General features: G+C 50.6%; 1 protein-coding gene, 1 non-coding gene and 1 pseudogene across 3 annotated transcripts; 2 read left to right on the forward strand and 1 right to left on the reverse strand.

Moving 5' to 3' along the window:
* Positions 1–22,360: 22,360 nt before the first annotated feature.
* On the forward strand, positions 22,361–32,383 carry LOC100283901 (ras-related protein Rab-6A). Of its 2 annotated transcripts, XM_008669833.3 has the most exons (7): positions 22,361–22,755; positions 23,416–23,680; positions 29,855–29,925; positions 30,014–30,102; positions 30,264–30,375; positions 31,524–31,614; positions 31,807–32,383. In XM_008669833.3, exons 2-7 carry the CDS (start codon positions 23,633–23,635, stop codon positions 31,951–31,953), a joined length of 558 nt encoding a protein of 185 aa, XP_008668055.1. In that variant the 5' UTR covers positions 22,361–22,755; positions 23,416–23,632; the 3' UTR covers positions 31,954–32,383. The 2 variants fall into 2 exon arrangements, with proteins under 2 accessions (XP_008668055.1, NP_001357492.1); NM_001370563.1 differs by lacking the exon at positions 23,416–23,680 and having other exon boundaries at positions 22,372–22,755; positions 31,807–32,358.
* MIR2275d (microRNA MIR2275d) lies at positions 23,502–23,621 on the forward strand. Its single transcript, NR_121118.1, has one exon. It is a non-coding gene; the product is annotated as a microRNA MIR2275d (primary transcript).
* A 7,752-nt stretch (positions 32,384–40,135) lies between the features above and the next one.
* Positions 40,136–42,109, reverse strand: LOC103649241 (leucine-rich repeat extensin-like protein 3; annotated as a pseudogene).
* Between the last annotated feature and the right edge of the window lie 28,617 nt (positions 42,110–70,726).

Below are 70,726 nucleotides of genomic sequence, written 5' to 3' on the forward strand. Positions count from 1 at the left end.
TCGGGCCGCCGGAGCGTAATACCCTACTCCACTGTGTGTTGGATTGTTGTGGAAGCTTGAGAATTGAGAGTCAGAGTTCGATCCAAGGGAGCTTGAGCCGTCCCTTGTAACGTTGTATGCCTCCCCTTTTATAGCTAAGGGGGGCATGTACAAGAGTGCTGAGCCCTGACATGTGGGCCCAGAAACATAACGGAGGTAGTACTTGGAGCTACTAATGTTTGTTGTTGGTGCAATCTTCTTGTGCCCTAACATCCGAGATCTGCGTAGTACCGGCGTGCAGGGGAAGCTTCTCGTACAAGGGATGATGAGCACAGTGCGCCGCGCAGCACGAGCGTACTGTTCGACAACGGACTGGACAGGTGCGCCGTCTGCAGGATGGCCCTGGCGCCGCCTGCTAGCGGAGTGGACAGGACACATTAAATGCTGTGAGGGCACATCGCCTGTCAGCAGGGTGGACAGGCGGCGCGTCCTTTCCGCAATAAGTGTAGAGACCGTGCGGCCTAGAGGCCTTACGTCAGGATCCGCCCGCTGGCTTATGTCACGGGCTACAAGCCACGTGGCTGCATCGGGTCTCTGCCTGAGCGGGGAGTGCATGCGCGCAGGGTAAGGCCCGGACGTGTGGCTGTACCGGACCCTTGCTCACGCTGAAGTTTCCCATGTTCCGGGACCTCGTTGCAGCCCAGACCTCACTCGGAGGGATCTAGGTCCCTTCCAAGGGACCCGACATGCTTACTCGGGAGTCCCGGGCCATAACCGGGGTCCGGGTTGTGCGTACAGGGGTCCGGTGCTCCCTCGCGGGGGTCCGGTTCGACTGATACATAATGGGATGTATCATCTTTCCTCGCCACACCATGCCCCTTGAGCGGCCCATGTGGTGGGGTCGAGCGCTGTTCACCGTATGGCTAGGGAACGCCATATGGGCACCGTGTCTTCATACAGTAGTAGGGGGTACCCCTGATTTAGGGTACCGACAGTGGCCCCCGGGCCCGCCTCAGGGGAGGATGCGAGCCTGCAGGTGGGGCCAAAGTTTGACTGGCGATTGGCTCGCTGCTCCTGCGCGCTCGTTGATGCAGTTACTGCCGGCCCGCCCATGGTCACACCGACTGCCGCCTGCCCCCGTGGCAGACTGGCCCGTGACCTCCGCACTTAATGTCTTTGTTGGGCCATGCGCGGAGTGCCTCGAGTCGCTGCATTGTTTTTGAAAATTTATCTTCTCGGTCTTCTACAACGGCCTCGAGGAGGTGCGGCATTGGCGCGAGTGGCGGTGCGACTTTTCTGCACCCAGAAACCGGTGGGCCGGGTGTATGACATGTGGGCCTGGGCCCCATGCCAGAGGTTGGACCACCGGTTGCAGCGAAGCCAAGGGGGCGCGCAACCGCGGGGCGGTTGCATGCTCCTTGTGCGGCGGTTCGCCTCCTTGACCGCTAGTTGCGGCGAAGATGGAAGGGCATATAACCGCAGGGCGGTTGCACGCTCCTTGTGCGACGATTCGCCTTCTTCGCGCTTCGAGCCAACTTGTTTGACATGTGGGGCCTGGCCCCCATGTCATAGGATCGGGACCCTGGTGCGCATCGGGAGAGACCTTGCCCGTGACGCTTCGGGGCGCGAGCGGGGAAATCTACCTTTAAAAAGGGGTTCACCCCTCGGATAGCAGCCATGTCTTGCTTCTCTCCCACTCGGAGCGCCCTTTCATCTTCGAGCTCTCTATGCCCCTTTGCCTTCAAGGTTTCTGCTTTGCGTTGCCGTAGTTTACCATGGCCTTGTGACTTCATCCCGAGCGCGCCCAGCCTGAGTGAGTGCTCGAAATGGTATACCGCCTGCTTGGATGGAATGCGCCGGTATTTGCCGGGAGGACTTGTGTTGGGGTCTCTCCTTTCGGTGACCTTTCTGTCGAAGAGTTTGTGTTCTTTGTTTCCAAACTCTCCAGCGGGTCGGTCCCGTTGATCCCACCTTTCTTCGTGCAGCTGTTGGAGGGACCTGGCCCCCGGGCTCTACCCGTGGTGTCCTGCTTCATCCTTCAGGCGGCCATTGTCGCCTACTTCTGCGGGATGTCCGTGGAGGCGACGTTCTTTCCCGCTTCTTCCTCCTGCATTCGGGGGGGAAGGATGATTACCAGCCTCGTGGAGGTGGGTAGTGGGCTGAGCCATGGCTCCATCCCACGCGCCCCCCAGTATCTTGGGGTGGGAAGCAAGTCGTGTTGCGGCTCCATCTCTTTGGCTTTGATGGCTTTGGTGCCGCCTTCGACGCTGCCTCCCGCCGCTGATCGGGGCGTGGCTGTCCGTCCACCGCACGGGCGACGGTCGCGCCGTGCGCAGGTCTGCCACATCCATGGCGTCCCCCACGCCGCCGGCCGCACTGTTCCGACGCCGCCCGGGGGGGTCATACAAGATGTCGTACGTCGTGGAGGTGGCAGCCGCGTTCTTGGATGGTCTTGTCCTCACCCCCGTAGGAGGACGGGAGTGAGGACCTCTTCGTGTGCACTATGATGGCCGCCGTTGCCGGCAAGCCACTAGGGCGAAGGTGGCCGCCGTCGCTGGCGAGCCGTTGGTGCAGAGGCGGCCGCTCGGAGTAGAGGTGGTCACCACCGCTGGTGAGGCTGCCCGGAGCTAGCTTCCAACGCGACCCTGCTGGTGCTGAGTAGTCCATTCCTGCAGAGTAGAGATGGAGCTAGGGCTCCGCTTGAAAGCGGATGTAATACTTTTGCTTTTTGTAAGGTACTTAGTACTATTTATCAAGCAGTATTAGCACTTATCTGTGTACCACTTGTCCCTGCTGCATGCGGTGTAACTGATTCTTCCTTGGTATCGGGCCCCCTGGGATGTAGGCTCGATTTGTCGAGGTTGCAGACCAGCATACCTAAGAAATAGTTGGCAATGGCCCCAGGAGGTAGCCTCGACTGGGACCTGAGCCTGCACACATCTTTGGCTAGGGAGCATTAGTAGTACACCCACAGGACTCGCCATCTGACACTAGCCATCCTTTGATACATGCTCAGGACCTGCAGGGTCTAGTCTGGGAGGCCAAGTTGTGCGTCCAGACCCCCTGGATGGTGGTTCTAGGTACTAGGACACTTGTCGCAGAGTGGTGGAGTGTGCAGGCCCACGGTACGGAACCAGGCTGAGCGGCTACACGGGCTCCGGACCACCCCAGGAGACAAATGTCCATTCTCTAGTTCTGGACCCCAGGTTGTCGGACCCACAGGACTTATAGCTCTAAATACTAGGTACCCGTCACGAAGTGGTGGAGTGTGCAGGCTTTCGGGTACGGAACCAGGCTAAGCGGCCACACAGGCTCCGGACCACCCCATGGAACGGGGTCCGTTCTCTAGAGCCGGCTCCCAGGCTGTCGGGCCCTCCTACTTTCGCAGAGAGGTCCTAAACTGCAATCCTGGATGTTCAATTCGGATGTCATTATGTCTGATGGAAAGGGAACTGTTCGGGTGGGTTAGATAAAATAATATCTGAAAAACTGCAAGGTAAGACCATGGTGCAGTAGGATAAACTATCGTAGAGGCACATCTGAGGGGGTAAATCTTTTCTTTATAACCTGTCATGCATGGGTGCAGACCAACAGGCTGGGCTTATGAGGGCGGACCTCACCGGGTTGGCGTACATGTATGCGTTATCTAGTTACAAAAAGGAAACAGATTCGACCCCCAGACTTGCTCCTATGGATAGAACTTACAGAGATGCTCCAGAGGTGAGGAAGAGGTACTCTTTCAATCATAGCAAGATAGTCACCCCTGGGTCGGCGTATTCCCGCCACCTTGAAGGGTCCTTCCCAGCTGGGGGAGAGTTGTGGAGCCCTTCTTGGTTTGGTACTTGCCGTAGGACTAGGTCCCGACCCTGGGTTCCCATCTGCGTTTGATGAGGGAGTCATCGTCCTCGTGTTGTAGCCATTTCCACATGGATCTGTCAGAAGTCTGGACCCGTGGGGAGTCTAGAGGGGTTTCTAGGGGAAGGCAGGCTTCGGCCCCGTAGACCGGGAAGCACGGGGTCCCCCTAGGGTCCATCTAGTTGTCTCCACCGGAGTAGGAGCCTCCGGCGAAGACATCCTTCAGGTCCCCCTCGGGTGACTGATACTCGAGGTCCTGTTCAGCCGCGACCACCTCGCCGTCGTTGACCTTTTCTTTGCCGGGTCGACGACGAGGTGGGGAGCCGTCCTTGGAAGACTGCTCACGCCGCTCGCTGACGCGTTTCGTGAGGTCAATGATCTCGCGACACTCTGCGGTCGGCGACGAGGTGGGGAGCCGTCCTTGGAAGACTGCTCACGCCGCTCGTTGGGGTGCACAGGGCATGAACCGCTGTTACCCCTCTGCGGTCGTGGGTGTTTGTTACGGTCGCCCTGGCCCCCGGTCGTGGCTGCAACAACTAGAGCGGTGGACCGCGGCTTCTGGTAGTCGTGGTCCTTCTTCTTTTTCTTCTTACCATCCCAGGGGACGGCACCAGAGCCACCCGACTGGGTAGCTCCAGCTTGTGGGGCCGAGTGCCATGCACGGCCCTCGGCGGCTCTGGCGCACTTGTCAGCCAGAGAGAAGAGTGTGGGGACAGTCTCCACATCGTGCGTGGCCAACTTCTCCAACATTTTCTCATCACGTACCCCCTGTCGGAAGGCCGTGATGATGGAAGCATCAGAAATGTGGGGTATAGTACCTCGCACCTTGGTCAAGCGGGAGATGAACATCTGGAGGGTCTGCCTGGGCTCCTGCCTTACCACGTGGAGGTGGGCCTCCACACCGTGCTGCTGGTAAGCGCTGGCGAAGTTTGCAACGAACCGCGCGCAGAGCTCTTCCCAGGAGTAGATTGACCTTGGGGCGAGGTTCATGAGCCAAGTCCGGGCAGGACCAGACAAGGCGATATGAAATATGTTGCCATCACAGCGGTGTTCCCACCAGCTGCTGTGATAGCGGTGACATACACCTGCAGGAACTCCGACGGATTTGACATTTCGTCGTACTTTTCTGGCAGGTGCGACCGTAACTTGGGTGGCCATGATGCCGCGCAGAGATGATCCATGAGAGCGGCGCAGCCCACGCCGGCCAAGGGGACACCCGCTTGGGACCGGGTGCCCATTAGAGCCTGCGGTGCTACCGCAACGAAGTCTTGATCGAGGTTGCGGCCTTGATGTTTTGGCGGCGCTCACGCACCCTTTTCAAGGAGACCCGGGCGTCCTCTCCTGCACGCCTGCGATTGAGTTCTGCCTGGAGGTCGTTGGTCTGTGCGCCCCTCACTGAGGGTGAGCGCACAGACGCTGACGCCTCATGTTGGCGTCGGGATGACCGTGGCCTCGACCTGGTTGAGGTAGAATGTGCCATGCCGAGCAGTCGGTCGACGTCGTCCCGCCACTGCTTCATGGCCCTTGGTGAGGCCGTGGAGCTTGGAGGGTGTCGCAGCAACTCCCTGGCTGCTGACAACGCTCCCGGAGCCACCCTCGACGGTTTTCGGGATGTCTGCGCAGCTGTATACTGTCGTGCAGCGTGCACAGCAGCAGTGCCTGGCACTGGGCAGTTTGGAACTTGTGGTGTGGAAGAAACAACTTCTTCCTCCACCAGGAAGTCCGTTGATGTCTCGGCGTGGTGCTCCACGATTTGCACCATCATGCTGAGCGAGGAAACAAGCAAAAACCTAATGCCCAGCCCCTACCTGGCGCGCCAAATGTCAGAGAGAGAATTCTCCGGCCGGGTGGCGGAGTGCACCCGCCCTAAATCCTAAGATGAGGAAGGGGCTTAAGCGTTTTGCCTGTCCTGCTGAGCGAACATCAAGCACATGAACACGTGAGGATTTAGAGTGGTTCGGACCGCCGGAGCGTAATACCCTACTCCACTGTGTGTTGGATTGCTGTGGAAGCTTGAGAATTGAGAGTTTGAGTTCGGTCCAAGGGAGCTTGAGCCGTCCCTTTGTAACGTTGCATGCCTCCCCTTTTATAGCTAAGGGGGCATGTACAAGAGTGTTGAGCCCCAACATGTGGGCCCAGAAACATAACAGAGGTAGTACTTGGAGCTACTAATGTTTGTTGCTGGTGCAATCTTCTTGTGCCCTGACATCCGAGATCTACGTAGTACCGGCGTGCAGTGGAAGCTTCTTGTCGGCGTTGCGACCCCGGGGGGTCCCTGGACCGACGAGTAAATTATCGCCGCGTGTCCCAGCCCAGATGGGTCGGCGCTAGACGGAGCACGAAGGGGGAAAAAGGGAGGAGACAGGCAAAAGGGGAAACCCGCGTCCTTCGTGTTGTCCTGCGCCCAGGTCGGGTGCGCTTGCAGTAGGGGGTTACAAGCGTCCGCGTGGGAGAGAGCGAGGGACTTTTACGCGTCGTCCCGTCCTCCCGTGCGGCTAACCTTCCCGTAAGAGAGCCCTGGACCTTCCTTTTATAGGCGTTAGGAGAGGGTACAGGTGTACAATGGGGGTGTAGCAGTGTGCTAACGTGTCTAGCAGAGAGGAGCTAGCGCCCTAAGTACATGTCGTCGTGGCAGCCGGAGAGGTCTTGGCACCCTGTTCATGTGATGTCGTGGTCGTCGGAGGAGCGCTGGAGCCTTGCGGAAGGACAGCTGTCGGGGCTGTCGAGTCCTTGCTGACGTCTCCTTGCTTCCGTAAGGGGCTGAGAGCCGCCGTCGTCATGGAGCACGCGGGGCACCATCATTATTTGTTTACCGGGGCGAGCCAGATGGGACGCCGGTCTTGTTCCCCATAGCCTGAGCTAGCTAGGGGTAGGGTAATGATGTCCCCCTGTGACGTGGTCGGTCCGAGCCCTAGGTCGGGCGAGGCGGAGGCTCCTCCGAGGTCGAGGTCGAGTCTGTCTTCCGAGGTCGAGGTCGAGTCCGAGCCCCGGGTCGGGCGAGGCGAAGACCATCGTCTGAGGCCGAGGTTGAGTCTGAGCCCTGGGGTCGGGCGAGGCAGAGTTCGTTGTCTTCCGGAGCCGAGGCCGAGTTCGAGCCCTGGGGTCGGGCGAGGCGGAATTCGTCGTCTTCTAGAGCCGAGGCTGAGTCCGAGCCCTGGGGTCGGGCGAAGCGGAGTTCGTCGTCTTCCGGAGCCGAGGCTGAGTCCGAGCCCTAGGGTTGGGCGAAGCGGAGTTCGTCGTCTTCCGGAGCCAAAGCGGGGGCCGAGCCCTAGGGTCGGGCGAGGCAGAGCTTCCTATGGCGCCCGAGGCCAGACTTGGCTGCTGTCAGCCTCACTCTGTCGTGTGGCACAGCAGTCGGAGCAACACAGGCGGCGCTGTCTTCTTGTCAGGTCGGTCAGTGGAGCGGCGAAGTGACTGCGGTCACTTCGGCTCTGTCGACTGAAGAGCGCACGCCAGGATAAGGTGTCAGGCCATCCTTGCATTAAATGCTCCTGCGATACGGTCGATCGGCATGGCGATCTGGCCAAGGTTGCTTCTCGGCGAAGACTGGGCCTCGGGCGAACCGAAGGTGTGTCCATTGTTTGAGGGGGCCCTCGGGCGAGGCGTGAATCCTCCGGGGTCGGCTGCCCTTGCCCGAGGCTGGGCTCGGGCGAGGCGAGATCGTGTCCCTTGAGTGGACCGAGCCTTGACCTTAATCGCACCCATCAGGCCTTTGCAGCTTTGTGCTGATGGGGGTTACCAGCTGAGATTAGGAGTCTTGGGGGTACCCCTAATTATGGTCCCCGACAGTAGCCCCCGAGCCTCGAAGGGAGTGTTGATACTCGCTTGGAGGCTTTTGTCGCACTTTTTTGCAAGGGGACCGGCCTTTCTTGGTTGCGTTTCGTTCCAGTGGGTGCGCGCGAGCGCACACGCCGGGTGTAGCCCCCGAGGCCTCGGAGGAGTGGTTTGACTCCTTCGAGGTCTTAGTGCGTTTCGTAATGCTTCGGCCGATCTGGTTGTTCCCTCATGCGAACTGGCCGTAGCCCGGGTGCACAGTCGAGTCCCAAGTTCTCGGGCTGGTATGTCGACGCTGTCAACGGTTTGGCCGGAGCCGGGTTTGCGAGAGCAGCCCCCGAGCCTCTGCACAGAGCGAGAGAACGGTCAGGGACAGACTCGGCTTTTTGCATACGCCCCTGCGTCGCCTTTCCGCAAGGAGGAGGGGGGAAAGCGCCATGTTGCCCTCGGAGGGCGCCGAACATGGTGTCTCCAGTGAGTTGCTAACGGGTAATTCGAGTGGACGCCCGTGTCCCATTCGTTAGGGGTCAGCTAGTGGCCCGGAGGCGCGCTCCAAAAGTACCTGCGGGTGATTTGCCGGACCCGGTCCCCTTTTGACGGGGTCCGAGGGCTCGATGCCTCCCTCTGGTGGGATTCCGTTACAAAATCGTTCCTACCGGTCTCGAAAATGTCCTAGGGTACCTCGGGAGCGTAGCCCGAGCCTTGGTTATGTATCGAACGTACCCAGGGTCATCCCTCGCTCTGCGTCTGAGGCGGCTGTCGAACCCTTCGGGGGCCAGCCTATGAACCCCTGATCAGTAGTGGGCGCGGAGCCCGAGTGGCCTGAGGCGGCCGTTGAAACCTTCCGAGGGGCCAGCCTTCGAACCTCTGAACAGTAGTGGGCGCGGAGCCCGAGTGCTCTGAGGCGGCTGTTGAACCCTTCCGAGGGCCAGCCTTTGAACCTCTAATCAGTAGGGGGGCTTGGGGCCCGCTTCCTTCGCGGAGAAGGATCCCTTTCAGAGTATCTCCTTTCCCGATCCCTGAGGCAAGAGAGAGAAAGAGGAAGTGGAAAAGGATACGAAATCGAATGACGTGGCGCACCTTTTTTGACGCGGTCGTTATGGCGGAGGTGAAGCATCGCCTACTTTGCCTGCCAAAGGTGCCGCCTGTCCTGCCGCAGAGTTAATGCGACGGGACGAGTGGTTCGCGGGGCGGCCGTTGTGCGTGCGCGAGCCGTTTGAGGAACGGGCGTCTCGCTTTGAGTTTTGAATCTCGCGGCGGGTTCGGGCGAAGTGTTGAACGGGTCTCGCCTGGGCCTTTATATATTCGGGAGAGGGACCGGTGACGGTTCTTTACTCTGCTGCTCGCCTCCCACTTAGGTTTTCGCAACCCAAGGGAATAGCCAGAGAAAGGAAACTGCGCACCCGGTCCTTTCCGCCGCCACCTCTTCTGCTTGGTGATGGCCGACCGGGTGACCATTGTTTCGCCGCGCGACCTGTGGCCTTTCTCCACCGTCACGGCGGATGACCTGGAGGCCCTTGTTGCTGAGGGTTTGCTTCGCCCTCTCTCCAGTGACTCGCAGCCGGAGTGGATGGCCCCTTCGAGCGGAGCCGCCCCGTCCCCACCGCCGAGGTATGTGGTGAGCTTCGTCTCCTTTCACGAGCGGGGGTTTGGAGTGCCGGCAAGTCGTTTTATGCGGGCGATTCTGCACGTCTACGGGGTGGAGCTGCACAACCTCAGTCCCAACTCCATCTCGCAAGCCGCCATCTTCGCGGCGGTTTGTGAAGGATACTTGGGGATTGACCCTCACTGGGACCTGTGGACCCATCTCTTCTCCGCGGAGCTTTTTGCCTCGCCGACGGGGGAAAGAAGGGTCCGCATGGCGGTGCGGGCCGGTGGCTGCATCCTCCAGCTGAGGCAGGCGCGGGCGCTGTAGTACATCCCCGCCATCCTCGCGTCTTCGAACAAAGGGTGGCAGCGCCGGTGGTTTTATCTCCGAAATGACGACGGGAGGCTCCCGTTGTTTTCTCAGCGAGTGGTGACCGCCGCCGCCGATAACTGGCGCTACGGGACCCCGCGCGATAGACAGAAAAATCTCCAGCCCCTTCTAAAGGCCCTGGAGGAGCTGCGGAAAGGAGGGCTCACCGCCGCGGGGGTGGTTGCCGCCATTCGTCGCCGGAGGGTGCTCCCCTTGACGGAGCGGCGGCTGCCGCTTTGGGAGATGACGCCGGGGGTTGACTTGGAGGGTTTGCGGATGTCCTCGGATCCCCTTCCCGTCGACGACCTCCACAGGCGGGTAGCCGACACGGTAGGGAAGTCAGACGCCGGCGCCCTTTCCCAGCTTTTGATGCGTCCCGATCGCGGGTGTGTGTCCCTGGTGAGTGTCCGCTTCTTCTCTCTTCTTGTGTCGAATTGCCCTTGATTCTCACAGCCGAGACTTTTTGTTCGTTTCCAGGAGGTAGGGGCTCACAAGCCTTCCCTGCCACCGGTCCCGGAGGACGCGGTGGACCGAGCTGCGTGGAGGGTTGCCGCGGAGAAGAGGAAGGAGAAGAAGGACGCGAAGAAGGCTCGAGCCCGCGAGCAGACGTGGGCTCGGGACGCCTTGGAAAGGCTCCGTCGTCGGCAGGAGAGGGATGGGCTCCCGAGGGAGCCATCGCCGGAGACGCCCGACGATGACGACGACGATGAAGACGATGATGAAGACGACGACATGGCTGCCCGCCTCGGCCTCAGCTCGGATCTGAGGCTAGGCCAGGGGTCGTCAAGCCAGCCCCCGAGCGGGCTGGTGCCGTTGGTATCCGGGGCCGGGACGTTGGGGTCCCGGTCCGAAGAGCGGGGGCAGACCGGGGGGTACTTGACCCCTCGGCCGAGGTAGTTGAGGTGACCCCGGGGAGTCAGGCCAAGCTGCTTGTTCCCCGAGAACCGTTGCCCGCGCCGACTGCGTAGGAGGGCGATCCTCGAGTCGTCGTGGCTGCGCCTGGGCAGTCCGTCCCCCGGGTGCCTCGGGCGCCCAAGGCGAGGAAGGTACCGAAGCCGGCAGCGGGGCAGACCTCGGTGGTACCTTCGGGGATCGAGGTGCGAGAGACCTCTCCACAGGCATGATTGATCATGGCCCGGAGCGGGTAAGTATCTTAGGATATCTTCGTCCTGGCTCCTCCTTCGTATGTCCTGATCCTGATTTTCCCTTTCTCCTTAGCAAGCGGAGGCACGGTTCGACCGGTCTGGCTCCCCGGAAGGTCCTCAAGACGGCGTCGGCTTCTATAGCTAGTGTCGCGCCGGGCATCGGAGGCCAACAGACCCCCTCGGAAGACGCCCCAAAGCGGGGGGCTCAGGCGGCACCAGTTGCAGTGGGGCTAGCTCCCGAGGCTGACTCCTCTGTTGAGGCGGTCGTCGTGCTGGGGGAGGCTGCTGGCGCGGTTGTGGCCTTAGGCCCACCAGACGTATTGTCGGCGCTGGCACCGGCTTCCGCCGAGGCCGTTGTCGTTCTGGCCGTGGAGCCACCCGTCGCCGCCGATGCTGAGATGGCCGAGGCGTCGCTGCCTGTTGCCTCGGAGGAGGGGGCGTGGAACCGCGACCCATTCTGGGGAGCGATAGCCTCGTCCCTGCGCACCGCAGTCCCGACGGGCGGCGGCAGTCGCTCCGGTTCTGGACCAGTGGGGCTTCGGATCCTCTCTTCGTCCTCGACGATGAGCGAGAGGAGCAGTCTTGGGACGAGCTTCATGAATGCGCCGAGGCGACGGTGGGGTCGCTTCGGTCGACCTTGGAGGTCCTTCGCAGGGGCATTCCCAAGATCCTCTAGGTAATGAGTTCAAGCATACCTTTCACATGATCAAGGCATTCTTTGTGATGCCCCGCTTCCTTTCCTCAGGATCTGACGGATCTGAGCGCCGCCAAGTCGTCGTTCATCCGCCGCGAGGCCGATGTCTGGGGCTCGCTGCGGTCCCTGAGGACCATGCTTGCCGGGGCTACCGAGCGCCTCTCCCAACGGAGCGCCGAGGTGGCGGACCTTTGGTTGCTCTGTGTCGATCTGGGAGCAGAGGCAGCGGCGACACGAATAGAGGCGCAGCGGTAGCGGTCGGAGCTTGGCCAGGTCATCGGCGAGCGGGACCAATCTCGGAGCCGAGCCGTCGAGGCTGAAAGCCGGGCTGAGGCTCTTGGAGTCCAGTTAGCCAAGGCGTCTGCTCGGGCCGGAGCCCTTGCGGCAGACCTAGCCGTGGCTCAAGCCGCATCCTCGGAGCAGCGTGCTCGAGCCGAAGGTATGTCTTGGCTGTTTTAAGATTTTGATTCTGCTTCGTTCCTCAACTCATGTTTGAAGTCTTCTGCTTTGGTTGTTTGCAGAGCTCGAGTCTGCCCTTGATGAGTCCACCAAGGCACTCGCCCAAGCGGCCGAGCAGAAGGAGGCCGACCACGCGGCTATGTCCGAGGCCATCTCGGCCTTCTGCCGGGTCTTTGGTTCCGACGACGTCCCCTCGGGAAGCTCCCCTCAGAGTCGCCTGCAGGCCTTGGGTGACCACGCGTGTGGCAGACTCCGCGAGGCGCTGCATCACGGTGTCAGGCGGGCCTTCGCTGTGCTCGCTTCCCACTACGACGTGGATCTGGAGCGGGGCAGCGAGGGGTATTGCCTTCCCGACGAAGATGAAGCTGCCCTGGCCGAAGTCTAGAGGCTCGACGCGGCCGCCGCGGGCCCAAGTGCGGTGCTGGCAACCACCTTCGAGGCAGAGATCCTCCCTCTTGCGCCGTCGTCCGAGGCCGGGGCGGATCATGCCGAGGGTGGGGACGAAGCCGAGGGCGCGGCTCCTTCTCCGGGCGACGCCTGATTCTGCCGGAGCAGTTTGTTTTGAATGCATATGTGTCTTTTGTGGCAGCCGAGGCCCGAACACTTTATTATCGTGATATAAGGTTGTGTTTCTTTTCCTTACGTTTTGTGTATTCGGACTCGTTCGTCAGTAGCAGGGTGGCTTGCCCAAGTAAGAGTTATTTTTCGTGGTAGGCGACGAGTGAGGTATCCGTATCCTAGAGGCGTAGGAATCCCTCGGCTCGGTCGGCCTTGCCACTTACATGCACCCTTATTCGTTTCTTGGGGTCCTGTTACTGATATAGCCGGGAGACGCGAAAGTCTTTTTTGATGGAAGACTTTTTTCGAGGAAAATTTGGACGCGGAGGGGGTTCCCCCCTTCTAGCCCCCGAGGGAGAGTCGGGCTTTGCCGAGGAAAGGCTGACCCTTCCTTGATGGTTAGACTTTGTATGTGAACGAGGTGTACGAACGACTTGAAAACATCTTAAGGGTAGAAGCGACGTAGCTGTCGGATGTTCCAAGCGTTGCTGTAGACCTCGCCTTGACTGTTGGCCAGCTTGTATGTCCCGGGCTTCAGAACCTTGGCGATGAAGAACGGCCCTTCCCAGGGAGGCGTGAGCTTGTGCCGCCCTCGGGCGTCTTGTCGCAGCCGAAGCACCAAGTCGCCCACCTGGAGGTCTCGGGACCGAACCCCTCGGGCGTGGTAGCGTCGTAGGGACTGCTGATACCGCACCGAGTGTAGTAAGGCCATGTCCCGAGCCTCTTCCAGCTGGTCCAGTGAGTCTTCTCAGTTTGTTCGATTACTTTGGTCGTCGTAGGCCCTCGCCCTCGGGGAACTGTATTCTAAGTCCGTGGGCAAGATGGCCTCGGCCCCATAGACTAGAAAGAACGGTGTGAAGCCCATGGCTCGGCTCGGCGTCATCCTCAGACTCCAGACCACCAAGGGGAGCTCCTTCATCCATCGCTTGCCGAACTTGTTGAGGTCGTTGTAGATCTGTGGCTTGAGTCCTTGCAGAATCATGCCGTTGGCACGCTCTACTTGCCCATTCGTCATGGGGTGAGCCACGGCGGCCTAGTCCACCCGGATGTGGTGATCCTCGCAGAAGTCCAGGAACTTTCTGCCGGTGAACTAGGTGCCGTTGTCGGTGATGATGGAGTTCGGGACCCCGAAGCGATGGATGATGTTGGTGAAGAACGCCACCGCCTGTTCGGACCTGATGTTGTTCAGGGGTCGGACCTCGATCCACTTGGAGAATTTGTCGATGGCGACCAGCAGGTGCGTGTAGCCCCCGGGTGCCTTCTGCTAGGGACCGACGTGGTCCAGACCCCACACAACAAACGGCCAGGTGATGGGTATCGTCTGTAGAGCCTGAGCGGGCCGGTGGGTCTGCCTTGCGTAGAATTGACACCCTTGGTAGGTGCGGACAATTCTAGTGGCATCGGCCACCGCGGTCGGCCAGTAGAAACCTTGTGGGAAAGCGTTTCCAACAAGGGCTCAAGGCGCTGCGTGATGACCGCAAGCCCCCGAGTGTATTTCTTGTAATAACTCCTGACCTTCGGCGATGGATATGCATCGCTGAAGGATGCCTGGGGGGCTGCGGTGGTAGAGCTCCTTTCCGTCCCCCAACAAGACGAACGACTTGGCGCGCCGCGCCAGTCGCCGAGCTTCGGCTCGGTCGAGGGGCAGTTCTCCTCGGTGGAGATATTGCAGGTACGGGGTCTGCCAGTCTCGATTAGGCGGGACCCCATTCCGCTCTCCCTCGACGCGCAGTGCCTCACCCTCGGGGACCGAGGGAGCCTCGGGCTGAGCCGAGGGTGCCTCGGGCTGAGCCGAGGGTACCTCGGGCTGGGCCGAGGCCTTCTCGGGCTCAGGCGTGTCGTCGGTCTTGACTGAGGGTTGATGTAGGTCTCGGGAGAAGACGTCCGGGGGAACCGTTGTCCGCCCCGAGGCTATCTTAGCTAGCTCGTCCGCAGTCTCGTTGTATCGTCGGGCGATGTGGTTGAGCTCGAGCCCGTAGAACTTGTCCTCCAGGCGCCGAACCTCATCGCAGTAGGCTTCCATCTTCGGGTCGCGGCAGTGGGAGTTCTTCATGACTTGGTCGATGACAAGCTGCGAGTCACCACGAGCGTCGAGGCGTCGGACCCCTAGCTCGACGGCGATGCGCAACCCATTGACCAGAGCCTTGTACTCAGCCACGTTGTTGGACGCCGGGAAATGGAGGCGCAGCACGTAGCGGAGGTGTTTCCCGAGGGGCGAGATGAAGAGCAGGCCCGCGCCTGCCCCTGTTTTCATCAGCGACCCGTCGAAAAACATGGTCCAGAGTTCCGGCTGGATCGGAGCCGCCGGGAGCTGGATGTCGACCCATTCAGCCACAAAGTCCGCCAAGACTTGGGACTTGATGGCCTTCCGAGGGGCGAACGAGATTGTCTCGCCCATGATTTCCACCGCCCACTTTGCAATCCTACCCGAGGCCTCTCGACACTGGATGATCTCCCCCAGGGGGAAGGATGACACCGCAGTCACCGGATGAGACTCGAAGTAGTGTCGCAACTTCCGCCGCGTCAGAATCACCGCGTACAGCAGCTTCTGAATTTGCGGGTAGCGGATCTTGGTCTCGGACAGTACCTCACTGATGAAGTAGACCGGCCTCTGGATGGGCAATGCATGCCCTTCTTCTCGTCTCTCAACCACGATCGCGGCGCTGACCACCTGAGTGGTAGCGGCGACGTAGATCAAGAGGGCTTCTCCGGCAGCGGGGGGCACCAAGATGGGCACGTTCGTGAGGAGCGCCTTCAAGTTCCCGAGGGCTTCCTCGGCCTCAGGGGTCCAAGTGAAGCACTCGGTCTTTCTTAAGAGACGGTACAGAGGTAGGCCTCTTTCGCCGAGGCGCGAGATGAAGCGGCTCAGAGCCGCGAGGCATCCCATGACCCTCTGTATGCCTTTCAAGTTTTTGATGGGCCCCATGTTGGTGATGGCCGCGATTTTCTCCGGGTTGGCCTCGATGCCCCGCTCGAAGACGATGAACCCCAAGAGCATGCCTCGGGGGACTCCGAAGACGCACTTCTCGGGATTGAGTTTTACGCCTTTTGCCTTGAGACACCGGAATGTCGTTTCAAGGTCGGAAAGGAGGTCAGAGGCTTTCCTCGTCTTGACTATGATGTCATCGACGTAAGCCCCGACCGTTCGACCAATGTGTTCGCCGAACATGTGGTTCATGCACCTTTGGTACGTCGCACCCGCATTTCTCAAACCAAATGGCATAGTAATGTAGCAGTACATGCCAAAAGGTGTGATGAAAGAAGTCGCGAGCTGGTTGGACTCTTTCATCTTGATTTGGTGATACCCTGAGTAGGCATCGAGGAAAGACAGGGTTTCGCACCCAGCAGTGGAATCCACGATTTGATCGATGCGAGGCAGAGGGTAGGGAACCTTCGGACATGCTTTGTTTAGACCAGTGTAGTCTACACACATCCGCCATTTCACTCCTTTCTTTCTCATAAGCACAGGGTTGGCAAGCCATTTGGGATGGAATACCTCTTGGATGAACCCTGCAGCCATCAGCTTGTGGATCTCCTCGCCTATGGCTCTGCGATGGGTCGGGCTCCAGCTCGGATGTCCAGCGAGTGCTCGGCGACATCCCTCGGTATGCCAGACATGTCCGAGGGACTCCACGTGAAAACTTCGGTGTTTGCGCGAAGAAAGTCGACGAGCACTGCTTCCTATTTGGGGTCGAGCTCGGAGTCGATCCGGATTTGCTTGAAGGCGTCGTTGCTGGGGTCGAGAGGGACGGACTTAACCATCTCTGCTGGCTCGAAGTTGCCGGCATGGCGCTTCACGTCTGGCGCCTCCTTGGAGAGGCTCTCCAGGTCAGCGATGAGGGCCTCGGCATACTCCACGCACTCCACGTCGCATTTGTACGCGTGTCGGTACGTGGGGCCGACGGTGATGACCCCGTTGGGGCCCGACATCTTGAGCTTGAGATAGGTGTAGTTGGGGACGGCCATGAACTTGGCGTAGCATGGCCTCCCCAGCATTGTGTGGTAGGTTCCTCGGAACCCGACCACCTCGAACATGAGGGTTTCCCTTCGGAAGTTGGAGGGAGTCCCGAAGCAGACGGGCAGATCGAGTTGTCCGAGGGGCTGGACGCGCTTCCCAGGGATGATCCCGTGAAAAGGCGCCGCGCCGGCCTGGATCGAGGACAGATCGATCTGCAGGAGCCCGAGGGTCTCGGCGTAGATGATGTTGAGGCTGCTGCCTCCGTCCATGAGGACCTTGGTGAGCCTGACGTTGCCGATGACGGGGTCGACAACGAGCGGATATTTCCCTGGGCTCGGCACGCGGTCGGGGTGGTCGCCCTGGTCGAAGGTGATGGGCTTGTCGAACCAGTCTAGGTAGACTGGCGCCGCCACCTTTACCGAGCAGACCTCCTGACGCTCTTGCTTGCGGTGCCGAGCCGAGGCGTTCGCCACTTGCCCACCGTAGATCATGAAGCAGTCGTGGACCTCGGGGAACTCCTCTGCCTTGTGATCCTCCTTCTTGTCGTTGTTGTGGGCCCTGCCACCTTCTGCAGGTGGCCCGACCTTGTGAAAGTGGCGCCGAAGCATGGCGCACTCCTCAAGGGTGTGCTTGACGGGCCCCTGATGATAGGGGCACGGCTCCTTGAGCATCTTGTCGAAGAGATTGGCACCTCCGGGAGGTTTCCGAGGGTTCTTGTACTCAGCGGCGGCGACAAGGTACGCGTCGGCGGTGTCGCGTTTCGCTTGCGACTTCTTCTTACCTTTCTTCTTGGTGCCACGCTGAGTGGACGCCTTGGGGACATCTTCCGGCTGGCGGCCCTGGGGCTGCTTGTCCTTCCGGAAGATGGCCTCAACCGCCTCCTGGCCAGAGGCGAACTTGGTGGCGATGTCCATCAGCTCGCTCGCCCTGGTGGGGGTCTTGCAACCCAGCTTGCTCACCAGGTCGTGGCAGGTGGTGCCGGCGAGGAACGCGCCGATGACATCCGAATCGGTGACGTTGGGCAGCTCGGTGCGCTGCTTCGAGAATCGCTGGATGTAGTCCCGGAGAGACTCTCCCGGCTGCTGGTGGCAGCTTCGGAGATCTCAGGAGTTCCTAGGGCGCACGTACGTGCCCTGGAAGTTGCCGGTGAAGGCTTGGACCAGGTCGTCCCAGTTGGAGATCTGCCCCGGAGGCAGGTGCTCCAGCCAGGCTCGAGCGGTGTCGGAGAGGAACAGGGGGAGGTTGCGGATGATGAGGTTGTCATCGTTCGTTCCACCCAGTTGGCAGGCCAGCCGGTAGTCCGCGAGCCACAGTTCCGGCCTCGTCTCCCCCGAGTACTTTGTGATAGTAGTCGGGGTTCGAAACCGGGTCGGGAACGACGCCCGTCGTATGGCTCGGCTGAAAGCCTGCGGACCGGGTGGTTCGGGCGAGGGACTCCGATCCTCCCCGCTGTCGTAGCGTCCCCCACGCCTGGGGTGGTAACCTCGGCGCACCTTCTCGTCGAGGTGGGCTCGACGGTTGCGGTGGTGGTGCTCGTTGCCGAGGCGACCCGGGGCCGCAGGCGCTGTGTTGCGCGTGCGCCCGGTGTGGACCGAGGCTTCCCGCATGAATCAGGAAGTCGCGGCGCGATGCTCCGAGGGGTACCCCTGCCTTCGGGAGGCAGAGCTTTCGGCCCGTTGGACCGCGACATCCTCCAGGAGATTCTTGAGCTCTCCCTGGATACGCCGCCCTTCGGTGGTCGATGGTTCCGGCATCACGCGGAGAAGTATTGCTGCTGCAGCCAGGTTCTGGCCGACTCCACTGGAAGCCGGTGGCGGCCTTGCCCTGACGTCGTCGACAATGCGGTGCTGGATGCCCTAGGGTAGATGACGCGCTTCTCCGGCCGGAGCTTGGTCTGCCCATTCCTGCCCGATGTTCCGGCGGAGCGGCTCAAGTGTTCCTGCTCTCTCGTCGAGCCTGGCCTGCATCTCGTGGATTTGCTCGAGCTGTGCGTCCTGACCCCCCGCAGGGACTGGGACCACAGCTAGCTCCCGAAGGATGTCAACGCGAGGCGCAGGCCTAGGGGGATCAGTGTTTTCTGGTATACTAAGATGGTTGCCTTCGTCGGGACCCCCTAGATCGACGTGGAAACATTCACGACTTGGGCCGCAGTCTTCGTCGCCGAAGCTGCGACTGCCGTCGGAACAATCGGAGAGGCAGTAGTCGCATGTGGTCATGAAGTCCCGCATGGCACTGGGGTTACCGAGCCCGGAGAAATCCTAACCAAAGTCGGGCTCGTCATCTTCCTCGGAACCCTAGGGTCCGTAGGTCGAGACGGCCGTCAGCCGGTCCTAGGGTGACCGCATATGATACCCCAGAGGGTTGGTACATGCCTCTATGAAGGCTTCCACCGAAGCGGGGTCACTTGGTAGGTCGAGGCTGAATCCAAACGGCACGAGATGGGAATCGGTCGGTACCTCTTGGTCGACAGGCGGTGATAAAGTCACGTCAGGGGCGGACTGCACCGTCGTCTCAGGTACGAGGGTGACGCCCAGCAAGTCCTTCGCGAGCGTGCTGGCGTCGTCCGTCTACTTGGAGTTGGCGTGTTGCGGGGAAACGACACTCGTCTTCGTCTCAGATGCGAGGTCGACGCCCGACGTGTCCCCTGTCGGGGCGCCGGCGCCGTCGACTCGCTCGACAGCCGACGAGGTGCCGCCTCCTGCTTGGCCACGGTTGCCCTGCCTCCTCCTCCGTCGGCGGGGGAGGTGACGGGACAAACTCGGATGTTGTTCTTCCGCCACATGGGGAAGACGTCGTTGATTCCGCCGCCGGCGGGCGGGCTGACTGCCGCCATTGTCGCTGTCGCGCGGCGGAGGAAGGAGTATCATGTCGTAGCTGCCGTCGAGGGACATGAACTCAAGACTCCCGAAGTGGAGCACCGTCCCGGGCTGGAAAGGTTGCTGGAGACTACCCATCTGGAGCTTGATGGGAAGCTGTTCGTCAACACGCAGCAGGCCCCTACCTGGCGCGCCAACTGTCGGCGTTTTGACCCCGGGGGGTCCCTGGACCGACGAGTAAATTGTCACTGCGTGTCCCAGCCCAGATGGGTCGGCGCGAGACGGAGCACGAAGGGGAAAAAAAGGGGGAGACAGGCAAAAGGGGAAACTCGCGGCCTTCGTGTTGCCCTGCGCCCAGGTTGGGTGCGCTTGCAGTAGGGGGTTACAAGCGTCTGCGTGGGAGAGAGCGAGGGACTTTTACGCGTCGTCCCGTCCTCCCGTGCGGCCAACCTTCCCGTAAGAGAGCCCTGGACCTTCCTTTTATAGGCGTAAGGAGAGGGTCCAGGTGTACAATGGGGGGTGTAGCAGTGTGCTAACGTGTCTAGCAGAGAGGAGCTAGCGCCCTAAGTACATGCCGTCGTGGCAGCCGGAGAGGTCTTGACACCCTGTTCATGTGATGTCGTGGCCGTCGGAGGAGCGCTGGAGCCTTGCGGAAGGACAGCTGTCGGGGCTGTCGAGTCCTTGCTGACGTCTCCTTGCTTCCGTAAGGGGCTGAGAGCCGCCGTCGTCATGGAGCACGTGGGGCGCCATCATTATTTGTTTACTGGGGCGAGCCAGATGGGACGCCGGTCTTGTTCCCCGTAGCCTGAGCTAGCTAGGGGTAGGGTAATGATGGCCCCCCTGTGACGTGGTCGGTCCGAGCCCTAGGTCGGGCGAGGCGGAGGCTCCTCCGAGGTCGAGGTCGAGTCTGTCTTCCGAGGTCGAGGTCGAGTCCGAGCCCTGGGTCGGGCGAGGTGGAGTTCGTTGTCTTCCGGAGCCGAGGCCGAGTCCGAGCCCTGGGGTCGGGCGAGGCGGAATTCGTCGTCTTCCGGAGCCGAGGCTGAGTCCGAGCCCTAGGGTCGGGCGAAGCAGAGTTCGTCGTCTTCCGGAGCCGAGGCTGAGTCCGAGCCCTGGGGTCGGGCGAAGCGGAGTTCGTCGTCTTCCGGAGCCGAGGCGGGGGCCGAGCCCTGGGGTCGGGCGAGGCGGAGCTTCCTATGGCGCCCGAGGCCGGACTTGGCTGCTGTCAGCCTCACTCTGTCGTGTGGCACAGCAGTTGGAGCGACGCAGGTGGCGCTGTCTTCTTGTCAGGTCGGTCAGTGGAGCGGCGAAGTGACTGCGGTCACTTCGGCTCTGTCGACTGAAGAGCGCGCGCCAGGATAAGGTGTCAGGCCATCCTTGCATTAAATGCTCATGCGATACGGTCGGTCGGCGTGGCGATCTGGCCAAGGTTGCTTCTCGGCGAAGACTGGGCCTCGGGCGAGCCGAAGGTGTGTCCGTTGTTTGAGGGGGCCCTCGGGCGAGGCGTGAATCCTCTGGGGTCGGCTGCCCTTGCCCGAGGCTGGGCTCGGGCGAGGTGAGATCGTGTCCCTTGAGTGGACCGAGCCTTGACCTTAATCGCACCCATCAGGCCTTTGCAGCTTTGTGCTGATGAGGGTTACCAGCTGAGATTAGGAGTCTTGGGGGTACCCCTAATTATGGTCCCCGACACTTCTCGTACAAGGGATGATGAGCACAGTGCGCCACGCAGCACGGGCGTACTGTTCGACAACGGACTGGACAGGTGCGCCGTCTGCAGGATGGCCCTGGCGCTGCCTGCCAGCGGAGTGGACAGGACATTAAATGCTGTGAGGGCACATCGCCTGTCAGCAGGGTGGACAGGCGACGCGTCCTTTCCGCAATAAGTGCAGAGACCGCGCGGCCTAGAGGCCTTACGTCAGGCTCCGCCCGCTGGCTTATGTCACGGGCTACAAGCCACGTGGCCGCATCGGATCTCCGCCTGAGCGGGGAGCACATGCGCGCAGGGTAAGGCCCGGACGCGTGGCAGTACCGGACCCTTGCTCACGCCGGAGTTTCCCCTGTCCCGGGACCTCGTTGCAGCCCGGACCTCACTCGGAGGGATCTGGGTCCCTTCCAAGGGACCCGACATGCTTACTCGGGAGTCCCGGGCCATAACCGGGGGTCCGGGTTGTGCGTACAGGGGTCCGGTGCTCCCTCGCGGGGGTCCGGTTCGACTGATACATCCTGGGATGTATCATCTTTCCTCGCCACACTGTGCCCCTTGAGCGGCCCACGTGGTGGGGTCGAGCGTTGTTCACCGTATGGCTAGGGAACGCCGTATGGGCACCGTGTCTTCATACCGTAGTAGGGGTACCCCTGATTCAGGGTACCGACAGAATCGATTACCGTTGTTTCGGTGAACATAAGACATCCATTACATACAAGTTTGAACCAATAAACCCTAAATTGATTTTATGAAGGTAAACCCTAACCATGTTCAACAAATCAATCTAAGCCTAACTAACTTTACCAAATCATTCAAACTGGATGGAACGAAATACGGTGCTACAATGCTCGTCTTGATCTGACGGATGGCTGATGCCTTCCCTAGCGCTGTAGCGCCTAAAGGGACATTTAGCGCAGGTTGCGGCTGCCGCTGCCGGCAGCCTAAGGCTGTCCGCAGCACTGGCCGCTCGGACACCCCTCCCCTTGCATGGAGGGACTCCACGCCCGCAACGGAGCCCTCTACCAGGCCCTCCTTCAGGCGGAATTGAACAGGAAGTTGCCACAGGTAGCGTGAGCCCGCTGGAGCCTCTATTACTATTCACATATACTGTATGTTTTTAATAGGTGAAGAAAAAATGGTAATAACTGATGAATAGAGTTGAATAATGATATTTTATAGTTGTAGTGAGGTATAGAGGGAGAATATAGAGGGAACCGCTGCGTGAGATGAAAAAATAGAGGATGAAATGTTGGTAATGTAACGCAAAAAGTGATATAGAGATAAAAATTTAGGGGTAACCATTGACACACGCGGAAGTCGTCGATTCTACTTGCTGGTAGTTTGCTACAGTGCACTGCCCCACAGCTGCGTGCCTGTTTGCCTGTGATGAGCCGTGCCCAGCCCGAGACACCGCATCCGCAGCCGTATCCTTCAGCGCGGCACCACGTTTTTTCATGCAAAACAAAAGCTTTCGTGCCATTTGCCGTCCGGTCCGACCGCCTTCTCCGCGAGCGCTAGGAGCAATAAACGGCAGGCACCATTCTCGGACTCGGAGGCAACGCCCAGACGCGCAAACGGAAGGAAGGGGGAGCGCAACACGCGCGGTCGCCGGGAGAGAGAGAGAGAAAGGGCGAGCTAGCGAGCGAGATCCCCCTCTCCCGCTGCCGGATCCGATCTGACCTGACCTCGTCGCCGCCTGCCGTGGGAGGGAGAAGAGGAAGAGGAGGCGGAGGCGGCGGAGATGGCACCGGTGTCAGCGCTCGCCAAGTACAAGCTCGTCTTCCTGGGGGACCAGTCCGTCGGCAAGACGAGCATCATCACCCGCTTCATGTACGACAAGTTCGATAACACCTACCAGGTACGACGGCCCGCACCGCCTCCTTCTCTGGCTCCGATCCCGATCGATCCCTCGCGTGCTGTTCGTGTCATCTCCCCCGCGTTGGGGGCGGGTTAGTGGGAAGGATTCAATCGGGCGGGCCAGATCCAGTGCAGGAGGATAGGTAGGTCGATCTGATGCAGGGTAGGATGATCTATCCCGCGTCCGATTGGATCGAGTTGGTTCGGTAGTTAGGTGTAGAAACCTTAACTCCGCATCTATGCTGCTTCACCAAACAATGAAATGCTCATGACGCATGATGGAGGAGGATACATCTACTGTCCTTGCAATTACATGTGAGGCCAGCGGTAGAGAACGTGCCAAAATCAAGGTGTTGCTAGCGCAACAACAAAAGAAAATTCACAAAACAACCTAAAGTAATTCATAGCTACAAAATAGTTGATGAATATAGGAAAATACCTTATTCAAGGGTCGTCGTGATTATAATCCATTTACAGCCAAATGTCATATAGCGAATAAATTATAGAAAAAGAGGAAACAAGTTAACAATGGCACATTGAAGTAAAAATTGTTAAACAAGTGAAATAATAATATACCTCTAGTGGAGTCTAGTTATAGAAGACCTAGACAACTGCATTATCTAGTTTTCTTATTTTGAAATGCCTTTTTAATTTTCTGAAGGTCAAGTCCTTTTTAACTGCATTTGGCTGGACTGTGGAGCCGGTCCTGTTCTTCCCATTCCACCATGTTACCAAAAGCTATCAAGTGTCAGGCACTAAAAGTGAGAGTTGGAGGAAAGAAAACTAATCGGCTATCAGATTCTGCAATGGCTTGATGCATAAACATGATTGCCGTTCCGTTTGTTTTCCTCTAATATCTCACCTTCACTAGACAGAAGATGTACGCTACCAACATTCATTTGTGCCATTTGAAGTGCAGATTTGAGGTAAGTAAACCAGCCTGAAAAGCAGGGACAACAAGTATTGTTTCATCAGAAGTGATGCACCACCTTCTACCATTATTTTGATAAAGCACTGCATGCAATGCATGCACTGTCTTTAACAGTTTATCCAATAGCAATAAGTAATTTCCGTCTGCATAACCACTGAGAAAATTTCTGTAGTTAATTATCTAACAAAACAATAAGTGTTTCCTATACAGCTTGAAACTAACAGTTAAGCTGCATAACAGTCTGCCTGTGACATGAACTGGACACAGCTTATATGTTCCTCAGTGCAAATGGTGACTATCACTTTTGGCTTGCAAACCATCAATGATAATGCTACCTGGAATGGTTCATAACCAGTGACATTTCTAGCTTCGAACTTTCACCACCAAGTCCACTGGTATTGCAACTTTATCAATGGAGGAACCATGGAAGTTGACAAGTATTTATTTTCAGTTTTTGAGAAAAACAACAAGGTATGATCTATAATGAACATGAAGAGCAGTTGTACCAGAACAGGTTTCTTCTCTTCAAGATGGCAATTGAAAATAAGTTTTGCTAGGCGCTAGGCGGAATCTAGGTGATGACCCTTAGCCTAGGAACTAGTCCAGCCTAGGCGACGCTAGGCGTTTTTCTAGGCGTTTTGCCAATTTATATAATATATACATTTATAGCACAAATAACGAATAATTTAGATAAAAAATAGGGAAGGAGCAGTAGACATACCTTACGTCCTTTGCCCTTGCCGATCTGTTGATCACTGAATCCTCAAGCACTGCTGCAATAGAAGTGGACAACACTTTTAGATGCAATTGGGCATCAATACAAGTGATAAAAAAAATAGGAAATAGCAAGTTAGGTACTTATCTGAGGTCTGACCCTTCTCCCATCCATTAAATACTGATCAGCAGCGTAGGATAGCCTTTTGCAATCACAAACATGAAGGGACAGCAGGCAGCAACACATATAAAATGCATAGCAGACTAGCAGTAGGCAGTAGCAGTACATTACATCACATGATTCAGTTCTCACAAGTCACAAGACAAAACACAAGCACACAACAAGAGTTCTAAGTTCACAAGTTAAAGATACATGGATGCATAATAAAAGCTAAAACATGACATGAAGCTGGCTCACTCTTAGGGTTCATCCATCTCATACACATCCTCATATTCATCAAACTCTTCTTCTTCGGACTCAAACTCTTCTTCATTGAGCTCTCTCGCCCTTGCACTTCTACGCAGCTCTAGTTGTTCTTCTGCTCCCACTGCATCTCCAAGCACAGACCAAGGTATCCTTGTACCTTCCATGACTTCTTCCTCATCTCTAAAGGAAACTAATGCACAATTATCTCCATTCTCTTGGAGGAAACCTTGAGCTTCAGTTGTATCACTAGACAATAGAACATCGGTAATTTTCTTGGACTTGATCTTTGTTCTCTTATTAATCAGCATGTTGTTGAATTGAATGTAGACCAACTTGTTGAGGCGGTCTGTAGTAAGCCTAGCCTATTTCTCTTCTTAGTGTGCACCTATAAATTAAAAATAAGAGCACTTTTAGTTCTGCATTTTTATTGTAATGCTGCTGTAATGTTGATAACAGATAGGTACTAACCCCATCAAACCCACTCCAATTTCTTTCACAACCAGAAGAATTTGATGTTAAAGATAAGATCTTGGTAGCCATCTTCTGTAGAGCTGGTGTTTTAGTTCCATAAAGCCGCCACCATGATGCTGAAATAAAAACCTCTCTATTAGTTAGGAGGTACGACAGATTGCTTGTTACAATGCTGAAATAAAAAACCTCTCTATCAGCAAACAACTGTTACCTGGATTACAATCAAAGTTTTCAAAAGTCCTTGCAAGCTTCTTGCTAAATGGGTCTTCTCTATTCTGAAACTTCTGGAGTTTGATGTTGGCGGCTTGTTCTTGCATTTCGTCATCATGATAATAAAAAGTCTCCACACAACTGATAAAACCTTCTGTTATTTTGGGAGCATCAAAGATTGATGGGTCAGCATAATTGTAGTGTGGATTCAGCAAATAAGCTGTCAAATGCAATGGAGAATCAAGTCTTCCAGCCATCTTCTTCTCAATAACAGCAACAACATCCTTGAAACGGTTCTCAACATTGCCAAGGGCCTCTTTGACCTGTCTCTTTGCCTTCAATAGTTTTCCATATACAAAGCCCATCAATGGCTTCACATCTCCATCAACCAAACGGAGAACTTTGAACAATGGCGCAAAAACAGCCAATGTCAACTTCACATCCTTCCAAAAGCTTGGATTCAATATAGTTGCTATGGCATTTTTTCCCTTCTTTGATTTCACATCCTTCAGTGAGTCCCACCTACTATGAACCACCATCTTTCTTAGTTGGTCCTTCTTCTCTTGTATGCTGTCCAAAGTTAGATAGTTTGACGCAAACCTAGTCACTCCTGGCCTTACTATCTCTTTCCCCTCAGTGAAGTGTCTCATGCACTCTAGTGTTCTTGTGTGCCCATAGACAAATATGGTGAATGTCTTTGCTTGGTCAATCACCTTCTTGAACTGAGGCATGTTGCCAATTCCTTGGAGCATCAAGTTAATTGTGTGAGTTGCACAAGATGTCCAAAAGATATATGGTCTCTTCACATGCAGTAGCTTCTTTGCTCCCATGTTGTTAGAAGCATTGACAGTCAACTTGCACCACATCATCCGGACCCATGTCTTCGATTGCTTTGTCCACTACTTCAAAGATCACTTCACTTGTGTGTGACACATCTGACATCTCTTTTGAGGAAATAAAACTGGTTCCTTCACCACAATTAGTGCACACATTCATTATGCTTCTCTTCTTATCTGACCAAGCATCGGTCATACTAGAGCATCCATTCTTCATCTTCTCGGCTTCACGTTCTTGCAGCAAACTCTTGGTTCTTGCATATTCTTCTTCCAACAATCTCCCTCGCAGGTCTAACATAGTTGGAGGTTCAATTCCAGGCCCAAATTGTCCAATTGCTTCACACATTTGCTTGAACTCATCGTTGTCACATGCATTGAATGATATTGCTCTCAATGTTACAAAAAAGGAAATTAGAGTTCAGTTCAGTACTACAGCAAGGAAATCTGATGAAATTAAAATCTGAAATTAAAAAACAGCAAGGAAATTACCATGGTTAAAGGCCCATCTTGCAATATATTTATGCACCTCATGTAATCTTTCTTTCCAAAGTTCCTTATTCAGCCTCTGTTGAGTCAAAGATTCAGATTTGGTTGCTGTAGGATCAATAGCTTTTGTCCATAGGGCCTAATTTGTGAGGCTCTGAACTTCCAACACAAGTCACTTCCTCTGACCCTCCAACCCTAGACACATGAACTTCCTCTCTAAGTTCTAGCTCACCTTGTCCTTGTTGTTTAGATCAACAAGAACTCCATACTCCCATCCCACATCATCTGAATTCCTTCTAAGGCCACTAACTCCCTCTGGTGCACTTGCAGTTTCAGATTGACCCTCTGTCATGTGAGTTCAAGCCATCAATCAACAAATTACAAACTGATATACAAAACAGAAAGGAAACAGAGGAGAGGAGAGGAGAGAAGCAGGGGAGGACATACAGACCTTGGGGCTTGGGCTGAGGGAGGAGAAAGTGTCGGGGAGGAGGACCAGCAGCCACGTCGCCGGCGAGGAGGACCAGCAGCCACGTCGCCGGCGAGGAAGACCAGCAGTCGCGTCACCGGTGAGGAAGACCAGCAGTCGCGTCGCCGGCGGGGAAGACCAGTAGCCGCGTCGCTGGCGGGATGGAGGACCAGCACAAGCAGTCGGGGGGGGGGGCAGTAAAACCAGGCAGCCAGGCACACGACTTCTCTCCCCCTTATCCTCTCCAGCGCACGGCTTATTCCCGCGCCAAAGCTCCGCGTGTGCTTTCCCTCGAAGGACGCCTAGCTCGCCTCCACGCCGCCTAGGGAACCTGGGCGCCGCTGAATCGCTGCAAGTCGCCACATAGGCGCCCAGAGCGACTTAGGGCCCGACTACCTCCCTAGTCCAGGCAGGAGGGGCATAGCCTAGCGACTAGGCGTGTCGTAGGCGTCGACTTTCAAAACCCTCCACGTGGCGTCCCGCGGCAGGTATTTATTTTCAGTTTTTGAGAAAAACAACGAGGTATGATCTATAATGAACATGAAGAGCAGTTGTACCAGAACAGGTTTCTTCTCTTCAAGATGGCAATTGAAAAGAGTATTAGAGGGATATGAACCATCTACATGGAAAAGGAAAGAGGGGGTCACGTTCCATAGATGGCTTTCACATGTGGCTGTCTGACTGATGTGCAGTCGCCCAACGTCAGCAAGCGGCAGGAGGGCAATGGCTAGTGCTGCTCAGTCACACATCAAATGAGGAATACAATCTCACATCAAATAAATTTGAAGATCTTTTATGGGAGGAAATCAAAGTCACAAAGCCTACTGGATATTTAGATAAAAGAGTTGTCTACCTTGATTTCCACCAATATCTTACATTTGAAATCAATTTCACAAAGTGGTGGGCTGTGGGAGTGCGGGCAAAAGCAGGGGGCGATCCTGGAAGGCTGGCCGGAGACGAACTTGTTTGTGAAGGCTGAAAGCATTACTACGTTAGGGATAGGATTTTTTTACTACTGGTACTTTCTTGGGCTATACTAAGGTATTGCTCGAGCAATACAGGGCCACACTGGGCCCTTCGCCCCTGGTGAGGCGATTTTCTTTCCACTGTTCGACTGTTCTTAAAAGATGGTTGTATGATTGCCTGTTTGGATCACTTACGTGTGACGCTTACCGTTATAATATGGGCTTGCCTGACCCAGTGGTGATGGTATATTGCTATGGTTGCTTGATCGGATCACAGGTCCTTGGCATTGTTCTTTGGGATGCCTGAGCCCAAATCTTTGTGTATCAGATCAGAGATCATGATGCGAATAGCCTGCCACTGAATTATTGTCCTTGCAATGTAAGGATAAGGAAGACAAAGTATTTTTTTTCTGTATTACTAGGACGCTATTTTGACAAGGGACTTCTGCCATATCCATGGGCTTGGTACTTTACAGTAAGCATTAGCAGAGCAACATAACTTTTTCCTATTAATGATTTGGAAATATTAAGGAATGTAAGTCATAATGGATTTGACTGCTTCTTTGCATGTCTTTTTATGGTATGCTTTATTGGTTGTTGGAGCGATTGTCTTGAGCATGCAGCAAACTATTACTACTACTATGCGAAAGGGCCTCTAGCTGAGTTGGTTAGGTGGTCTGAGTAACACTCCTCAAGTCTTGGGTTCGACTCCATGTGGGAGCGAATTTTAGGTTGTGGTTAAAAAAATTCCCTCATCTGTCCCACGCCAAAGCACAGGTCTAAGGCGCTCTCCAACGGCTCCCTCCCCCCTCCCCCTCGCGGCGTATTCGGTGAGTTCGTACACCGAGAGAGCTCCAATGGCTCCCTCTCCTTCTCCCTCTCGTGGGGGGGGGGGGGGGGGGGGTGAGAGAAAGAAAACACCCTGTAAACGGGGTGAGCTGGAATCCCCTCCTCTTCACTAATTAGTGTTTTTAGCTACAAAATTAATCCATTACAAGTTTGCTTAATTGATAACAATGTGTATTATGGTACTGCAAATATGATAGCATTTTTAAAACTCCAAAAATTAATATAGAAAAGTCAAATAGCTCAATTAAAGGGTAAAGGGGGAGCTAAATAAGGGGAATGATTGGAGAGGAGGTAAAATAGGGGGAATAATAGTTGAGGGGGGGAGGTATCTAAATATGGATAGAAAGTACGAATGGAGGAATTTAGGAGGGGGAATGGTTGGACAGAGCCTAAGACTGTCTCCAGTAGATAAGGTAAAATAGGGGACGTGGAACTGTAGATGATACTGTTTGACACTGTTTGCAGAGTGGAGTTTGAAATAGGGGATGAGATAAGGGATCTGCTGGGGATAGCCTAAGGCCCGATCGCGGTCGGGGCTACGATGCCGCTATGTATTGGTGCGGCAGATGTTCGGGGGTTTTCTTGACCTGTGAGAGAAGATCTTATTATTATTATTATAATACCATGGGGCAGTCTTACCCCCGTAGGTCAAGTTTTTTTATACCTGTATTTTTTGGCTTATCATACAGTCTGCTGGTTATTCTATTCAGGTTTGCTCAAAGTTGTTTTCTCTCGAATGCAGGCTACGATTGGTATTGATTTCCTGTCAAAGACAATGTACCTTGAAGATAGAACTGTGAGACTCCAACTCTGGTATGGTGACTACTACTGCATTCATAGCCTGTTTGCCCCTTGAGATCTATGGACTGTTGACCTTATGCATGTTTTATTTTCTTTGCAGGGATACTGCTGGTCAGGAAAGATTCAGGAGTTTAATTCCAAGCTATATTAGAGACTCTTCAGTTGCTGTCATTGTATTCGATGTTGCAAGTAATCTCCCTCTCTCATACACACACATTCTATAGAAATAGTTGTTGTCAGACGCACATCAGTAACAACAATGACTAGGAACTTATATCTTTTAAAGGTTTAAGCCTTTAAGGACATAAACTTTTACTATTTTGTTCTTACCTTTTTGTTTCATGTTGTAGGCAGGCAGTCCTTCTTAAATACATCTAAGTGGATAGAGGAAGTTCGCACTGAGAGGGGCAGTGATGTTATCATTGTGCTTGTTGGGAACAAAACTGACCTTGTTGACAAGAGGTTGGTGGTATTTACACTTATCTGATTTCTATATCTTAGGGCATGCTTGGTTTGCAGTCTGAAAATTTGCCTGGGCCAAGCAATACTTCCCAGGCTCGTAGGATTTTGATCGCCTGGGGCTCAGATTGTTGCCTGGATGAAAAGCTTCCTGGCAGGTGGCAGGCAGCAACCAAACATGCCCTTAGTTTGTTGCTCTATATATCTTTTGTTTGGCTTTAAATTCTGTGGTCTCTGTCATGTCAAATATATAATCCTCCATATGTTTTTTTGTGTCATATATTATTGTTCTAAAACATGCAGTTTAGTTCTCCCATTTATTTGCCTTGTTTGATACCGACAACAAAATTCGTACGAAGCAAAAAAAAAAACTTAAAAAAAATTGGATCACATTTTCTAGGAATTTTCAGGTGGATATGACCCTAAACTTTATGATTCAGAGGAATCCCATGTGCTGATTGCTGAGTATATCAAGTGGGACCTGGGTCCAGAGGCATTTAGAACGTTCCTCTGAAGCACAAGTCTCGGGTTGGCATTTAGCAAAAAACTTGAAGCTTTGCTTTCTTTAATCCTAGATTTACTTACCATATGCTATATATCTTTACCCAATGTGTATGAGTGTTCTTTTTTGTTGCTTGTTTTTTGTCACTAGAACTGGAATCTGACATCTATTGGTATACGATTGCTTTCATGACTTTCTAGGTCTTCTGTCTCTAAGTGGTTATTTCCAGCTTAGCTAAATTAACTATACCACTTGTCTTGTAGAATCAGTCATCGCTGAGGTATTTATGTAATTTGAAGTAGTTTGTCACTATTTTATTGTGCGAAAGGGCCTCTAGCGTAATGGTTAAGGCTTCCTAGTAGCACCTTCGGGTCCCGGGTTTGATCCCCTGGAGGGGCGAATTTCTGGCTTGGTTAAAAAATCCTCTCCTTGTGTCTCGCCCGCTCCTGGTTACGTCCTGCACGCCACCCTCTGGCTGGGCCGTTGAGTGGGCGGTGACGACCCGCTAGTGATAGTGGGCCAGGGTTTGGGGATTTTCTCGGCCGAGACCATGTTCCGGTCTCCTTAATATAATATCGGGAGGGTGGTCTTTCCCTCCCCTGATTTTTTTTTTATCGTTGCTGAATTTCTGTTGCATCTCATGGAACAGGCAAGTCTCAATAGAGGAAGGGGAGGGCAAGGCGAAGGACCTTGGAGTCATGTTTATTGAAACCAGTGCTAAGGCTGGGTTTAACATTAAGGTATGCTTCAGAAATATAAATTCATAAGTTTGGTTCATATTTACAATATACTTCTAGAGCATGTGATTTTTATCTGAAAAGTTCAGAGTAGTGTGTTTTTCTTTGTTAAGTCCTTTATTCTCTGCCTGTCTATGTGTTTATATATCAACGTACTAGTTTGTTTTGCGCTGACAACCACAAACTTGTGAGCAGGCGCTGTTCCGTAAAATTGCTGCTGCACTTCCTGGAATGGAGACGCTCTCATCAGCGAAACAGGAAGACATGGTTGATGTGAACTTGAGGTCCGGCAATGCAAACTCGTCCCAGTCTCAGGCTCAGGCTGGGGGATGCAGTTGTTAGTTGCAGTCTCTGACACTTGCTTGCTCATGATCTTTGGGACTCTGAGCATCAGAAGGCGTTATCACTGATGCTTCTCTCGGGAAGAAGAGTTGATTGCCTCTCGCCAGTGAACACACCATAGTCTTTACCCGGTGAATGGACCGTTTGCATTGGAACGATACGTTTTATGAGTTTTCTGTTATTTCCTCAGTGGCCTAAGCTAGCAACAGTGTATAGTTGGGTTGACACTTCAAACTTCTACCATTCGAGTTGGGTATTAGAACTAGTTATTATTGGTTCATGTTGAACTTATATATATTTCCATCCTTTTGCAGTTAGTTTGAGTCGTATTTGCTGTGTACCAAACATGTATTGCAAATTTGGAATTTTTGTAAGCTATAATAAGGCCAGCACGGCAATATCCCCACATGATAACCCCGAAATTTGTATCGTTCAAAGTTCAAACCATGGTATCCTAATTCAAAAATTTTGCCTTTTAATAACATGTCAATGGTTAATTGAGTTTGCAAGTGGAGTTACTATAGAAGATAGGACCTGTCGTTGTAACGTTGTCTTTTTGACGCAGTAACGTTTTGCTTCGTAAAAACACGTGAATTGTTAATTGAGTTGGGGAAGTGGAGTAAAAAAAGGCACGTGTGCTAGGGTATTCCCAACCTATTGTTTTTGTCATAATATTTAAAATTGTCATATTATATGTTACTATATAAGATATGGTTATTCTAATGTATAATGTTGAAAACTTGTTCTCAAATGCTATAAATTGAGAACAAAGCAACACAAAAACAGGTTATTTGTTAATGCCCTTCGTCCTTCGGAACATTATTTCCCTAAGAATATAATGATCTTCGGACGAAGGTCATGAAGGACATACCTTCATCATCTCAACATATATATATATATATATATAAGCATTTCAAGGGCGGATGGAGTATGTAAAATATAAAGGATAATGTGAACAAACATATAACATCATCATACACATTTTTATTATATAATCATAAATGAACAAACGAATAATGACAATATTGAATTACATTTGTACCTTCGGCTTGACAGAAAATGAAAGTACAAGCGTGACACAAAAATGAGTACAAGTCAGCGTGAACAGTACGGGGTACTGTTCATCTATTTATAGGCACGGGACACAGCCCGTGTAAAATTACATCCACGCCCTTCACATTTGCTAATGACTTTAAGGTAGTCCACCGAGGTCTAAATAGCCTTTTCCCTTTTAAGTCGGTTCTCTTTTTTGCCATTGTGCTGAAGCTCCCTTGCACGTTGCTTCGGCGCTGCGTCAACCTTCGTATTGTTCGTGCTTTTCATACTACGTGGTTCTGATCCGAGTCTGAAGACACCTATTCATACATTACACTCGAGAAACATTGTTAAATAATGTTTTTGAGGACCTTCGGAAGACGAAGGCCCCCAACAGTAGCTCCTCGCAATATTAATTTGTTAGAATGACGAATTCAGATTGCGACATGGATGAAGGCCCTAAGCCGAAGGTCCGAAAAAACACCTTCTCTTTGCTAGAATAGCAACAATCAATGACAGACGGGGCCCTCCAACTTGGAGCGCACTGGGCGTATAAATAGGAAGTCACACCGACTGCACTTGATACACTGCTTGTGCCATTGCCTTATTTTCTCAATTTTATAACTTGTGCTTACTAGCGCTTGATAGCTCTCAAGCTTTTGAGCTTCGGTTTGAAGGACACGTTTTCGTCATTTTCGAAGAGAAGATGTCTCAAGACAAGAAGACAGTTGTTGAGACGAAGCTAACTGAAGAGGAGAAGCTTCTTGAGGAGAAGACTGCTGGATTTGTTGAGTCAATAGCAAAAACAAATATAGAGAAGATTACTAAAGAGATACTGGAAGGCTTGTCTGAAGATACTGATGATAGCGACAGCTATGATATGGAGAGTGGAGGCGAAGACTCTGAAGATCGGCCCTGGCAACCAAGTCATGCAGTCTTTGGGAAATCAACTATCAAACAGAGTCATCTTGATAATATGAGAGAAATGTATTTTCGAGATATGTCTATTGTGAGGGCTGACGTAGACAGGGCCGTTCTTGCTCCCGAAGAAAACGAAGTTGTGATCTTCCGAAGCTTCTTCAAAGTTGGACTTCGGTTCCCGTTGAGCAGATTTGTGGTTGAAGTTTTAAAAACATACTAGATTTTCCTTCACCAGATCACTCCCGAAGCAGTTATTAGGATGGGGATCTTCGTCTGGGCTGTGAGAAGTCAAGGTCTAGAGCCAAGTGCAATATGTTTTTGCAGTATGCATGAACTTTCGTATGAGACGAAGCCCTAGGGTAAAGAACAATATCATAACAATTTTGGTTTCTATAGCTTCGTTGCTCGCTCTGGCGCAAGCTACCCAGTGCCAACGTTTCGGAAGAGATGGCCCGAGGCCTGGATGGAAGAGTGGTTTTATGTGAAAAATGATTTGAAGGCGAGAGAAGACATTAAAGAGATCATCATGCGCCCATCTGGTCCCGCTTCGGCCTCCGAAAGCCGAAGGTAGAAATTGATGAGGCAGCCGAAACGTGCTAAAGGGCCTTCAACACAGTTTGCTCTTTCATTGGGACAAGAGACCTACTTCAAGAACATATAGCCTACAAGATATGGCCGCTTATAGACAGCTGGGAAATGCCAAAAGAAACCATCACTAACCCTAGCGAAGGCGGCCTGGTTCGATTGAAATACACCTTCAGGTTTGGGGACAAGTTTGTTGAACCAGATGATGACTGGCTGAAGTGTATTGAAAATACTAACGATGAGTTATTTGGAGCATATTCCAAGTCCAAAGATAATGCACTATCTGCGGCCTTTGGGAGCCGAAAAAAGAAAAGACTAAATAAGATTTTTGATGCTATTGGATTTGTGTACCCTGAATATCGCTACCCGCCACGGGGGCAGAAAAGAAAGGGTGCAACTTCTGGAAAGGTTGCCGCTTCGGCTGCTCCAAGCGAGCCTGCGCCGAAGAGTAAAAAGTTGAAGGTCCTTACCCATCGACCATGCTATATTGAACCGGCCATAGTGCCTGAGTTTGGCGGGAAACTTCTTCAGCTACTGAAGCGAAAGAACCTGCTCCTCCCACGCAGAAGATTGAAGAGCCAACTATAATACCGAAGGTACCCTCAGCCGAGTTAGCTGAGCCGAAGACTGATAAAACTGAGGAGCCAAGAATCGAAGGAACAAAAATATTAGAAGTTGCAAGCCCTTCGGCAGAAGTGACAGTGCCGAAGACACAAAAAGGTCTTGCGGCAACTCCCAAAAGAAAAAGGATGGCAAGTGTACTAGATGTGCTAGAATCAGTAAAGGCTTCAAGCTCTATTCCTTCAGGGAAAATTGCCGAGGCTTCGAAAATGCAAATCGAAGCTGAAACAAAACCAGCCGAAGTTGAAGCTGTAGTGAGCCAGGCTAGTGCCGAAGTCGGACATTCAGAGCCTGCTGAGCAAACACCCTCGGAGATTGAAGAGAAGGCAACAGAGGAAGAGGCTATAGAACAGACTTTGCCTGAAAAAGTTGCCGCTCCTACTCCTGAAGCTTTAAAAGAAAGTATTGAATATATCATCCGTCATGCTTCGGGAAAAAGACTCTCTAAAGAAGAAGAACGAGAAGCTCAACACTATGCCCAGAAGCTGAAATATCCGAAGGGGGCATTAGTATTCAACGGCAGCGGAGAGGAAGATTTCTTGTACTGTCTCCCGGATAGCAAAGAGATATCTGTTTGCCGGGAGATGGGTAGAAGCTTCGGATTCCCAACGTTAGAAGATGGCCTCTCAGTACTGTTGAAAGATGAATTAGCCAACAGTTTGGCATATAATAGTATAAAGGTGCGAAAATCAATTTTTGTATTTAAGAATGAATTATTTTATTTGCTTATACTTAATAATATACTCCTCTTGTAGGGCTTGATCCTTAGCAATGCCCTCAGGGCACAGAAAAATATCGAAGATGAAGGATGCACAATGGCTCTGAACAACCTTCGCTCAGAGGTGATTGAACTAAGGAACGAAGGCCTTGAAAAGGATAAAATATTAATTTCATTGGTAAACAAGATAAAAGAAGACAAAGCTAGTTCCAAAGTTCAAGCTGAGGCTCAGAAAAGTCAAATTGAAGACCTTCGGAAACAGTTAGCCGAGGCCAAATTAAAGTGCGCTGTTGTCGAAGCTGGTCGAGATGCCAGCGAATACTGGAAAAATTATTTTGAAAAAAACAGTTGCAGAGCTTCGCGCATCCAAAGAAAGGTGTTTTGAAAAATCTGTGGAGTGTGTAAAAAAGATAAAGACTAGCTTTGCCAACGTGGGCGCCTAATCAAACGAAGACAACTTCATACGGGGCGACCCTGAGGGCGTAATCGAGTGGATCAGCGGTGAAGCTGAAGCTTTTGAAGATATTTTGAGTGACCGCGGGGACGTCTGTGCATTCTCTGGCGCGAGGGGGGTTGCATCCATTCTGGAGAAGGCAGGTTGCAAACATGTTAAAACCTTGGCCCAGGCCGAAGCTGCCTTCTCTGTCGACGATACGAAGGACCCCTCGGCCGAAGCGAGTTCAATAGGGGGAAAATTTTCACTGATATCTGGGAAAATGGCGGCCGAGGGATGGCTCACGAAATAATGAAGAGCGAAAAAGATATTCATGATGCTCGTGAGGCAATGAAAGAAGCTGAGAAAGCTGCGGAACTCGAAAGACGGATATGTATTACTTAATGGCTTTTAGCTTTATTGTTTACTAGGTGAGTGCCCGTGCGTTGCAACGGAAATATATAATTCAAAGATAACTTATATATAATACCAAGATAATTTATGTACAAATGTGATATACTGTAAAAAGAAAAGGTTTCGTAATCCGTTTGTGATTTTATCATACATAAATTTTATTATTTTAATCTAACTATTTCACCACTACATAGTGCAATGTCGCAATGATATACGAATTATTCGATAAAATGTTAGTGCAAAACGGATAAATGAAAACGAACAAGATAATCATCGACCTCAATATCTAAAATATTCTTTTCTAACATATAATCTCTACTACTATAAAGCATCATCTACCAAAACCTACAGAAATAATTCTACTCATGTGTTGCTAATCGAAGCAAGGAGGGGGTTGCATGAAAGCCGAAGCACGAGTTGTAAGGCCTACGACAAGGAGCGATGAGGTATACGCGTTGCTAATCGAGAATAATGTAAGTGCCTTACTCTCCCGAGAAACTAATCAGCACAGCGGAATTCCTGCCACCGCCTAATCTACTCATGTTAAGCATCTCACTCTGTCAAACTGGAGAGAGCCCATGAAACCTACGACTCACTCTTAAGCATCAGAGCACAATATCATCTGCTCCAAATGGAAGGCCATCCTATCAAGCCATCGTCCTTGGGGTGGACAACATGCGGAACTGCTTCTAGCACCGAGTTATGTCATTTATGCCTGAAATATTGAAGAACAGAAACGAAAGCAACCTGTAAACAACCCTGCTCGACATACGAAGTTAAAGAAAAAAGGGAAAAGATTATAGGTGATCCTGAAGATATATATGAACACACATTTGGACGGATTCAGAATTCAAGCACGTGCTCTCTAGCAGAATCAACAAGAGCTTTTACGCACCATGGTAGAGGAATCTGCCTCGATCTAGGACAACTTTGGAGATCCCTTTCTCCAGGCAATATTTGGCGATCACCTCATCAATCTTGTGTCGTTTCCTGGAAGCCATTAGCAAAAAATGTGTCAGAAACATATCATAGCCTACCTGCAAGAGCACATCTCATCGTGTTATTTTGAATCTAAGAATAACCAAACTTTAACCAACAATATCAATATGAGATGTGCTCACCAGATGAGATGTGCTTGCCGAAAGTAACAACACAGCAAAGGAGAGGAAACGGGGAAAACGAATAAAGATCATTTAAACCGGTGCAGTATATTAAGGCTGCAAAGGGGTAGCCTGCCTACCCTGGTTCTGCCGTTCTACAATCTTAACCGTTCGATTTGCCTTTATGCAATCTAAACCGTGCGATGGAGCCCCTACCCCATCGCGTCTCTCATCCCCGTCGATCCCTCCTCCCCTTCGTCCCATCTCTCCTCGCGCCCTCTCTGACCTAACCGCCATCCATCGCCACACGAGCGTCGCCAGCCTGAGCCCGCCTCTCGACGCGAGGACTTCCTGGAGTCGTGCCTGGTGCACGCCATCGCACTCACCTCGCCACGCGATGCTCGCCACTGCGCCGCACCAAAGAGGGACTATCGTGCCATCTTCCTCACCGGATGATATTATCATATTGATATCGTCATCAGCCCCCGCCGCACCGAGGAGTATAGGTAAGAGAAGGGTAAGAATAAAACAAGGTAAGAGACTCGTGTGCTTCGGGATTCCGCCGCTCGTCTGCGCCACTCCATCATCCTCACGAAACCTTAACCCGCGCCGCACACAGCTTGCAGGGTCGCACAGTCGTCGCCCTCCCCTTCCTTCCCCCGTCGCTGCCCCTCCTCCTGCCCCCAGTTCGCTCCTTTCCGCTGTGCTCCTTGCCGCTTGACCTAGCCATGACCGATCGTCCGCTCCCTATACTCGCGCTTGTGTTGCTCCTGGCCAGGTTCACCGGCTGCTCCTGAACAAAATGTTGCTCTTGGATTTTGTTGGATTGCAGTAGTAGTGAGGAATAGTTCGACCTGGTGAGGGTCGTGAAGATTGTTACACACGCTAGGTTGTTCTTGATCCTACGCATCGGGGCTTATGTGGCCACCGGGTGGAATCATGGGTCACCTTCCTTTCTTCACTGTTACATGATTAATTGTAATTTTTAAGAGTTTTTTTGGGTTTCCCTGGCCATCAATCTGGCCATTGTTTATGGAGTTGCAGAAGCGTGCTGGTGTGGTTGCACTACATGCTAGGAACATTTTCAGCGACCACGCTATCATTGACTTGGGCATCGCACCCAAATGATATTACCATATTGATATTTCCACGCACATTTATAATCATCCATTGCAACGAAGGTATTACAAACAAATCAACCGTGGGTAGTGCTTGTTAAGAAATACGAAGTTTTTCTCATCAAGACATGTAAAACTTTAGGATGACATGAGAAAAATACAAATCAACCGGTCAAATCAAAGGTTAGCAGGCAATTAAAAAACTACAGAAAAAGGGCTTGGTACAATACAGTACTGCTAAAAGAAGATTTGCGATGCAAAGCCTGCTCAATGCAGTCTAGACATCATGGCAGCCACCAGCGGCAGTACCAGGCAATGCCCTGGCAGTCACAAGCGATGTTCTGGGTGAACAGAAAAAAGAAGAGGGTATTGCTGAGTCCTGACCAGGATACTTTAGGCGATCAAGCAAGCACGCACATGGTAGGAAAGGCAGGATATCAGTACCTCGGCCATACCTTGACGAGACAGAGACACCACCAAATCCTGAAAAAGGTTGCAACGTTCTTCACATATTTTTTTATGTCTTTTAGATTCTCGTTCATGTATTTGAATATGAGGCTAACCGAACAAGTTCTTAGAGAGGGGATGAATTTTCGTTCATCAGTAGCACCAATGGAACATATCCAATGAACCAATTAAACTGGTGCAGTATGCAATGAATCGCTTGCCGAAAGTAACAACACAGCAAAGGAGAGGAAACAAAGAAAACGAATAAAGATCATTTAAAGATAATACTAACAAGACTAACATGCAGTGGAGAATAAGAATAACCTAGAAAAAAGATAAGTAAAAGTGCGGATGTTAAAGAAAAGGAGTGAATAATATAAGAGCAAATAATCGATGGTAGCTGTGATACAAAAGGAACAAATGACAATGGAATTTTTGTTGTTTCTAAACTTTTATGCCTGACTAAACTTAACTGGGCTGGAACTTCTCTATACGCTCAGATATATGATAGATCGCTGGACCTACAATCCTCCTCTGTCCCTCTCAATCTCTCCTTTATTCACAGCCAATTATCCACAAATCCCAAGCCTACACGCTCCAAAGCCCCACCACCCTTAATCCATTCCCTTTCAGCAGCAATGACCGACACCGACAAACCATAAGTCAGAAAATTCTGTGGAGCTTACCACGCTCTCTCGAGGACTATAGCCATCAGCCAATGCTATTCGCTAAACGTGACAATGAGTCAATGACCACGTACACCGGTGAATCTGGCAGCTGCTAGCCATTGTCACAGGGGGGGGGGGGGGGGGGGGGGGGGGGGGGGCTGGGCAAGAGCAGAACCAGCTTTCCTTCCTTGCGTCTGAGATTGGTTTCTACGGATGCAACAGAGGGGCAGTGGCGATCCATATTGAACTGGGTGTACTAATGGCCATGGATGGTGCTGCTGTGGAGGAGGAGGCGATGCATATCGGACAGGGTTTGTGGGTGGCAATGGGCCGGGGTAATATGGTGGTGGCGATGGCCATAGATGCGTTGGGGTGCAGGGCAGCGGTGGCGGCATGATGGGGCATGGCGGGTGATAGACTGGCGCGGGAGGAGGCGGGGATGGTGGAGGTGGGGAATGCGATAGTGGTGGTGACGGCAGAAGTTGAGGTGGCGGTGGTGAAGGCAGCGGCGGAGGTGGAGATGGCGGCGGCAGCGATGGTGGAGGTGGCGAAGGCGGGGGCGGTGAAGGAAGCCGTCGCGGCGGCGGCATGGGCGGGACGAACGGTTTGCACTGGAATGCGGCGCAGTTGACAAGTGGGCGGGCGTAGAAGGCGGCGCACTGCTGTGGCGTCCGCTGCGACGAGCGGTTGGGCAGGCAATTGCTCCGGTCGCCGTCCCGCGCCACGATGCGCGCACAAGACGGCGGCTCACACGTGAAGAAGTTGTAGGCCAACATGAAGTTCTTGAGGCGCGGCAGGTCGCATATCCCCGGCGGTACCGCACCGGTGAGCAGGTTGTGCGCGACGTCCAGCTGCTCCAGCTTCCTCATCAGGGCGAGCTCCGGCGGCAGCAGGCCGGCGAGCTGGTTGAAGCTGACATCGAGCACGGTGAGCTCCCGCAGCAGACCGATCTCCGGCGGGAAGCAGGAGGAGAGGCCATTGTTGATGAGAAGGATCTCCTTGAGCGTGCCGGACATGGTTGCGACGCTCGCCGGGAGGCAGCCGCCGAAGGCGTTGTGCGTGAGGACAACGACAGACGTCGGTGAGTTGCCGAAGTTGTCCGGGAGCTGGAAGCGGAGGCGGTTGTGGTTGAGGAAGATGGCGTCGAGCGGGCGGTCGAAGAGGCGAGGCAGGACGGTGCCCTCGTCCCCTCGAAGTCGTTGAAGCGGACGCCCAGGAAGCGCAGCGTCGGGAGGTCTAGGACGACGTCCGAGAATGGGCCGACGAAGCAGTTGTTGCTGAGGTCGAGCTCGTGGAGGAGGCGGAGGCGGCGAAGCGCGCGGGGGAGGACGTCGCAGAAGCGGTTGGAGTTGAGGTGGAGCAGGGCGAGGTCGGGGAGGAGGGCGAGCTCCGGCGGGAGGAAGCCCGCGATGTCGCCATGGTTGAGGTCGACCTCGGCGACCACGAGCGCGCTGCGGCGGTCGGGGCCGAAGGGGAGCGGCACGCAGTAGACATCCGTGTAGTTGCACACCCCCGGGCCTACCCAGTCGGCAGTGAGGTTGGGGTCGGGGAAGATGGCCTGCTGCTTTCGCGTCCCATAGGCGCCGGCTCGGGAACCGCCACGACGGGTCCACCTCCACTGCCACCGTCGGCCGCCCCTCTGAAGCCGCGGTCACCGCGCCGAAGAAGGAGGAGGCGGCGGCGGCAAGGAGCGCGAGTATAACGGATCCTCTCATCTCATCTCCGGCGCCGAAGGAAGGTGTAGCGGCAGAATCGTGGTAGGGGCGGCGGGGGCGGAGTTCCCTTTTGCCCGGAATCGATGAAGGGGAGGCTGGGACACGACGGTTTTGGGCCGAGATGGTTTCGCGGTGCGATAGGGGAGCGGGAGTGGTATGCGGGACCAGGGAGCGGGACTCGAACGCGAGATCGGACGACTGAAAATTGAAATTATATAGAACGGACGGTTGAGATCAGCTAACGGCAGAACGGCAGGCTACCCTTGCAGCCTTAATAAGTAGTAGATATTTTTGTGACTTTCAACTAATTTGTGTCTTCTACCGCAGCTGAACTATCTCCTCCACAAGAGCCATTCGACCCACTGGCCGACCCAGAGACAAAGAAAGCAATAGAAATTATTAATATGATTGAAGCTATTGTAGACGAAGTTGTTACCAAACTACTAACCGAAGCTGCAGAAAAAGTTCTGAAGGAAGAAGAGTGCTATTGTAAAAACATTTCTAGAATATTAATGTGACATTTGCTGAACTATGTTTGTAATATTTGGTACTTATAGATTTGAATGTAATATATGAATTGTTTGTAATTCAGTTCTTTGCGACGCATGAAACTTTATGTACATACCGTTTTTGAGCCTTCGGCGAAAAAACATCTTCCCTTCTTTTCATGCTTCGTAAAGAGTTTTTATGCCTCGTAAGAATCATCCACATTTTGTAAAATCATCAATGCTTTGTAAACAATAGATTCCTCTTTCCACATCAGAACTGATGAAGCTGTAATTCTCAGGTTACTTTGTGTCTTGGCATCCTACCATTTTTTGTAAAGCATTCTCCGAAGATCAGCCTCGTTTCCAATTGATGTCATTGATGTGATGCTATGCAATATGATGCGATGATATGATGCAAAGAATGATGCTAATGCCGAAGACACATACCCACGCTGAAACACAATATCTACGTTCCCTTAGGAACTGTTGGGACCATGCTTCGTCGCCGAAGGTCCTGCAGGAAGAAACAGCTTCGGCAAAAGCTGCTTATACGTGATGCCGAAGCTACCACTCATGAAGCTTCGGTGTTATAGCGTATCCGAAGATGAAGGAACTAACTGACTTAAAGATGGAATGACCTTTTAGTCCATAAGGGTCTGAGTCATTGTTGTAAACTTTTATAAGGGGTATGATTGTAATTCCTTACAGGTTGTGTCTTGTGCCTATAAATAGTGAACAATATTCCTTTACTGTTCACGCAATCCGGTAACTGCTAACGCATTACTCTGGAGTTATTGTTCTTTATCAAGGCAAAGGTACAAATGTAGTCAAACATCAGGTTTTAATATCTGAGTTAATATTGTAATATGAGTAAATAATGTTATTCATTCGTAATATTCTTTAATGTTTTATGCTTCATATTTTATTTTGCATTATTTTACTTTTGACTACAAAGGTAATACCTTTGTAGTCTATGACCTTCGTCCGAAGCTCATTAAATCCTCAGGGAAATAATGCTTCAGCGGACGAAGGGCTTTGATATTTAACATTTTATGTTGCCTTGTTCTTAATTCATAGCATTTGAGAACAAGTCCTCAACATTGGCGCCCACCTCCGGTGAACTCACTTCCACTTTTTGAGCTGATGGCTTCGATCAAGAATCAAGCTGGAACTGCTTCGGCTCCGAAGCTGATTCTCCCGATAACAGGCGGTTCATGCTCAGAGCCGGCCAACAAGAAACAGAAGGAGGCATAGAGAAGAGTACAACACGTAGGGGTACAAGGACCCTTCATCAAATCAAGATGGTCTCATATCCCAATTACCTTTTCTCAAGAGGATCTTCAGCTCAAGGATTACCCACACAATGATGCTATGGTTATCTCTTGTGTGATCAAAGGATTTCTGGTCCATAATGTTTTGGTTGATACAGGCAGTGCAGCTGATATCATATTTGCTAAGGCCTTCAGACAGATGCAAGAGCCCGAAGACAAGATCCATGATGCCACACATCCCCTTTGTGGCTTTGGAGGAAGGCAGATTGTAGCACTTAGAAAAATCACAATGCCAGTAACCTTCGGATTTATCAACAACACAAGGACTGAACAAGTTGTGTTCGATATTGTTGACATGGAATACCCTTATAATGCAATCATTGGTCGTGGTACTCTCAATGCCTTCGAAGCAATTCTTCATCCAGCATATCTTTGCATGAAGATACCTTCGGACCAAGGACCCATTGCTATTCATGGAAGTCAGGAAGCTGCCAGAAGGGCCAAAGGAAACTAGATAGACTCAAAAGCAATCCATAACATAGATGGAGCTGAAGCTTGTGAGCAATACAAGTTCAGAAGGGAGAAAGCTGCTTCGGCCGATCAGCCGAAGCCCATGCTCTTATGCGAGGACATAGCAGAGCAGAAGGTGCTATTGGGATCCCAACTGTCCGAAGAACAGGAGAAAACCTTGATAAGGTTTCTGTTCAACAACAAAGATGTTTTTGCATGGTCAGCTAATGATCTTTGCGGAGTCAACAGGGATGTTATTGAACACTCGCTCAATGTTGATCCATCCTTTAGACCCAGAAAGCAGAGGCTTCAGAAGATGTCTGATGACAAGGCCGAAGGTGCTCGAAATGAAGTGAAAAGACTCCTCAGTGCCAGAGTTATCAGAGAGGTAAATTACCCAGAATGGCTGGCTAACACTGTTATGGTAAAAAAGGCCAATGGTAAATGGAGAATGTGTATTGATTTTACTGATCTCAACAAGGCCTGTCCGAAGGACGAGTTTCCATTGCCAAGGATAGATTCCCTAGTTGATGCAGCAGCTTCATCAGAGCTTATGAGTCTGCTGGACTGTTATTCAGGCTATCATCAAATTTGGATGAAGAAGGAGGATGAGCCAAAAACCAGCTTCATAACCCCTAGTGGAACATATTGTTACCTTCGGATGCCTGAGGGGCTCAAGAATGCTGGAGGAAGCTTCAGCAGAATGACAGTGAAGGTTCTTCATTCTCAGATAGGCAGAAATGTGCTAACTTATGTTGATGATATCATTGTAAAAAGTACGAAGCAAGAAAATCACATTGCTGATCTGCAGGAGACCTTCGCTAATTTTAGGCAGGCTGGTCTAAAGTTGAATCCAGAAAAATGTGTCTTCGGAGTAAAGAAAGAGAAATTTCTTGGCTGCCTAGTTTCAACAAAAGGGATTGAGGCTAATCCAAATAAATTCGAAGCTATCCTTCGAATGGAACCACCAAGTACAAAGAAGAGGGCTCAAAGATTGACAGGAAGACTGGCATCTCTCAACAGATTCATATCTAGATCAGCAGAGAGAAATTTACCATTTTTCGAAGTGCTGAAGTCAGCCGAAGTTTTTCAATGGGGACCAGTCCAGCAGAGAGCCTTCGAAGAGCTAAAGCAATATTTGATAGACTTAACAACACTAACTCCACCAACGTCAGGGGCTCCTCTGTTGTTATATGTGGCAGCTTCGCACTCAGCGGTAAGTGCAGCACTTGTCCAGGAGAAGCTTGAAGGCCAAGTCAAAAAGCAAGCCCCAATATACTTTGTATCCGAAGTTCTTAGTTTATCAAAGAAAAATTATACAGAATTGGAGAAGGTGTTGTATGCTGTTTTGATGGCCTCCAGGAAGCTTCGGCACTATTTTCAAGCATACAATATAGTTGTTCCTTCTTCACAACCGTTGAAGGATATCATGAGAAATAGAGAAGCTACTGGAAGGGTTGGAAAATGGGCTGCGGAACTCAATGAATTTTGCATTGATTATGTGCATAGATCTTCGATCCAGTCCCAATTGGCAGACTTCATTGCTGACTGGATGCCAGGGGCTCAGGAAGAAGAAACGAGTAAAGATGCCGAAGTTTGGACAGTATTTTGCGATGGATCTTGGGGAACCTTCGGAGCAGGAGCAGCTGCTGTGTTGGTCGCACCTTCCAAAGTTAAAACTTGTTATGCAACAAGACTTGATTTCAGTTGCACAAATAACATTGCTGAGTACGAAGCTTTGCTCTTGGGTCTTTGGAAGTTAAAGGCGATGGGAATTAGAAGGGCGGTTCTTAAAACTGATTCCCAGGTTATTTCTGGTCATATTGACAAAAGTTATAAAGCAAGAGATCCGAAGCTTGAAAAATATTTAGACACGGTCCGAAGGATTGAGGATTCCTTTGAAGGGTTTTCTGTTAAAAATATTCCTCGTGGAGAAAATGAATATGCTGATTTATTAGCCAAGTCAGCAGCACAGGGGCTGCCCTTACCTTCGGAAGTATTTTTCGAGACAATAAAAGCACCTTCGGTCGAACTTCTTGAAAGAGCAGTCCTCAACATATCCCCTGTCTATAGTGAAGACTGGAGAACTGAGATCATCTCTTTCCTTCAGGGTAACTTTCTTTCAGATGACGAAGCTTATAACAGGAGGATAGAGGCAAGAGCTCGACTATATGTTATAATAGAAGGGGAGCTGTACAAGCATGGAGTCTGTGCTCCATTACTCAAGTGTTTATCCAGAGCCGAAGGTATAGAATTGATGAAGGAAATACACGCAGGCATGTGTGGATCTCACATTGGATCTAGGCCTTTGCTTGGAAAAGTTTTTCGTCAAGGATTTTATTGGCCAAAGGCAGCTTCGGATGCAGTGGAATTAGTCCAAAAGTGCGAAGGTTGTCAGAAATGTGCAAGAGATCAAAAACAATCTTCGTCTTTAACCCAGTTAATACAACCCACTTGGCCGTTGCAAAGGTGGGGCCTTGATTTGTTAGGTCCGTTACCACCAGCACAAGGGAACTTAAGATATGTTGTAGTCGCAGTGGAATATTTTTCTAAATGGATTGAGGCAAAAACCTTTAGCCACAATAACTTCGGTCACTATTCAAAAGTTTTTCTGGCAAAATATTGTTTGTCGCTTCGGAGTGCCGAAGGCTATTACTGTGGATAATGGGACGCAGTTTGATTCCGAAGCTTTCAGAGAATTTTGTGATCAAATTGGCACGAAGATTCATTTTGCATCAGTTCGGCATCCGGTGTCAAATGGACTTGTTGAAAGGGCTAATGGCATCATAATGACAGGAATAATGAAGTTAATCTTCAATCAGCCTAGGGGAAAGTGGTCAGACGAATTAATCAAAGTGGTGTGGAGCCACAACACAACAATATCAAGATCGACAGGTTTTACACCATTCAAATTATTGTTTGGTGACGAAGCAATAACGCCAGAAGAAGCAAAAGCAGGATCAATAAGAATAGTAGCTTCGGCAGAAGACGAAGCTAAAGCTGATTACTCTGTGGAAAAAGATGCTATAGAGGGGATCAGGCTTCAAGCTGTGGAAAACATCAACAAATACCAAGCTGAAACAATAAAATGGCGTGATAGAAAGGTTCGGCTAAAAAACATTGAACCAGGACATTTGGTGCTTCGAAGAGTAGCCAACCCAGACACAGTAGGCAAGTTACAGCTGAAGTGGGAAGGACCTTTTCTGGTAGTATCTTCGTCAAGACCCGGTTCCTACAGATTGAAGGATATGAACGACAACGGCATTCCTAGATCATGGAATGCGGACGAGCTTCGGCGATATTATGTTTAGCTTGATGTAATTTTTTCTATTCTTTCTTGTGGCACCATTTTCCTTTCCAAAGGGGGAGAAAGGTTTTTAATGGGGCCACAACATGTAATTTTTCTTTTTCTTATTATAAGAGCAATATCCCCTAAAGATGTAAATGTAAAAGCTGAGAACGCACCATCGAGTGCAAAGGAAAGGGAAAAGAAAACAGGAAGAAGCTCAAAAGTCGTTCCTAAGGGAATGCAGAGCTTGCAGCGAAAAATAAACGCTGATTCCGCCGAAAGTAAAAGGCGAAGAAGCTCCTAAGGGAGGCTTGCAGCGAAAAATAAACGCTGATTTCGCCGAAAGTAAAAGGCGAAGAAGCTCCTAAGGGAGGCTTACAGCGAAAAGTCAGCGCTGATACACCGAAAAGTAAACGGTGAAGCCGAAAAATAAACGACAAAAAGATTTGAGTCATTCCCAAGGGAATGAAGGCTATGATTATGGTTTCGAATATACATTTGGATATTCATTTGCATGATACATTACATCATGACATTTGCATTTGCATTCATAAACATTCATTTAGACATATATAGGATCATCATCATCATATCATACAGAAAAGGCAGATGCTTCGGTTATGAGGAAAAAACTTTGGAAAAAGAGGAAATTTTCATGCTTCGCTGTGTACGAAAAGAAGGGAAGGTGTTTTTCGCCTTCGGCTCAAAAATAAAATTTCGTCCACAGCAAAGTAGATCGTACACGGATAAAGGGAAAAAGATATATTACAAGGTATGCACAAATTTACATAAGTTTCTTTACAATTACATTACAAAAATTTCTCTAGAATTTTTTGCAGAAAAGTCCTTCGGAGCATCTGTTAAGCTTCAGCTTCATCATCCTGCACATATTAAAACGGAATGAGAAAGGTGCAGAATTCAAGGAGAAGGTAAAAGTAACAAGTATAAGTTTCTCACTGGCTTAAGGTGGCTCCGAGCTTCGTCACCAGCCATTTTTCGCCCGCCGTTTATCCAAATTTGGGTCATAAACCTGTTTCCTATGCTTCGGGCTAGGCTTGGGATGTCAACCAAATCTGCCGGTGACAAGCTGAAGTTTGGCCTATTTACAATTTTTCCGTGCGTGCAGCCAGCCTTCAGGAAAGCGGTAGCTGTGCCTCGAGAAGCTAGCAGGGCGCAGAAATCAGCATGCCCAGCAATAACTTCGTCAAGTGCATCAACTTCGCCCTCAATATATTCCAAGGTGCTTGGCAAGTTTTCAGCTGAAGGTGTAAATTTATCAGAGCTGGCTCCAATTGAGTGAAACACATCCTTCAGCCGCTGCACGCATCGGCTCCCGAAATCTAAGCATTTCTCCCGAAGCTCCTTCAATGATGTTTGCAAATTTGAATTCTTCTCGATTTCGGTCTTGAGATTTGTTTCGAGATTCTTCTTTTCCTGCTCAGACTTTTCTGATTTTATAAGTAATTCATTGTTTAATTTGTTATTTTCGGCTTGGGCTTCAGCCAGTGAACCTTCCATAGAATGAATGACGAAGTCTTTCTTTTCCAAGGCAGCTTCGTGATCTTTAACTTTGATTTCAAGATCTTGAATGACAGAGTCTTTTTCCTTCAGAGCAGCTTCGTAATTTCTGACTTTGTTTTCTAGATCTTTGATGGTAGCTTTGTTTTTCTCATCTTCAAGATCTTGTTGCATTCTTAGCACTTTACTTAGAAGTATACTCTGCCAAAACAACCTTCGTCAGAAAACATCTTAATTTTACCTTGAAATAAAAAGTCGAGATTGTACCTTGAAATTAGCATAGAGCAAGCTACCGACAATATGCTGTCGCTGATACCTGCAGAGGTCCGCTTCTATCTTCGGCAGGCCAACGCTTTTGGAGAAGGTCCTAACAACCTTGGCCTCGGTTCGATTCCGAAGGCATCTTAGCTTCCCTTCATTGACTCCACCAAATAGCAGAGACCCTGGTTTGTATCCGTAGGATATAGCATATTTCTTTAGCTCTTCTTTTTCAGCATCTGTTAACTCTTGTCCAAGTATATCTTGAAAATTAAAATTTTCTTCTTCCAAAGTGTCTTCAATCTGCCTTTTCCCTTTTTCAATTGTCGTGTTCACCGCAACCACAGCAGCTTCTTCTTCAGCCATTCTCAAAAGTATATTGTCAATATCATCAAGCGTCGTTTCCAGGTTAGGATCTTCGGTAGTCCCGGTTTCGGCACCGGTGGCTTCGGCTTCAGTGGTTGCTTCGGTAGCCTCGGCTCCGGTGGCTTCGGCTCCGGCGGTTTCGGCTCCGGTGGTTTCGGCTCCGATGGCTGTGGTTTCGGCAGTGACAAATTTTGACGCCGATATCGGTGGCAGTGTCTGATGAATGACATCAGCCACTTGGATAATTCTTCGTTTTTTCGGTTTTGCGGGACTTTCTGCTGCCGAAGCTTCTTTGTCCTTCTGAAAAAACTTCGTCAGTTCTGGTGCCAGCGGACTTAGCTTGACAGGCAAAGGTTCAGTCATTACCTTCAGAATCTCTTCCACTTCGGCAGCAGAAGGTGTTGCAGGAGCTTCCTCTTCTCGGGTCGATGTCTTTGGTTTTGGAGATGCAGGTTTTGGAGATGCAGCTTTTCTTTTCCTTGGAGCAGCCATCTTCGGCTCAGGGCTCAGTTTTTCAGAAATTTATTTTTCCTTTTTAGCCAGTTTGGTGCCCTCTTTGTCCAGGGCGCTGGCAATCCTCTTTCTCTTTGGGCCTTCGGCATCTCCGCCCAGTTGCTCATAATCAGGGTAATCAAAATTCAAGGCATCTAGCACACGATTCAATCTTCGCTTCGGACGAGTGCCGAAGGCTGCAGTCATCAACTGATCTTCTTTCTTAGAATAATTTCCGAGGATATCGTTGCACATAATCTCGATTGTGTCCAACCACTCCTGGCAGGGTTTTTTAAAGTGTTTCTTAAACTTGTAGTAATAAGGCAATCAAACAAGTTCTCCCTTTTTCTTTTCTTCCTCCAGCTTCGGCATCTCCCACACCCTCATTGTTGGGAACACTTTAAAAGCCAGAAATTCCTGCAGCAAGTCTCTAGTGCCAATATGATCTGAAATCACTCGAAATTCAGCCAAAGCTATCTGGCTCGGGCTCCCCCTTATCATGTTGCATCGGGGCCTCGTCTCTCCGAAGGTTAGCTCTAGCGGACTCTGGACCAATTTATCTTCATCTTTATCAACTTTAACATAAAACCATTCAGACTTCCATCCGGCTGGCCATTTGCTTCGGTAGCTTATCACTGGAAACTTCGTAGTCTCGCGATAAGCAAAGTTGTAGCAGCCAAAATTCTCATGTAGACCATCTCCTCTGGCTTTAGTCTGGTAGTGTAATTCATGAACTCGGCAGAAACCCTCACCGAACGGTTCCACTCCTTGGCTACGAAGGGCCCAAATGTAAACGCTTAATCTAACGATAGCATTAGGGGTCAGCTGATGAAGGTAAACCCCAAACTTCTTCAAAACATCAGCAATCATCCCATTCAAAGGAAATCTTAATCCTGCTTTAAAGAAGCTTTTGAACACAACCACCTCATTCTTTTCCGGCTTCGGAGTAATCTCCTCTCCGCCAAAACGAACCAGCTCCTTTTTTGCTTCACTGAAATAGCCCAGCTTCACCATTTTGGAAAGATCAGCTTTAGAGATGGTCGACTTTCCAAAGTCCAGATGACTAGGTTTACTTGGCGCCCCACAGCTGTACTCATCTTCGAAACCAGCTTCTTCAGCATTAGCTTGTGTTGCTTCGGCAGCAGGCGTGTCCTCTGATGAAACCAGCCCAGAACGCCTCATTGCTTCGGAAATCAGCACAGTTTCAGTGGCTTCGGTCTCATCTCCATCACGCTCAACCCTAGCAGTGGAACGAACTCTGGCCATTTGATTTTAAATTTCTTGAAAATTCCTTGGAAATTAATAACCTTTTCTTTTCCGAAGCTCTTCTCATGACGAAGCAGAATCCAAACTGGAGCTTCGTTTGAATGCAAAAGTCAAGCTTCGGCTATGGTTAAATTTTTGGCAGCGAAACAGTGCAATAGCAATGAATGATGTGGTAACTTCACACCTACCTGTCTGTTTATATAGTGCTGCAGGTAAGAAGGTGAATCGTCAAGATTTTTACACCGGGCAAACAGTCGCTCGCACCCACTGAACGGTGGGCCGCAAAAGCCAAGAAAGTGAACCTGCATGGTGGGACCGCTCCGCGCTCGGAAACTGTATCGTTTCTCGGCAACGAGCTCAGGGAAGGTGTTTTTCGGACCTTCGGCTTCCCGAAGCCTAAGAGACTTTTTTCACGGATCAAGCTCGTTACGAAAAACGATCTAGCACCGCGAAGGGGCTACTGTTGGGACCATGCTTCGTCGCCGAAGGTCCTGCAGGAAGAAACAGCTTCGGCAAAAGCTGCTTATACGTGATGCCGAAGCTACCACTCATGAAGCTTCGGTGTTATAGCGTATCCGAAGATGAAGGAACTAACCGACTTAAAGATGGAATGACCTTTTAGTCCATAAGGGTCTGAGTCATTGTTGTAAACTTTTATAAGGGGTATGATTGTAATTCCTTACAGGCTGTGTCTTGTGCCTATAAATAGTGAACAGTATTCCTTTACTGTTCACGCAATCCGGTAACTGCTAACGCATTACTCTGGAGTTATTGTTCTTTGTCAAGGCAAAGGTACAAATGTAGTCAAACATCAGGTTTTAATATCTGAGTTAATATTGTAATATGAGTAAATAATGTTATTCATTCGTAATATTCTTTAATGTTTTATGCTTCATATTTTATTTTGCATTATTTTACTTTTGACTACGAAGGTAATACCTTCGTAGTCTATGACCTTCGTCCGAAGCTCATTAAATCCTCAGGGAAATAATGCTTCAGCGGACGAAGGGCTTTGATATTTAACATTTTATGTTGCCTTGTTCTTAATTCATAGCATTTGAGAACAAGTCCCCAACAGGAACCATCAAAAATCTCTTTGTCGTTTACTTTTTGGCTTCACCGCTTATTTTCCGGTGTAAGTTCTACATCCCCTTAGGAACGTCTTTTGAACTTCTTCGCCTTCTATTTCGGTGGTATTCGCATTGACTTTTCGCGCTTCGCCTTATATTTCGGCGGTATTTGGCTCTACATTCCCTTTGGAACGACTTTTGAGCAGAAACTTACACTGCGCTCCCTTGGGAACGACTTTTTGTAGCTTCGGCAAACTTACACTGCGCTCCTTAGGAACGACTTTTGTAGCTTCGGTAAAACTTGCAATGCAATTTTTAGGTCTGTATTCCCTTAGGAACAACTTTTGAGCTTCAGCAGTTTTTGAGCTTCGTAAGTCTGTAGGAAAGATATATTTCGCTATACGAAGCTATTACAAGAAATTAAAAGTGACAAGAAGACTAGATTTACATCAATTGTTCCTTATTAAAAAGAAAATGACAATGAATGTAAAAATGCTTCAGAGGTAGGATATCTTCTCAATAGATGTGTTTTGACTCTGGCACGGTACTGTTGACTGTGCGAGCTTCGGATTCCTCCCTGAGATCTCTCTATTGATGAGTCTGATGGCTCCCTTCTGGCTGCTGACCTCGTGAATAGGCAGGTTGTAGCGGCGGCGAAGGTGGAAGTTGTGGCCAAGAAGCCTGTGGCTGACTAGCCGAAGCAACAGAAGTTGTAGGATGATTACCCACATACTCTGGTATGTAGGGTGAGTGACATGAAGCAGTGTGTAGGACTTGCTTCGGTTGACTTTGCCGGGCTTTGGCTTCTGCGATCTCCTTATGCTTTTGGATGGTGATTTGGCACATTCTTGTAGTATGGCCCTTGTCTTCACCACAAAATAGACAGTAAATCTTCCTAGGTTGGTCCCCATATCTTCCTCCGAAGCCCCTGGCGCCTCTGCCTCTTGGAGCTGGCGGCCGAAAAGAGCTTTGTTGCTGTCCCGAAGATTGTGAAGAATACTGCGACCTCTGTAGCTGACTTCCTCTGTCATCATTCTGAGTGGAGTTGTGAATTGACCTAACATGTCTCGGGTGGATTCTTCCTCTGAAGCCCATGGTCATCTCAGAGAACCTGTAATCTTCCTCCCTTCTTTGGCGGAAGTCATTGTCAGCCCTGATGTACTCATCCATCTTTTGAAGCAGCTTCTCCAGAGTCTGTGGATGCTTCCTGGCGAAATACTGGGCAGTAGGTCCTAGACGAAGCCCCTTGATCATGGCCTCAATGACAATTTCATTGGGCACTGTAGGCGCCTGTGCTCTGAGACGCAAGAACCTTCGAACGTACGCCTGAAGATACTCCTCATGGTCTTGCGTGCATTGAAACAGGGCCTGAGCTGTGACCGGCTTCATCTGAAAGCCTTGAAAGCTTGTCAGTAGCATATCCTTGAGCTTCTGCCACGAAGTAATAGTCCCTGGCCGAAGAGAAGAATACCATGTTTGGGCCACATTCCGAACTGCCATGACGAAAGATTTGGCCATGACAGCCGCATTGCCTCCATATGAAGATATGGTTGCTTCATAACTCATCAAAAACTGCTTCGGATCCGAATGCCCATCATACATAGGGAGCTGAGGTGGCTTGTATGATGGAGGCCATGGGATAGCCTGCAGTTCTACTGCCAAAGGAGAAGCATCATCAAAGGTAAAGGTATCATGATTAAAATCATCATACCATCCATCCTCATTGAATAGGCCTTCTTGATGAAGCTCCCTGTGTTGAGGCCTTCGATCTTGTTCGTCTTGAGCAAGATGGCATACTTCTTCAGTGGCTTCGTCAATCTGTCTTTGAAGATCAGCCAGTCGGGCCATCTTCTCCTTCTTCCGTTGTACCTGCTGGTGGATTATCTCCATATTTCTGATCTCCTGGTCCAACTCCTCCTCCTAGAGTGTTGGACTGGTGGCCTTTGTTTTCTGGCTTCGGGCCTCTCGAAGAGAGAGGGTCTCCTGATTTGGGTCCAGTGGCTGAAGTGCGGCAGCCCCTGGCGCTGAAGCTTTCTTCGGCGGCATGACGAAGGTCGGTGCTTGCCGAAGGTGGTCGAAAAAGGGTTCACCGGAGGTGGGTGCCAATGTTGGGGACATGGTCTCAAATGCTATAAATTGAGAACAAGGCAACACAAAAACAAGTTATTTGTTAATGCCCTTCGTCCTTCTGAACATTATTTCCCTAAGGATATAATGATCTTCGGACGAAGGTCATGAAGGACATACCTTCATCATCTCAACATATATATATAAGCATTTCAAGGGTGGACGAAGTATGTAAAACATAAGGGATAATGTGAACAAACATATAACATCATCATACACATTTTTTATTATATAATCATAAATGAACAAACGAATAATGACAATATTGAATTACATTTGTACCTTCGGCTTGACAGAAAATGAAAGTACAAGTGTGACGCAAAAATGAGTACAAGTCAGCGTGAACAGTACGGGAGTATTGTTCATCTATTTATAGGCACGGGACACAGCCCGTGTAAAATTACATCCATGCCCTTCACATTTGCTAATGACTTTAAGGTAGTCCACTGAGGTCTAAATAGTCTTTTTCCCTTTTAAGTTGGTTCCCTTTTTGCCATTGTGCCGAAGCTCCCTTGCACGTTGCTTCGGCGCTGCGTCAACCTTCATATTGTTCGTGCTTTTCATACAGCGTGGTTCTGATCCGAGTCCGAAGGCACCTGTTCATACATTACACTCGGGAAACATTGTTAAATCATGTTTTTGAGGACCTTCGAAAGACGAAGGCCCCCAACATATAATATCATGTGTTATTTTATAGTCCCTATAAAACAATTGAATGCTAGATGCATATGAGAGCATGGATTGTGAGTCACTTAGACGGTTCAAATTTCTATGCATACGGTTTTGTATCTAAGTGGTATCTCTTTCAAGATATTTGCTTTATTCTCTTCCCACTTAAGTTCTTTATGTTTTTATCAAACCACATCTGTTTTTATCCTACATGGCATTAATTAAATGAGTATGATGTCATACACAGGGAATGTTCTAAGTTCTTTATGTCGTCATTGTGAAACTCGTAGGTTTTGATTGCTTTCCCTTCATGTTTTTTTTGTCTAGGGCACTTTGGGATAAAAGGCAAATAGCCCACCTTCATGGTGTTCGTTGATTAGGGTTGGAACATACGCTTAAAATCATGTCCTGATCTGCTCCATTTTCCATATTTAAATCGTCTGATTTTGATTTTTCTAGAAAAAATCCATGTTGGGGACGGGTTGAGGATTTGCGGGAGTGAAACGGAAACAGTGGATGCTCTATCTCATTTGGATTCACAGGATCTCGCATGTGGTCGAGATGGTTTCATATTTGATCTGGGTACAGCTCATTTAAACACACAAGATCTATCTGGGTAGCACACTCAGAGATCGAGTAGAGTAAATACCCACTCGTGACAATGCTCGCGAGGATCACTCATGCCCACTCACGACTATACTAAAAGAGAAATGGCCTTAAACCATTTTCTATATTGATTTTGGTGCTTTATGACCATCACAGTCATATGGACTAACTAGTTTGCGAAGTTTTTGATTCACAGGTTCATAAGATCAACAAACTAGTTTCTAAGTCAGAAATAGCTCAAATCGAGCCAAAAAGGGGGTAAAACTTAAAATAGAAGAACTAGCAATTGTTCTATACTTTGGATAAGTTCTAAATACCCATAGAAACCTATTTGATACATCTAAAGTGGTTGGATAACTCATTCCAACAAATCACACTTTTGGAGCCAGTTTGAGCCAAAACAGGATTATGAGTTAAAAATTTTAGAATATCCAAGATGCATGACTTATACTAGTTGGATTGGCACCACATATGTTTGTCTGAGTCATAAGAATATCCTCAAAACCAGTCAAATTTATTTGGAGAAAAATTGGACAAGTTTGCAAAATCTGGTTTGTTGTCTGGCACACCAGACCGGTCCGGGGCATGCAGAGAAGGTCGAGACTCAAGTTTTCCTAGCTAGAGTCTCAGACCGGTCCAGTGTGCACCGAACCACTTACGTAGAGACGATGTTTTCTGAGCAATCGTGTAGCGAAAGACTAGAGCAGTTAGAGAGCAACGTCTAATTCACAACTCAACAGTCATCTACTGATGTGGCGCTGACATGTCAAGGTCCGGTGTGCACCAAGTCGGTTACTATTCCATCTACCCAACAGAACGGTCAGCTGCAAAGTCATTGTCAGACTGTCCAATGGCACACTGGACCGGCACTATAGGGGGTCCAGTGCATCGCCTGCAGTGTAGAATTTGCCCCACTTCTATAACGTCTATTTGGGATGGTTGGGGCTATGAAGACCAATGAGCATATTGAAGACAAAAGAGCTACACCAAACCTCCATACATTCATTACAATATATTTCACACATTCAAAGCCTCACAAACATCGCATTTGATCCATTTGAGTTAGAGAGACTTAGTGGCTTGTGTTTTTTGAGTGTTGCAAGTTATTGTGCTCTTGTTTTGAGTTTTCAATCTCTCTCTCACCTCCATTCTCACACTTGTAAAGCTAGTAAGAGACATCTAAGTGTGTGGTGATCCTTGCGGAGTCTAAGTGACCCTCGAGATTGAGAAGAACACTCAACCGGTCTAAGCGACCATTTGAGAGAGGGAAAGGGTTGAAAGAGACACGTCCTTACTTTACTCCTCAATGGGGAATAGGTTCTTCAGAACCGAACCTCAGGAAACAAATCGTCTATGTTCGTTGTGTTTGATCCTCAATTATGATTTATTTCTTCCTCTCCCCTTTCTCTAGTTCTCTTGCTTGCGAATGATTTTATATCATCTAAAGTTGCTCCTAAAGTAATCCACAATCATTTGAGCAACTTGTGCAAGAAAAACTCTACCTCACTCTGATTGTTCTAATTCTCGTTCTAATGCCTAATTGTGGTTGAAATTTGTGTTTAAAGTTGTAAATTTCAAGTTTCGCCTATTCAACCCCTATAGGAAACTTTCAATTGGTATCGGAGCCTGTCACTTCAATTAGAGTTTAACCACTTGAAGTGTTGATGCTGGGAGAACCCTCCAACAAGGACGAGAAGATGTCTTCAGGGGTTAAGTATAAAGAGATGGTGACATCGGGAGCAAGGGTGTCATCGAGAGAGAAGTATAAGGAAAAGAAGGAATAATCCCAAGGCTCGTCCAAGTCGCATAAGAAAGACGACAAGAAGAAGAAGCAAATGAAGAAGGTGGTGTACTACGAGGCTGATTCTTCATCTCCTTTGACACCCGGTGCCGAATCAACATCATCCAAGCGCCAAGAGCGCAAACCGGTTAACCAAAGCCCTTTCGTCATCCTCGCATTCCAAAACGCACTCAATTTTTTTAGTTCCATTAGGCAAACCACCACAATTTGATGGTGAAGATTATTCTTGGTGAAGTGTGAAAATGAGAAGTCATTTATCTTCACATTACCCTAGCATTTGGGACGTTGTTGAGTTTGTAATGCAGATTTTCAAGATCAGGGATGAGGACAACGATTCAGACGAGGCCACCCAAATCATGTACTTCAACTCGCAAGAAACCACAATATTACTTGTTTCCTTGTGTAGGGATGAGTACAACAAGGTTCACGAGTTGCAAACCATGAAAGAAAGTTGAGACACCATCAAGACGGCTCATGATGGCGCCAAGATAATCTGAATCACAAGAATGGAGTTCATTAAGGGTGAGCTCAGAAGATTCGCCATCAACCAAGGAGAAGGACCACAAGACATGTACAATCGGCTCAAAGCCTTGGTGACTCAAATCCGAGACTACGGGAGCACCAAGTGGACCCACCACAAAGTCGTAAAGCTTATGCTAAGGTCACTTGTCTCCTATAATACTACTCTTGTCACTTGACCCGTGAACATCCTAGGTACAAGGAGTTCAATCTAGAGGAGATTCCTAGAAAATTCCTTAGCCATGACATGATGGTTAAGGATTCCAAATATATTGAGAACAAGGCTCATGGGAAGACGACCACATCCAAGTTGTCGGAGAGTAAATCTCCGGCCGGGTGGCGGAGTGCACCCGCCCTAAATCCTGAGATGAGGAGGGGCTTAGGCGTTTTGCTTGATCGTTGGAATGAACAGGAAGAACTCAAGAACACACAAGGATTTAGAGTGGTTCGGGCCGACGGAGCGTAATACCCTACTCCACTGTGAGATGTATTGCTTGTGAACTTGTATGAGCTTGCGAGTCTAAGGTGTGATCTAAGATTGTGTGTGTGTGTAATGTCGCATGCCTCCCCTTTTACAGCTGAAGGGGCCATGCACAAAGGTACTGGGCCCCGACATGTGGGCCCAGGGACATAAAGGATATAACACTTGGAGCCACTAATGTCTGTTGCCGAGACAATCTTCTTGTGCCCTGACGCGCGAGATCTTCGTATCCTCGGCGTGTAGGGGAAGCTTCTTGTAGAAGGGAAGATGAGTACAGCGCACCGCTCGGCACAGGCGCACTGTTTGCCAGTAGACTAATCAAACGTGCCGTCTACTGGACGGGTCTGACACCGTCTGCCAGCGGATGGGACAGGGTGCATTAAATGCCGAGAGGGCACGTCGCCCGTTAGCGTGGTGGCAGGCGGTGCGTCCTCTCCGCAATAAATGCAAAGGCTGCATGGCTGTATGGACCTTGCATGGCTGTATGGACCTTGCATCAGGCAGCAGCGGGCCTTCGCCTAAGCGGGAAGCGTAGGGCAAGGCCTAGACACGTGCCGGCACCGGACCCCTACCCATGCCGGGGTCCTCCTCGTCTCGGGACCTTGCCAAGACCCGGACCTTACTGGGGAGCCTGGAGCTTATTCGAGGGACCCGGCATGTCCTTCTAGGAGCTCCGGACCCGTTCGTACAGGGGTTCGGTGTCCCTTGGAGGTCCGGACCCATCGATGCACCTCGGGATGTATTATCTTTCCTTGCCACGTGGTGCCCCTAGTCCTGCCCATGTGGTGGGGTCGGGAGCCACTATCCTTATGACCTGGGGGTACGGGTGCAGCGCCTTCATACCATAGAAGAGGGTACCCCTGATTCAGGGTACCGACAGTGGCCCCCGGGCCCGCCTGAGGGAGGATGCGAGCCTGCAGGTGGGACCAGAGTCTGATTGGCGGTTGGACCGCTGCTCCTGCGTGCCTGTTGCTGCAATTACTGTCGGCCCGCCTATGGCCATGCCAACTGCTACGCCTATTCCCACGGCTGACTGGCCCGTGACCATCATACTTAATGTCGCTGTTGGGCCATGCGTGGGGGTGCCTCGAGTCGCTGCACTGGTTCTGAAAAAAATACCTTTTTAGACTCTCATGACGGTCCCGAAAAGACGTGGCATTGGCGCAAGAGGCGGTGCGGTTTTTCACACTCGGTAACTGGCGCGCCGGTTGCATGACATGTGGGCCTCGGCCCCCGAGTTGGACCGCCAGTTGCAGCGAAGCTGAGGGGGCGCACAACCGTGCGACGGTTGTACGCTTCTTGCACGGCGGTTCGCCTCTTTGACCGCTGGTTATGGTGAGGAAGAAGGGGCTCTTAACCGTGGGGCAGTTGCATGCCCCTTGCACGGCGGTTCGCCTTCCTGACCGCTGGTTGCCCCGAAAATGAAGGGGCACGTAACAGCAGGGCAGTTGCACGCTCCTTCATTGGGTTAGTCTGTATGACATGTGGGGCCTGGCCCCCGTGTCATAAGGTGGGATCCTTGGTGCACGCCGGGGGAGACTTCACCCGTGGCGCTTTAGGGGCGCGAGTGGGGGGATCTGGCTTTAAAAAGGGGTCGATCTCCCGGGCAGTAGACATGCCTCGCTCCTCTTGCGACCATCGCGCCTTTTCGCCTTCCGGGCCTCCAGATGGGGTGCGCCGGTGTTCTCTGGAGGGATCCGCGTCAAGGTCGTCCCTGCCGGTGACTTCACCGTCGGAGAGCGCGCGCTCGTGGTGGTGTCGCCGATCTTGTCTTCTTCTTGCTGTTGTTGGAGGGGTTCAACCCCATGGGAGTTGGCATCCTTCCACCATCATTCGGCTTCAAGGATTTTCATCACGCAGCCCGGTCGCAACCTCTGGCCGGTGGTCATCCACAAGGATGACTACCAGCCTTGTGGTGGAGAGAAGTGAGCCGGGCTGCGGCCTCCCCCCTGCCCTCAGCTTCAAGGATGTTCATCATCCGCGCTAGGGAGGAGGGCGAGCCGAGTGGGAGCTTCGCCTTTCGTGTGGGCTGGCGGTCAGCTTCTTCCTCCAGCATTCGAGGGAGAAGGGCGTTCGCCAGCCTTGCGGAGGAGGCGAATTCTGGGTACGCGGGGCCAGCCGTCTGTGGCGCTGTCAGCTACCGCGTGTCTGGCTCCCCGGCCTGGGTGGCTCTGGTGCCGCCTGCGGCGCTGCCTCCTGCCGCTGGGGCGGAGCGTGGCTGCCCATCCACCGCACGGGCGACGGTCGCGCTGTGCGCGGGTCGGCCACATTCACGGCTTCTCCCGCGCCACCGGCCGCACCGGGAGGTCGTACAAGACGTCGTACGCCGCGGGGGCGGCGGTGGCGTTCTTGGATGGTCTTGTCCTCACTCCCGCAGTGAGGACGGGAGCAAGGACCTTTTCGTGGGTGCTGGGGCAGCCGCTGCCCATCGGTGCAGAGGTGGTCGCTGCCACTAGTGGGGCTGATGTGGTCGCCTCCGCTGGTGAGGCTACCCACTACAGAGGTGGTTGCCACCGCTGGCGAGACCGTCAGTGCCACCTGCCGCTGGACCTCTGGCTCTTTGGCTGTAATGGCCTCGCTGTCGTCCCCCGTAGGAGGACGGGGGCGAGGACCTATTCGCAGTAGCGCTCACCCTAAGGTGATCGCTGCTGCTGGCGAGCCGCTCGGAGCGGAGGTCGTTGTCGCTGCTGGTGCAGAGGTGGTCGCCGTCGTCGGCAATCCGTCGATGCAGAGGTGGTCGCCGCCGTTGGTGGGGCTATCCGGAGCCAGCTTCCAGCGCGACTCTTGCTGGCGCAGCGTAGTTCATTCCTGCAGAAATGGAGCTAGGGTCCCGTTTGTAAGGGAATGTAATGACATTTGCTTGAGAGCAGAATGTAATAACATATGTACGCAGGATTTTAGCCTGGGAAGCCAAGTTGTGTGCTCGGACCCCCTGGATGGTGGCTTCAAGTACTAAGACACCTGTCGCAGGGCGGTGGAGTATGCAAGCTCACGGTACGGGACCAGGCTGAGCGGCTACATGGTTTCCGGACCCTCCAGGAGACAAGTGCCCGTTCTTCAGAGCCGGACCTCCAGGTTGTTGGACGCACATGACTATAGTTTTAAATACTAGGACACCTGCCACGGAGTGGTGGAGTGTGCAGGATTTTGGGTACGGAACCAGGCTAACTGGCCACACAGGCTCTAGACCACCCTATGGAACGGGCGTCCGTTCTTTAGAACCGGCCCCCAGGCCTTCCCCTGTTTTTGTAAAGTAATAAATATTGTATTCTAAGCAGCATTTAACACTTATCTGTGTATCGCCTGTTCCTGTTGTGTGCGATATTGTTGACTCCTCCTTAGTACCTGGCCCCCCGCCTGGGATGCAGGCTTGATGTGTTGAGGTTGGATACCAGCGTTTCTGAAAAGGTTGTCAACAATCCTCAGGAGGCAAACTCGTCGGGATCTGGATCTGTACACAACTTTTAGCTAGGAAGCATTAGTAGTACACCTCATAGGGTTCTCCGTCTGACATTAGTCGTCCTTTGATACATGCTCGGGACCCGCAGATTTTAGTCCGGGTGGCCAAGTTGCATGTCCAGACCCCCTTGGGTCGCGGTTCTAGATACTAGGACACTTGTCGCAGGGCGGTGGAGCGTGCAGGCCCACGGTACGGGACCAGGCTGAGCGGCTGCACGGGCTCCGGACCACCCCAGGAGACTAATGTCCATTCTCTAGCTCCGGTTCCGAGGTTGTCGGACCCGCAGGACTTATAACTCCAGATACTAAGTTCTCGTCACAGGGTGGCGGAGCATTGCAGGCCCACAGTACAGGACCTGGCTGAGCGGCTACATGGGCTCCGGACCACCCTATGGAACGGGGTCCTGTTCTCTAGAGCCGGCCCCCAGGCTATCGGACCTCCTTACTTTTGTATCAGGGGCCCTAAACTGCAAGCCTGGCTGCTCAATTTGGATGTCGCCATGTCAGACAGATGGAAACCGTACGGTTGGGTTAGCTAAAAAGTACTATCTGAAAGACTGCAAGGTAGGACCATGGAGCAGCAAGATGGAACTATCACAAGAGCACAGCTGAGGGGGTAGTTTCTCTTTATAACTTGTCATGCATGTGTGCAAACCAATAGGCCGGGTTCATGGGAGCAGACCCCACCGTGTTGTCGTACACGTATGTGTTATCTAGTTACAAAAAAGGGAAACAGATTCGACCCCTTAGTCTTGCTCTATGGATAGAACTTACAGAGATGTTCGGCATTGGGGTAAGGTACTCCTCCAGTCGTAGCTAGATGGTTGCCCCTGGGTCGATGCATTCCCGTTACCTCGAAGGGTCCTTCCCAGCTGGGGGAGAGTTGTGGAGCCCTTCTTGGCATGGTACTTGCCGTGGGCCTAGGTCCTGACCCAGGGTTCCCACCTGCATTTGACACGGGATCCCTCGTCTCTGGTTGTGTCCACTTCTGTATGTACCTGTTCGCAGCCCGGACCCATGGGGAATCCAGAAAGGCCTCCGGAGGAAGGCGTGCTTCAGCTCCGTAGACCGGGGAGCGCGGGGTCCCTCTAGGGTCCGTCTAGTTGTCTTCACCGGAGTAGGAACCTCCGATGAAGATATCCTTCAGGTCCCCCTCGGGCGACTGATACCCGAGGTCCCACTCAGCCGCGGCCACCTCGCCGTCGTTCACCTTTTCCTTGTCGGGCCAGCGGCGAGGCGAGGAGCCGTCTTTGGAAGACTGCTCGCGCCGCTCGTTGACGTGTTTTGCGAGGTCAATGATCTCGCGACACTCCGCGGCACTGTGGCGACCATTCGGGTGCATAGGGCATGAACCGCTGCTACCCTTCTGCGGCCGCGGGCGTTTGTTGCGGTCGCCCTGGCCTCCGGTCACGGCTGCGACCACCAGAGCGGTGGACCGCGGCTTCTGGTAGTCACGGTCCTTCTTCTTCTCTTCTTTCTGTCCCGGAGGATGGCCCCCAAGCCACCCGACTGGGCAGCTCCAGTTTGTGGGGCCGAGTGCCACGCACGACCCTCGGCAGCTCTGGTGCACTTGTCGGCCAGAGCGAAGAGCGTGGGGACAGTTTCCACATCATGTGTGGCCAACTTCTCCAACATTTTTTCATCACGTACTCCCTGTCGGAAGGCCGTGATGATAGAAGCATCAGAAATATGAGGTATCGTACCTCGCACCTTGGTGAAGCGGGAGATGAACTTTAGGATGGTCTCCCCGGGCTCCTGCCTCAACGCATGGAGGTGGGCCTCCACACCGTGCTGCTGGTAAGCACTGGCGAAGTTCGCCATGAACCGCGCGCAGAGTTCCTCCCAGGAGTAGACTGATCCCGGGGTGAGATTCATGAGCTAGGTCCGGGCAGGTCCAGACAAGGCCACATGAAAATATGTTGCCATCACAGCGGTGTTTCCACCTGCTGTCGTGATGGCGGTAACGTACACCTGCAGGAACTCCGACGGGTTCGTCGTTGCATCGTATTTTTCTGGCAGGTGCGGCCGTGTTGGGGACCTTCGGCGTCCGAAGGTCCTCAAAAACAGGATTTAACAGTATTTCTGTAGTACAATGTGTGAACAGGTACCCTCAGACTAAAGTCGGCATTGCAGCAGAACGGAATAATACGAAGCTTGATACAGAGCCGAAGGTGTTGAACAGGAAAGCTTCGGCGTAACAGCAAAGAGTGGAACCGACTTAAAGATGAAAAGGCTATTCAGACCTCGATAGACTACTATAGAGTTACTATCAAATGTAAAGGGCATGAATGTAATTTTATAAGGGCTGTGTCCCGTGTCTATAAATAGGTGAACAGTATCCCCGTACTGTTCACGCTGACTTGGCATTCGCTTTTTGCGTCACGCTTGTACTATCGTTTCCTTCCGATTGAAGGTACACTTATAGTTCAATAATATTTTTGTTTATGTTCAATAATAATAAATGATTGTTCATGTGTTCTTTTACATCCTTTATATTTTATCCTTCGTCATTGTTTGATGAATTTATGAAGGTATGTCCTTCATAGCCTTCGTCCGTGAGCCATTATATCCTAAGGGAAATAGTGCTTCGGGGGACGAAGGGTGTTAACGATTAACATTTTCTATGTTGCCTTGTTCTTAACTCCTAGCACTTGAGAACAAGTCCCCAACATTGGCGCCCACCTCCGGTGAACTCACTTCCATTTCTTGAGCTTTTTCAACACCTTCGGCAAGCATCACCTTCGTCATGCCGCTGAAGAAGACTTCAGCACCAGGGGCTGGCACGCTGCAGCCGTTGGACCCCAATCAAGACGTCCTTTCTCTTAGAGAGGCACGAAGCCAGAAGAGGAAGGCTACCAGTCCAACACCTCCGGAGGATGATCTAGATCAGGAGATTCAAAATCTGGAAATCCTTCAACAACAGGTTCAACGCAAGAAGGAAAAGATGGCCAGGCTAGTTGAACTGCAGAGGCAGATAGACGAAGCCTCTGAAGAAGTTCGCCATCTTGCTCAGGATGAGCAACACCGAAGGCCTCAGCATCAAGATCTTCATCAGGAGGGTTTTCCCAACGAAGATGACTGGTATGACAATTTCCATCATGGGAATTTTGTTTTTGATGATGCTTCTCCCCTGTCCGCTGAGCTGCAGGCTACACCTTGGCCCCCGTCCTACAAGCCGCCTCAGCTCCCCGTGTTTGATGGCCACTCTGACCCGAAGCAGTTTTTGATGAGCTACGAAGCAACAGTGTCTTCGTATGGTGGCAATGCTTCAGTCATGGCCAAATCTTTCGTTATGGCTGTCAGAAGCGTTGCTCAAACCTGGTATTCCTCCCTTCGACCAGGAACGATCACGTCATGGCAGAAGCTGAAGGATTTGCTGTTAACTAGCTTTCAAGGGTTTCAGACGAAGCCGGTCACTGCTCAGGCTCTCTTCCAATGCACTCAGGACCATGAAGAGTACCTTCAGGCATATGTCCGAAGGTTTCTACGATTGAGGGCACAGGCGCCAACAGTGCCCAATGAAATTGTCATTGAAGCTATGATCAAGGGGCTTCGACCAGGGCCGTCAGCACAGTATTTTGCCAGGAAGCCACCACAAACGCTGGAAAAGCTGCTCTAGAAGATGGACGAATACATTCGAGCTGACAATGATTTTCGTCAAAGAAGGGAGGAGGCTTTCAGGTTTTCTGAAATGACCAGGGGCTTCGGAGGAAGGTTTTACCCGAGGCATGTCAGGTCAATTCACAATTCCACTCAGAATGATGATAAAGGGGGTCAGCAACAAAGGCCACAATACTCCTCACAGGCTTCAGGGCAGCAACAAAGTTCCTTCCGACCTCCAGCTCCAAGAGGCAGAGGCGCCAGGGGCTTCGGAGGAAGATTTGGCGATCAACCGAGAAGAATCTTTTGCTTATTCTGCGGTGAAAACAAAGGCCATACTACCAGGATGTGCCATGTCACTATTCAGAAGCAAAAGGAAATAGCTGAAGCAACAGCACAACAAGCTCAGCCGAAGCAGGTCATGCATACAGCTCCGTATCATTCGCCCTACATCCCAGAATATGTGGGCAACCATCCTGCAGTCTCTGTTGCTTCGGCGAGTCAGCCTCAAGCTTCCTGGCAACAGCCTCCGCCTCCACCTCCGTTGCAGCAAGGCCAGCAGCCAGAAGGGAGCCAGTATGCTCCGCATCAAAGGGACTTCAGAGAACAGTCCGAAGCTCGCACGGTCAACAGCACTGTGCCAGAATCAAAGCACATCTATTGACAAATATCCTACCTTCATAGCAATCTTTTTCATTCAGTTTTATTTTCTCTAATAAAGGACATTGATTAGGTTTCATGTAATTAGTTTCGTTAATTCCTACAAGAAAAATATGTTTTCACAGGCTTGTGATAATAAAAAGGACCTTCGGACTATCGAAAATTCTTCGAAGCGACAAAAAGTCGTTCTAAGGAACGCAGAGTAAGTTTGATGAAGTCACAAAAAGTCGTTCCGAAGGGAGCGCAGTGTAAGTTTTCTGCTCCAAAGTCGTTCCAAAAGGAATGCAGAGCATACAGCGAAAAGTCAACGCTGATACCGCCTAAGTAAAAGGCGAAGAAGCTCCAAAGACGTTCCTAAGGGAATGCAGAGCTTACAGCGAAAAGTCAACGCTGATTCCGCTGAAGTAAAAGGCGAAGAAGCTCCTAAGGGAGGCTTATAGCAAAAAATTAACGCTGGTTCGCAAAAAGAGCATGTGTTTTATCGCGCAGATATGCGTGTACCTTCGGAATATCACCTTACATAGCATAACATCATCACATCATCTTTGCATAACATAAGCATCATACATCATACTGCATGTGGCATAAGGAAGAAATATGATATCAATCTTCGGGAAAACGCTTTGAAAAGGGGGCAAATCATGCCAAATCACAAGGAGCAACAATATTGATTTCTGAAGTATAGCCTTGAAGCATGTTTCTACGAAGCCTCAACACTCTTTCAGGATACTTCGGATATTGTTGTGATAAATGGTAATTCTTCTTCACGAAGCATGAAAAGAAGGGAAGGTGTTTTTTCGCCAAAGACTCAAAAACGGTACGTGTGTAAAGTTTCATGCATCGTAAAGAATTAACAAAAATAGATATATTACATTCGGGGTTACAAAATGTTACACCATATTACATTTCAGAAGTTTTTCACAAAAATGTTTACTCCTCTCTCAAAACGACTTCTGCAGCCTCATTCAGGAGTCGATTGACGACTTCGTCCATAATATCTTCGGCCATCTTTTTAATTTCGTCGTCCCCCTTCGGCTGAGGGTCCGAAGGCGCTTTAGTCGGATCTGAAGCAGGACACGGCTACATTGCTATTACAAATCGCAAACAGATCTTAAAAGCCTAAAGATTACAACACGATAAAAACTATTATTTAGTACCTAATTGACCTTCGGCTTCTGCGCTCTTGACAGCAGCCTCAGCTACTTCTCTAGCATCGTGAATGCCCTTTTCACTTCTTCGAATAATTTCTCCGGCCATTTCTCGGCCACCATTATCCCAGATATCGGTAAAAAACTTTCCACCAATTATGCTAGCTTCGGCCGAAGGATCTTTTGTATCTTCAAAGGACAAAGCAGCTTCGGACTGTGCTAAAATTTTTACGTGTTCGCAGCCCTTCTTCTCTAAAATGGTGGCAATCCCTCTGGCGCCAGAGAAGGCACATATATCTCCTCGGCTATTTAAAATTTCTTCGAAGGCTTCAGCTTCGTGGTCAATCCATTCAATGACACCTTCGGGATTGCCTCTCGAAAAGTTTTCTTCACTTGAGAATGCGCCGACCTTGGCGAAGCTAGCCTTTAATTTTTTAACACAATCTATAGATTTATTGTAGCATCTCTTTTTGGATGAACGAAGCTCTTCAACAGTCACTTCTAGGTGATCTGCCCATTGATCGCTGAGTTCACGCTTTGTTTCTTCAAGAATACGTTCTTCTTTGGCTCTGGCCAGTTGTTTCCGAAGGTCTTCAATTTCGCGTTTCTGAGCTTCAGCTTGACTTTTAAAAGCAGCTTCGTCCTCCTTTATTTTATCTATTAATGAGTATAATATTTTGTCTTTTTCGAGACCTTCGTTCCTCAGTTCAATTACTTCGGAACGAAGGTTGCTCAGGGCTATAGTACAACTTTCGTCTTCAGCATCTTTCTGTGCCCTGAGGGCATTGCTGAGTATCAGGCCCTGCAGACAGGAACATGTCTGTGTCAATAGTTTTAAACAAACGAAAAATTTTGAACTCAACAAAAAATACAAGAATTCCATTTGTCGCACCTTTAAACTGTTGTAAGCTAGGCTGTCAGCCAGATCGTTCTTTGACAGCACCGAAAGTCCGTCTTCTAAAGTTGGGAATCCGAAGCTTCTGCTCATCTCCCGACAGACAGAAATTTCCTTGCTGTCGGGGAGACAATACAAGAAATCTTCTTCTCCACTGCCATTAAATATCAACGCCCCCTTTGGATATTTCAACTTTTGGGCATAGTGTTGGGCCTCTTGTTCTTCTTTTTCTGATAATTTTTTCCCCGAAGCATGACGAAAAATATAATCACGAATTTTGGGGGATGCTTCGGGGGTAATAACACCAGTTTCTTCAGCAAAGGTTGGCTTTGTTATTTTTCTGCCTCACTTTCCAAGGCTTTTGCCTTTGCGGGCTCTGAGGGCCCAGCTTCGGCTTCAATTTCTTGCTCTGGAGCTGTAGAACCAGAAATTTCAGCTGTTGTTTCAGAAGCAACAGCAGCCTTCTTCGGAGGTGTGCTTGAAGATTTGATTGTTTCCAGTACATCTAGCACATTGGCCATCCTCTTTCTTTTCGGAGTCATGGCTGGCACTTTTTGATTCTTCACTGACTCAATGTCTGCTGCAGGACTCAAAACTCCGGATGTTTTGGAGCCCTCACTTGCTTCTTTTACCTCTTCAATTTTTTCTGTGGACGGCGCTTCGGCTTTCTCTTTTGTTTCTGACAACAAAATGTTTGATTGTTCCGATTCTATCTTTGGTGGCACTTCGGCCGTTTCCGCGATCTCTGGCAACAAGGCTGGCTCGGTTGGTTTTTCAGCTTCGGTGGCCGAAGAAGTTTTTCCGGTAAACTCGGGCACCGAAGCTGGTTCAATATAACGCGGCCGATGCGTAAGAACCTTTATCTTTTTCCTTTTCGGTTCTGGCTCGCTAGGAGCAGCGGCAGCTTCTTCTTTTGCAGACGTTGTGTTTTTTCTCTTCTGCCTTCGAATGGGATAGCAATAGTCAGGGTAGACAAACCCGATGGCATCAAATACCCGATTCAGTCTCTTCTTCTTTCGGCCTCCGAAGGCTGCTGACATTGCATTATCCTCGGCCTTCGAGTAGGTCCCAAGCAGCTCATCACTTAAATTGTCAATGCTTTTCAACCACTCATCATCTGGCTCAATAAATTTATCTCCAAATTTAAAAGTGTACTTAAACTTGATAAGTCCACCTTCGTCGGCCTCTTTAATGGTTTCTTGTGGCATTTCCCATTTCTCCGCAAGCGGCCACACCCTGAAGGCGATATGCTCTTGTACTAAGTCCCTTGTTCCTATAAAGGAGCAGACAACGCCGAAGGCTCTTTGACACTCTTCGGCGGCTTCATTCATTTCAACCTTCGGCCTCTGAAGGCCGAAGCTTTGCCAAATAGGACGCATGATTATACCTTTGATGTCTTCCCGTGCTTTCAGATCATTTTTTACATAAAACCATTCTGTCATCCAGCCGCTAGGCCACCTCTTCCGAAAAGTTGGCACGGGGCAGCTTGACCCAGACCGAGAAACAAAACTGTAGCAGCCAAAGTTATTGTGATACTGTTCTTTACCCCAAGGTATTGTTTCGTATGATAATTCGTGCATGTTGCAAAAACTTTTTGCATCAGGCTTCAGACCTTGGCTTCGCACGGCCCACACGAAGATGTTCAGCCTTATGATTGCCTCGGGGGTAAGTTGGTGAAGATAGACTTCAAAAATCTTCAGCACCTCCACGACGAAGCTGCTCAAGGGCAATCGCAGCCCAGCCTTCAGAAAGCTTCGGAACACTACGACTTCATTCTCTTCAGGGTGTGGGCAAGTCTTCTCCCCTTCGTCGGCTCTCACAACGGACAAATCCCGGAAATACCTTCCTCTCATGTTAACAAGATGATTCTCTTTGATAGTTGATTTACCATAAACTGAATGGCTTGGTCGCCAGGGGCGATCTTCGGAGTCTTCGCCACCGCTGTCCACATCATAACTTTCACTTTCACCAGTATCTTCAGACAGCCCTTCCAGAATCTCCTTGGTGATTTTTTCCGTGTTGGTCTTCGACATCGCTATAAGAAATCCTAAGTTCTTCTCTTCATCAAGACTCAGCTTCATCTCAGCAGCAGCCTTCTTAGCAGCTTCAGACATCTTCGGAAACACTAAAAAACTGTTTTCAAAGCCGAAGCTTTAAAGCTAAAAGCTTAGCAAATCACAGTGCACAAGAGCTAAAAATTGAGTGAGCGGGAGTGGTTGGCCAGAAAACGTGCAAAATGAGTTTGCGGTATGGCCATATTTATACGCTCGGTACGTTGAAAGTTGAAAGACCCCACTTGTCATTGAATGTTGCTATTCTAGCAAAGGGAAGGTGTTTTTTCGGACCTTCGGCGTGAAGCCTTCGTCCATATCGCAATCTAAATTTATTATTTCAAACAAATTAATATTGCGAGGGGCTACTGTTGGGGACCTTCGGCGTCCGAAGGTCCTCAAAAACAGGATTTAACAGTATTTCTGTAGTACAATGTGTGAACAGGTACCCTCA

The sequence above is a fragment of the Zea mays genome, chromosome 2 (assembly GCF_902167145.1).
Source record: "Zea mays cultivar B73 chromosome 2, Zm-B73-REFERENCE-NAM-5.0, whole genome shotgun sequence".
Classification (NCBI taxonomy): domain Eukaryota; kingdom Viridiplantae; phylum Streptophyta; class Magnoliopsida; order Poales; family Poaceae; genus Zea; species Zea mays.

Bases quoted from the DNA above. Each gene is read 5' to 3' on its own strand.
- LOC100283901 (NM_001370563.1), top strand. From the start codon at position 22,639: ATGGCACCGGTGTCAGCGCTCGCCAAGTACAAGCTCGTCTTCCTGGGG. The intron at 22,756-29,854 runs GTACGACGGCCC...TCTCGAATGCAG, and splicing joins AGTTCGATAACACCTACCAG to GCTACGATTGGTATTGATTT. The intron at 30,376-31,523 runs GTTGGTGGTATT...CTCATGGAACAG, and splicing joins ACTGACCTTGTTGACAAGAG to GCAAGTCTCAATAGAGGAAG.